At 37.9% G+C, this 68,183-nt stretch overlaps 1 protein-coding gene across 1 annotated transcript; it reads right to left on the minus strand.

Moving 5' to 3' along the window:
* Positions 1–18,578: 18,578 nt before the first annotated feature.
* Positions 18,579–44,804, minus strand: gabra4 (gamma-aminobutyric acid type A receptor subunit alpha4). The gene is made up of 9 exons (XM_058397974.1): positions 44,157–44,804; positions 43,826–43,944; positions 39,452–39,519; positions 38,543–38,763; positions 37,476–37,558; positions 33,998–34,132; positions 31,061–31,213; positions 24,519–24,787; positions 18,579–21,038 (listed from the first exon to the last, which is right to left on the minus strand). Exons 1-9 carry the CDS (start codon positions 44,249–44,251, stop codon positions 20,505–20,507), a joined length of 1,677 nt encoding a protein of 558 aa, XP_058253957.1. The 5' UTR covers positions 44,252–44,804; the 3' UTR covers positions 18,579–20,504.
* Positions 44,805–68,183: the final 23,379 nt, after the last annotated feature.

Here is a 68,183-nt window from a genome sequence, read left to right on the forward strand (position 1 = left end):
AATCCTGAAAGCAAAAAACAGAGAAACAACACATGATCTTTACTTTACATTGGATGATTTGAGACTCTGGTGTGATTGTGTTTGATGATTAAAACTCTGTGAAAATGATAGAATTCTTGGAAAGTCTTTTGGAAAGTGTACTCCAGGGTGGCTGTGTTTGTAGGCTGCAGTGTTCTGGGAAACAGAGTTCTCTGGGGATGTGGGACCTGACAGCATTTAACATTAAACAGTAAATTGTATGATGAATAATATACTCCTGTAAGGAAATGGGGAGAAACTCTCAACTTGTTTAGATTACAATAAAGAGCGAATATTCTAATCAAATAAATGTTACAGTGTTGAAAATACACTGACCAGGCATAACATTATGACCACCTGGGCACCCTGACTGTTCTGTGGCTATGCAGCCCCACACGCAACAAACTATGATGCACTTTGTATTCTGACACCTTTCTATCAGAACCAGCATTAACTTCTTCAGCAATATCAGCAACAGTAGCTCGTCTGTTGGATCGGATCACACAGGCCAGCCTTCTCTCCCCACGTGCATCAACGAGTCTTGGCTGCCATGACCCTGTCGCCGGTTCACCACTGTTCTTTTCTTGGACCACTTTTGATAGATACTGACCACTGCAGACCGGGAACACCCCACAAGAGCTGCAGTTTTGGAGATGATCTGATCCAGTTGTCTAGTCATCACAATTTGGCCCTTGTCAAACTCTTTCAAATCCTTACGCTGGCCATTTTTCCTGCTTCTAACACATCAACTTTGAGGACAAAATGTTCACTTGCTGCCTAATATATCCCACCCACTAACAGGTGCCATGATGAGGAGATAATCAGTGTTATTTACTTCACCTGCCAGTGTTCATAATGATATGCCTGATCGGTGTATATCATGTACATTGTCAGTACAAATAAATGTAATATAATATAATATAAAGTCAGTTTCTATACTAGCTACAAAAATATTTGGCTATAGACTTTTTAAATAGTTTATTTGCTATGGACATTCCTGTTGGTCAGGATTCACAAGTTACACATATATGTTATTCTATACACTCTGTATACAGCCACTATGCAGATTAAATTTAAACCTGTTTGAACTGTTGTGCAAAATATTCCTAAGGCTGTACATATCAGGGAATTGTGCATCTGCTAATGTTTATGTTTCTAAATTTATGTTTCCATCCCACTGGATTTTACAGCATTACTGAATGTCATCACTGCTGTAAATGTCAGCGAATTTCAGCAAATTTTTATTCAAAGTTAGTGTGTTTTATTGCCTGATTAGCGAGTAAGAGTTAAAAACTGTGGAAAATGTGAGGTGTGAGGAAAGTGAAAAATAAAGAGGTTGTGTGAAATAGACTGATATTATTTGGGCTCACATTGATCACCCTCTGTGTCTTATTTCTGCACAAGCTGTTAAATTTTATGTGTTTCTGTACCTGCCCTTTCGTTTTGTCATCGCCGAGAAGCTTGGCAAATAAATAATCCAGCACACAATCCAGAGCCAGAATGCATAATCAAATACATGCGACAAATACTTAACAAAATCAAGACAACTCCATTTGCCAAGACCATAGACAACAAAGTTTTGTAAAAAGCATATTGACGGAGCTAACAATACTGTTCCATACACCTCTAGTGAAGCAATAACAATCCATGAGCAGAATAGCAAACAGGCTTCTTCACAGGCGTCGGCAGGCCAAGCTTTTGTGTGGCACTGAGCCCAGCAAGTGTGCTCATTTAAATAAAGACGTACTGTAAATCACATTTAATTCACTGGTCAGGTTCCAGTGTCTAACAACTAATTGTGCCCCTTTCCTCTGTGATCCTCAGTTTCAATATTTAAGCCATAGTAGCACTGTGGAGGAAGAGTAGGCTGCAAGAATATATATCAGCACATGGCAGGCAAAGCAAACATCAGCAACTCTATGCACTGGTGTTACGCTGTGTTTCAAGTTGATAATTATAGCTGTGCTGTGATCTGTTTAGTTTCTCATGATTTTCTGTATTTAGTGTATGAATAACATTCTCTTGAAAGGACACACATATAATACACAAATGCCTCTGTTATGCACAGACACATAATCTCATACACAAAAGCACACAAACACAAGCTGGAGGTTATTTCTGTGGTCTCTATATTTATGTCTTTTCATTCTTTTTTGACAGTTATGTCCCTTTTGTGTTCAGCAGCACATAATAGCACATAAACAGACATTTCTTCTTTCCATAACCCTTTTATAGAATTTAGCTTATGCTCATGATATGTACTGTATAATCATTTAATCATCATTTCCTCCTTTATGTTTTACGAAGACGAAACACACAACTGGTATGACACATAACATATAAAGGAATAAAAAAATACAAATATAAACTGCTTTGAAATGTACTTAGATATGCACCACATAAATGACATCATTGTAGATTGCAGATTCATGATAAGATATTAATTGCAAAACGTTTTTTTATTAGTCTCATGTAAAAATATGTATTGTTCTCTCAAGGGATTAAAAACAAGGGAGGCCAGGGATCTTCAAAGAACTTAATATTGTTTTTTGTTGTGATTTTTTTATTCTGAGCCCTTGTTTTTTCTTTTAGATTTGTTCATAATAACAAACGATCTGAAATGAAAATACCTTTAGTCCCATCAGTTGAATGAGATAGCTAGACAGACAGATGGACAGACAGATAGATAGATAGATAGATAGATAGATAGATAGATAGATAGATAGATAGATAGATAGATAGATAGATAGATAGATAGATAGATAGATCTAAACAGAAAATCTCTAAACTCATATACCTACTATATCACATTTTTATTCTAGTGGTTTCCTCTAGAAAACTCTAAAAACCTCAACTTCTTTCAGACTGCTGTAAGAACATTAAATACTCTCTGATAAGTGCTACCTCCTGCTGCTTGTTGTTTACTCTCTCTGCTGTTTGTGTTGAATTTTCACTGTGGTTGTAATATGCACAATATTGACTATGTCTACTGAACTGTGAAGTCATTTATGCACTGCATTGAATTCTGCTGTTGTCTTGTATGGCATTGAAGTATGTTGTATACCCTGTAATAGTGTTTCGGAAGATTTCTGTGTGTGTGCGTGTGTGTGTGTGTGTGTGTGATTGTAATTTTACAAATAAGCTCACAAATAAATTTTTACGGAAAGTACTACAGTGAAACTGTAATCAAGTAGAAGGATGCGTACCGAAGTGTAAACCCAAAAATCTTTTTTAGGTGGAAATCCAAAAAGATCTACATTTAAACATATGTAATGTACATGTTGATGTAGTCATCCTGCCCCATCATGATCCTGCCCTAGCTAGTTCACTAAGCACTCAGTAATAAGAATATTCTGCAAACTCAATCAAGCCACTGGGGTTAGCTTGCTGCTTAGATAATGTTTAATATTTCTGTTGAAATAAATGCTAAAGCACCTGAAAACAATAAAAAAAAAACTTAACTAGCTAGACAATTTAACACAGAGATTTGCAAAGAGTGCATCTCAAGTCATGAATGAGTATATCACACAAGTTCAGGCACCAGTAACGGATAGTTACCGACATAGTGAGCATCAATGGTTTTTGCAGTGCATTGTGGGATTCTTTCAGGAAATTTTCTAGGATTTTGCAATTGTGAAATGGCCGACTTCCTGATCAGTGACCTGACAGTTGAACTAGGGAGCTGATTAAAATGCACCCAAAGCCTCATTAATTATTTTTCTTTTTTTTTATCCTAGCGTTTGTCCCGGACAATAGCAGGGTCCGCTGTTTGTTGCGGATCAATGTATACGCATGATTTGGCACATGTTTTACGCTGGATGCCCTTCCTGTCACAATCCTCTCATTTTTATCCGGACTCGGGACCGGCACTGAGAGTTATTTCTTCAGTGGCTTGGTTGGCACCCTGCCTGGGAATCGAACCTGGGCCGCAGCAATGAGAGCATGGGATCCTGTCGCTGGACCACCAGGAGGCCCTCATTAGTTATTTAACTAGCTAAATTAAAAAATCAGCTACACTACATTATATGGCCAAAAATACCCATCATGTTCACCCAATTGTATAGAATGTCTTTGTATAATATTAAAAATTCACTTTGGAACTAAGGGGCCCAAACCTGTTCCAGCATAACAATGTAGCTGTCCACAAAGCAAGATCTATAATCACATGGTTTGCCAAGTTGGTGTGAAAGAACAAGTGGTCTACACAAAACTCTGACCTGAACCCCAGAAAAGTGAAGGTTATTATAACATCCAAGAGGAGACTATATACTGCATAATAATACAGTGTTCAAATAACATTAAGCGTACTTTAGATATGAGGATGATTTTTAATTTTTTTTTTTTACATGGGAGACAACTGAGACATCTCATCCTGTATACACTGGAAACTCCAGCAAAAGACTCATACTGAGAAAAACAATAGATAAATTCATGAAATGGCATTTGAGATTTTTGAAGGTCAAAATGAAACATCTCATCCTGAAATAAACTGAGACATCTCATCCATTCCTAAGTTCTTTCACACCACCCTATTGTTACACTTCCTCTACTTCCTTGGCTCCCTGTAGCTCAGCTTTAAAACATTGATGCTTGCCTACAAAGCCAAAAACAGACCACTTACCTCAAAGGTCTTATTACTCCCTGCACTTACCCACACTCCCTCCACTCTTCTAGCACTGCTCAACTGGTCCCACCATCTCTCAGGAAGGTATGTATCAAGACTCTTGTCTGTTCTGGCAGCTATGTGGTGGAATGAACTTCCCCTAGATATCCGAACAGCTGAGTCACTGGCTGTCTTCAAACGATATCTTAAGACCTACCTCTTCCTGAAAGTATCTATTTTTATATATGCTTTTACTGTGTCCATGCTTCCTGATGAAGTGATTAAGACGTCATATTCTGGTTAGTTGTGCAGCAAGCAAGTGACTGAAGGATACAGTTTTTGACTGTCGTCCCATATTATGTTGTTATTTTTTTCATTTCATTGTCTGTACCGCTTATCCCATCTATCCTCAGGTCACAGGGATCTCAGGCATCATCAGGCATCAAGGCAGGATACACCCTGGACAGAGTGCCAACCCATCGCAGGGCACACACACACACTCATTCACACACTACAGGCAATTTAGAGACTCCAATCAGCCTAGTAGCATGTGTTTGGACTGTGGGAGGAAACCCACCAAGCACAGGGAGAACATGCAAACTCCACACACACAGTGAGCAGGAGCGAGACTTGAACCCGGGATGCTGGAGGTGAAACGTGCAAATGTGCTAACCCCTAAGCCACCGTGCTGCCATTATGTTGTTATATAAAGTTATAAATGTTCCTGTGTGGAAGTTCAAAAAACAGAAGAAATGTAATGATTTGGAGGAGTTTGTCACTTCAGACTGGTTGCTTGAATGGATGGTACACCTTCTGATTTGAATTATATAAGGCTTACACGTCCACCATATCAAGGTTCAAGGTTCAAGGTTCAAGGTTCTTTATTGTCAATACCACCATATGTGCAGACATATAAAAAGAAATACCGTTTCTCTTCTCTCGTCAGTATTAACATTCTAATTTCAGTCAGTGCAATAAAGAACAGATTTTGTGATGGTACCAGCAGTATACTTATAATAAATAGATAACTAATATATATATATATATATATATATATATATATATATATATATATATATATATATATATAATATAAATAATATAATAAATAAACCAGTGAAAAATAAATTGAACATCTGAATGGATATATATCTGAGTAAGTGTAAACAGTGAATTCTATTAAATATACAAATATATTCTAAGGTGCAAATAAGCTGAAGACAGATGTAAACATGAACATAAACATGAAGATAAATGTAAACATTCAAAAAGTTAGATGCAAAACGGCATGTACAATAGCAGCAGTATAATTAATGCAATAAGACTGTAAGGTGTAAAGTGCAAAACAGTTTGCGCATAGTTTGTGCATGTATGCTGAAACTTGTAATGTTTGAACAAGTGTTTGTAAACAGTTCAGTGTGTATAGAATTTTATCGACAGTATAAAGTGTCTAATGTGCAATGAAGTGTGGGTGAGCTGTAGTCCAGGAGTAGGTATGGGAGGAGGGACATGAACAGAGTTCAGCATCCTGACAGCCTGATGAATGAAACTGTTTGAAAGTCTTGTGGAACAAGCCTGGAGGCTCTGGTACCTTCTCCCTGAAGGCAGGAGGCTGAAGTAGAGGTTTGATGGGTGTGAACCATCTTCTGCAATGCTGATGGCTGTGCTAGTGAGGCGGGTATGGAAGATATCCACAAGGGAGGGCAGAGAGACACCAATGATCTTGCCGGCTGCTTTCACTATGCGTTGCAGAATCTTTCGACAGGAGGCAGTGCATCCTCCTTACCATACAGTGATGCAGCTGGTGAGAATGCTCTCAATGGTGCTCCGGTAGAAGGAGCACATGAAAGGAGGTGGGACTCGTGCTTTCCTCAGTCGGCGAAGAAAGTAAAGGTGTGACTGAGCTTTCTTGGCCAGCGATGTGGTGTTCGTTGTACAGGAGAGGTCCTCAGAGATATGTACCCCTAGGAACCTGGTGCTGTTCACCCGCTCCACTGCAGCACCGTTGATGGTTAGTGGGGGGTGCTGTGGTGGTCCTTTCCTGAAGTCGATGACAATTTCTTTGGTCTTCCCCATGTTGAGGAAGAGATTGTGGTCGGTACACCACTGGACCAGACGGCTCACCTCGCTCCTGTAGTTGGCCTCGTTGTTGTTGGTGATGAGGCCCACTACAGTTGTGTCGTCTGCAAACTTTATGATGTGTTTGGTGTTGTAGCTGGGTACACAATCATAGGTCAACAGGGTGAAGAGAAGTGGGCTGAGCACGCATTCTTGTGCGACCCTATGCTCAGTGTGATGGTCTTAGATGTTTTTCCGCCGACTCGTACATTCTGTGGTCTCTCTGACAGGAAGTCCAGAACCCAGTTACAGAGAGGGGAGTTGATTCCCAGGTGTCTTAGTTTGTTTATGAGCTGCTGGGGGATAATTGTGTTAAAAGCTGAGCTAAAGTCCAGGAATAGCATACGCACATACGAGTCTTTGGAGTCCAGGTGTGTAAGGGCTGGATGGGGAGCGGCTGATTCCAATCATGACACCATGTGTGTCCAACAAGCCACCACCACCTAACACACACACAAACATCACCTAAAGTTTGAGTATTTCTTATGTAAGCATTTTGATCTCTGAATAACACACACTATCATGTTAAAGCTTCATGTTGTGGTGTACTGTTCAGTTCCATGCCTATTTCGGATGTTTGCTTCTATTGTGTGTGTGTGTGTGTATATGTGTGTGTGTGTGTGTGTTTTTATGCAGGATGACTTTATATCCCAAGCGACTACAAGCCAGTGATATTCAGACGCATTAAGTGCCGCTTGAGCACAGTGTATTTGCGTATGGCACAGTGTATTTGTCACTGTAATGAGCAGCTGTTGCTGCGGGACATTGCCTCATTTCAACAGTGACAGCGCTGAGTGGGAATGAACAAAGCCAAACAACAGTGCATTTCTCCATTGGCAGGTGCATCATCATCGGTCATGCATGTCAGCTTCCATACCAAAACAAATGCTCTCATTAGCCTGGCTACTGCAAGGATGTCCCATTATTAGGGAGTTTTCTATTCACAACTTCATAGATGAGTAACGACTGGCATTCCAGCTGTGTTCCTCTCTGGCTGTGAATATGGTAATGATATTAACAAGACATACCATTTGTAAAAAGATGAGTTCGTACTCGGGCGGATGAGTTTGTACTCGGATGTAGATGCATGAGTGGAGTGAATATATCATAAGGAAAACAATCATGTTGCTTTTCTTGTACACTGGTCTTCCATTCTGCCTGCGAAATAGAAATCATCTTATTAGACATTTTCAATCAGTATAAACAAATTAATTATTTTGTTTCCACAAAGTCTGTTATAAAATTACTCAGGACTTTGTTGGCTTTCAGTGTAAGTTGTTTTACCTCTGTAGGGATAACCTTACACAGAATTTTAGTGGTCGATGAACACCTTTACATTTTTCAATTCTTATGAGCAGGCACTTAATTGGGCCATCTCAGAGATCCAAAATGGGTTTGATTTCACTATTTACTCTGAAGTAACAAACATTTGTGTAAAATCAACTAAGCATTTTGGAACTTTTCTATGAATGTATTGCCCCTTGTAGGCTAGGTATAAACAGAAATACTTTTAAAATGTTAAAAGTGCTGAGTGATTACTTTCATATGGGCCGTTAACCACCACTGCAGTTAATTCAGCACTGAACATGGGCAGCCCAAAACAGGTGGGAACTGCATTTCCTCTGGTTAAAAGACTGAAACACTTTAAATAAGGGTATATGTTTTAAGTTTGTTAGTTAAACTGTTGCAAAATTAAATACATTTTTGCCACCAAAGCAGTCTAAGAATTTCTTCCATTTTGTGAATGAGCATAAATTAGTTTCAATAAATAGGACATTTATTAAGTCAAATCAAGTCAAGAAGCTTTTATTGTTATTTCAACCATATATAGCTGATGCAGTACACAGTGAAATGAAACAATGTTTCTCCAGGACAATGCTGCTACATAAAACAACACAGAGCTAAGGACTTAAAGTAAGCTGTCTTAGCCACATTGCATTGTGAAAAAAGTGCATAGTGTGCAACCTAGTGCAAGCACTGCAAGACAAAAGACAATACAAAACACTACAGGACAGATACACAAAATAGCACCAACCAGTATACATTTTATATATTATACAATACATTGTGCAATAAAAAGAGGATTGTAAATATATATATACACTTATGTATTAGCAGCAGTTGATAGCAGTATTGAAATGTGGTGTGCAAAAACAGCAACTGAGTGAGTGTACAAAGACAGTATGTAAACAGATTTACTATGGGAGGTGCTATAGACATGGAAGTATATTGAATGAGGGTTTGATTGTGTGTGTTTGAGTGTGGTACAGTTCAGTTCTGGATGCTGAAGACTCTGATGGCTTGAGGGAAGAAACTGCTACACAGTCTGGTTGTGAAGACCCGAATGCCTCCGAATCTTTTTCCAGATGGCAGGAGGGTGAGGAGGATGCATTGTGTGGTGTAAATGACCATGATAGAGGGGAGAGAGACTCTAATGATCTTCTCAGCTGTTCTCACTATCCGCTGCAGGGTCTTGCGATCCGAGACGGTGCAATTCCAGGCAGTGATACAGCAGCTCACGATGCTCTCGATGGTCCCTCTGTAGAACATGGTCAGGATGGGGGGAGGGAGATGGGCTTTCCTCAGCCTTCGTAGGAAGGGAACAACATGCTGTCATCAGCTGAAGGACCCACATGTTGCTTGTCAGAGGAAAGAGAGTGTAGGAGTAAAGAAAACACTTTGTTTTCTGCAGATGCAATTTTGATCTCATGCTAATTAAATCTTCTGCACGTACATCTCTTCTTCAACATGTCCCTTCCCAAGAAATGATAAACAAGGATGCTTTTTTCCCATGAAACGGTCCGACTTGACTTTAATCACATGCTGTTCATGTTGCGGTTCATTAAAAACAGGATGGAAAAATTGAGATACTGATTCAAATGCAAAGTGGGATGAAAGGTTTTGTGTTATGCCGTGATGTGTGGGTGATTTATATGTAGGAGTGTAAGCTAATTTGAGGATTTCTTTAAAAAACAACAACAACAAAAAAAACATAATTTAAATGAAAATATAAGCCTGTGGGAATTATTTCATTTTTTCCCCTCTGAATAACTGAATGGGGAGCAATCTTCTACTCATTGCAGTACTTTTTTGTGTACTACTTTACATGTATGACACAAGGGCAGAATCAGCTGAAATGGCTTAAATCAGGACTGGAGCAGGAACATGGGGAATGAAAAAGAAAAGAAATAATGACTCACTTCTTTTCAGTGAGTTTTTTTGCAAACATGCAGGCTGCAAACATCTACTGCATGTACAGTTTGGAGCAGAACTAATTTTTGGTTGGCAGAATATTCTGTCTCTAGGATCAATTGTTTCTGAGTGTTTTGACAATATTATTAAATATTTCTAGCTGTTTCTATGACCTGTTTACTTGCAGCAGTTTGGGGATTCATCCGACTTGTTTCTTGCATTCTAAGTGACTCCTAATGACTATTGACTCCTAATGACTCCTGAGTCATTTTCAACAGGAATAAACATTCCAGCTGCTAATATACACATCTGTAAGTCACCTATTAAGTTATGAATGAGGATACTATATCTTTAATGAGATGTGCAAACACATATAGGTGTCACTGATCAGGTGTATACATATTTTAGGCAGTATAATGTCATTTACTATACTTAAAATTCACTCAGCATTTACCCCAGCCATCCTCATCTGACCATCAGTGCTTGATCTCACAAATAGACTTGTGGCTGAATGATCAAATCCCCATAGCCACACACCAAAATAGTGTGGAAAGTCTTGGAAGAAGATTGGAGGCTGTTATATCAGCAAAACTGGGACTAAATATGAGTGTTGTGGTAACGTACACAAACTTTGGGTTATATAGTGTGCAATAGTGAGATAAATTAAGATCATTTGAAGACTCAAGTTTCATCAACGCAAACCTTATTTCATGATGTGAACACTTTAAAGATTTTGTATTCAGTTATTCATTTAAAAGCAGATTATTCAGGAATTGTTGCTCACCAACAATGAGTTTAAGTCTTGGGAAATCGTTAAATGAATTGGATCAAGGGATTTAGTGTTTCAGTGGTTATTTATCATTTCCAAACTATAATTGCCTCCAGAACAAGAGGTTCACCGTTGCTATTGTCTAATAAGAATGAAACATCAATCATCACTCATAATGATTAACGACCATCAGTTTAAACACAGATAATTACTCCAATGACTCAAGATCGTAACGGGCATGACAGCTCTGTGACCTCTGTCACATACAGCGGTCAACTTCACAGCTTCGTGCCTCTGAGTTGCTTTGAGCCAGACTAACTGATGATCTCACTGCCCTTTGCACCCCAATATTCAGACAAGCCACTCAACATTCAGCCCCTCTTCTAACACCTCTAACAGCACTGTTTTCTGTAAAAATCCATAACAATCAAGGTGGCATGCAGGTACATGAAGTGGGATTAAATGATTGGAATATTTGAACAAAGAGAGGTGAAATCAAGCAAAGGTCAGGCTTTGATGTCTCTAAGCCGAAATATATTAAAAGCTTTTCCATTGGTATGCAAAGAACGCTCTTGTAATTGGTTAACGCTGATGAGTTAAATGTGATTGATATGATTGCTACGCTGCTAAATTTGTCAGCTCCCTGCTGAATGCAGCAACAAAACGTCAATACATATGTACACTCTGAAATGGAAAGTATCAGTTATCCACGCCACATTATCCATCCAATTGGCTTAATTACAGCCGCTTCATCAGAAACTCATCGCTCTGTTACATAACCATACTCTAAATGCATTACGTACAATATCACAGCTTAAAGCCCTTTGTAGTTTTAATAAATAAATTGTGTTATAAAGCAGGTTTAAAAGAATGTCTGTTGAGCCACAATAACATTTTTGAATTCTAGGACAGAATTTTTATTCGAAAAGAAGTACATTGCAAAGGAGTACAGTGCCCAGTATGGGGCAGTGTAATAAAAATATAACATATTTGTATTAAAATGTCACAAAAACAATAAAATCCTATTATGTGCTCTTATGCATTGAAAGGTTATCTTTGAAATGTTAGTGTATAGACAGTCTCAGGAAAAATCTAGCATTTTTAACGGTTCCTTAGTTGGTCCATATGTCCGAATATGCAAGAAAGGTTCTACATGGAATAGCATAACAGAAAAAAAAATAGGTTTAACTGATGAAAAGTCTGTATCACTGTATTGCATCATGCAAAGCAGATCAATAATTCGAGACAGTTCTGAGACATGAGTCATGTGTATAATGATCATTTAATGGTTAGAACACAGCAACACAACAACAGTTTCATTCTTTATTCATATTCAAGTTAGGGTGTAGTGCATATTTTAGAATTTCTAGCCTTATACATTGCTATATAAACAGTGTTGGGAAGTCTCTTGAGGATGTTTCGACTTGTGATGTGAGGGTGACCTCTGCTGCTCAGAATGATAAGTGCATTGCCAGGGAAGGGTGGAATGAATTGTGTGCATTTGGTGAGCAGTTCTGGTTTCCATAGAAACAGACTGCAGCCTGAAAGTTCTCAAAGTTTGCTAGATTGAGTATGATAAGGTATCTAGTGCGAACTGTGCCTCAAGGAATGTGTTTTAAAATTCAACCAAGCTTCTTTGTAGTCTGAAGAATGACGCCATGCAATGGTACCACAGATGTACAATACAAGCAAGAGACAAGGAACAAATACTTCCCCAGACACTGTGAATGACAAAGGAAATAAAACCATTTTATTGTACTATAAAGAAACACTCCACTACATTCTCCACAAATGTCTCTTAAAAGACTCTACCAAATGGCAAAGATCGTCTTTAAATCATGTCAAAAAAATCCCACTTAAACTGATAAAGCTACATCCACAGACCTCCCTTTTAATCAGCATGCCTCCTGTCCTACTCTGTCTCCTGTCAACAGACTGAATTCATAGTGTTGTGAGGTGCAAAGAGCATCTCAACCAGCTGATCACTGCTACTGATGCTATATCAGACATGCTGCTGTCTCCTGTTGCCTGGGTAACTAGAGTGAAGAATGGGAAAACCAAGAGAGATCTGAAGTCTCATGGCAATATAACCAGCACTCCTTGCTTTCTTCCAGCTCGTCTCATGATCTACATGCTGTTTCTTTTGACCGTGGTTTTAACTGTAACACAAACTAATAAAAAATATCGCACTCACAGAACTGAAAACTGTTAAATGAGTTCATGGATCATGCATCTATAAACCTGCTCATGTATTACAGACTTATCTCAGATTTATGACTACTATAAAAGCTCTGTATTAACAAAATCTATTTCGATTTTTTTAATAGATGGCAATAAAATACTAAACAGAATGATGCTATTAAACTGAGATTGGAACGTCTTACCTTTGTGAAAGTACTCCTTATTCAGAAGGGGATGCCAAACATTTGCAGACAATATATATCCAGAAGAGTCTTGAGTCTTTAAGCAAGGTCCTTGACAGTCTTTGTCCAGGAGTGTTGTATCATGGCTGACCCTGCGCTCTGACCCTGAACTCCTAACAGGAATGTTTGAATAAAAAGGATTTCACTGTGCTGTGATGTATGTGTCACAAATAAAGCCTTCTTTATTTTGGTATAATATTAGAAGTGTATGCATTGGTCTATATAGTTAAATTTGATTTTCATAGCTGGACATTTCTGGGTTTTTTTTGTGTGTTTTTTTTTTTGAGGGGGGATCACTGTATACACATCTGACACACCCTTTAATACAATATATTGAATATACACTCTTGCTTTATATATATATACTATAGATTCACTGAGATGTGTCTGTTTAAAGCAGTATCTATATCTATAAATAGATTGTACCGATTTCAATGTAATGAACAATCTATGGGTCTGGAAATTGGGTCGAGTCGTGTGTTCGATTTGAGCTGCATTTCACTTCTGGAAATAGTCCAGCACATGCACACAAGCCTGAGCTCTGTGCGTAAACGGAGGAGGAGAGCTGCATGGAGCTGGTGTGTGGGTGTTTCAGAGACTTGCACTGATTTGGGCAGGAGTTTGAGGTTGAGTAGGTGTGCAATCCCACAAAGAAAAGTTGAAGACACAAATCCGCTCAGTCACAGGACATGTACTCATACTCATGCAACTATAAACAGAGAGATAGAGGTGGTATGTAACTAGAAAAAACAAAACAAAACATAAATATGCCTTAATAGCCATTACTGTGATTAATAAAGTCTGTGTGATTACAGCAGCTTGAATTATATTATATAAACAACTAAGACTTAAAATACTTCCCATTTCCTCACATAAGTGCTGTTACTCATTATAAGTACCTGAAAACTACAAGAAATCAGGAGTTTCTGAAATACTCAATCCAGCCCCAGTGGCACCAGCACCTACGTCACGGTTGAAGTGACTGAGATCACCTTTTTTTCTCATTGTAATGTTTGATGTGAAACTGCTGACCTGTATCTGCCTGGTTTTGTGCATTGTGCCGCTGATATGATTGGATAAGCGTATCAATATTTCAGTGTAAATAAAGTGGCCAGCATATACAGTATGTATGCATGCCAGACTCTATGTACACACTTATGAGGATTCTTGAAGGATATTATTTTGCCACGATAAATGTAATAAACAAATAAATAAAATTAACAAATCCACTGAACTAATGACAGACTGCTAACTTTGAAATCACACACTGGTAATCCCTTGGTTCAATCACACACGCATATACACACACACCCAAATGCAGCCCTACTGACCTTGTCGTTGCTATTCTCAGGGGTTTTTCTACAATTTCACTTGCTAATTTTGCCCAAGTGGTTTCCACGGAGACTGTTACTATGGTCCTCCTGTCACTGGTGGAGTCTCCTGCGATACGGCTCATCATCTCATCTTATTAATAGAATTTAATTTGCATTTGGAGGTGCCATAGATACACACATATACACACATATATATACACATATTTTCATACAACAATCCCAATCATTTTGATGCTTAAACTTATTACAACAAACTGTCCGCAGATCTCTCTCTCTCTCTCTCTCTCTCTCTCTCTCTCTTTCTCTCTCTCTCTCCGATCATGTTTCAGAATTTCAGATGAGAACCCCAAACACACAATATACCCAAGCAATAATGCCTTCATCATTCACCGTGTGGAGATGCCATGTGAATTCCTGCATGACTGGTTTTTCTAAATCTATCTAGCTGCTAATTATTCCATGTGTGGGTGTGTGGGGGTGATAGAGCTAAGTTTATAGTACATGTATGTGTGTGTTTCTGTGTGTGTTGCTGGTGGGAAGATGGCTTAATGTTTGTAAGCGTGCTCTTGTTTGTGTGGGTGGCTACAATATGTGGCTATCGTATGAATGTGCCCAAATGCCAAATGCATACTTGGCTATGTGCAAAACACAAGCCTTCAAGTGACTGTGCAACAGTTAGGCTCCAAGGAAATCAGAAGGATGTCCTGCAAAATAGACCATCTCTCACATTTGACTAATTACCATAACATTCACACAGAGATGAAACACCCACAGTGCACCACAGTGAACAACTCTTCCCTTAACAACCCTTATATGGCATTAAGCGAACCCTGTGAAATGGTTAGGTCTGTGAGTAATATGCTGCAACAACAATAGGTGGTATAGTCTCAACAATAATAGCTGGTATACACTGTGTCACACTGTTACATCTGCTCGTTTAGCATATTTTTATATCCAACGCAACTAGTGTGCTGGAATACCCTCCAAGTTACACCAGCTGTTAAAGCACTTTAGTCCTGGAGTATTCCCTGTATGCACAATTTAGTCATTTTCCCTGCTCTTACACACTTGATTTAACTATTTAGCTAAGTAACAGCCTTTCTCGAGTTGAAGTGTCTGTGTACTGACCAGGGAAAATATTCTAAATGTGCAGGACAGGAGGTAAAATACTCCAGGACCAGGGTTACAAATCTACTGCTATATGTTACATTTGGGAACTTAAGAAATACAAACCATGTCACATGACCATTCTGATGACACAGGAGCTTTCCCTGTTTGTAGTCTTTGGATGTCTAGACAAATACACTTGTTCCTTATCATATACATTCCATACTTAACCCAGACCTAAAACAGCTCTTTAGTCTCACTTCTGTCATTACTAAGCCTTTTTGGCTGTACCATGTATTTAGATTTTGACTTATTTACATAGATTGTCTTACACAGAATTTTGCTTAGGCTAGTCAAATCTGTTTGAACTGTTATGAATATCTGCTTTTTGGTTTTGTCTTCCCGAGGTTTGCAAAACAAACTTGTATACAGCCTGCCTGTATCTGACAGCAGCAGAACTGTCAGAACGAACTGTCCAGAAGTAGAAGCAGCTGTAGAAAGAAGAGGATGCACAAACACAACCAAATACAAGCAGATACAAGAGCTGGGGCAAATAAAAGTATTCAGCTGTGCTGTAAACACAAGCCTCAAAACAATGGAAGATCAGATGATACACTCTGATTTATGATAACACATACTAACAAAAACACTGTTATTATTGCAAATTTTTGCTAATTTAAATTACTGGGAATTTCCAATTCAAAACAGAAGGAAGTCAGGAAGGTGTCCTCGGTTCTCATTTGACATCACGTCAGCATGGCTGTTCACTCTGTGACCACCAAATAAAATATCACTTCCTAACTTGAAATGAGTTTCTAGTCGTTTTTACTTTAGATCAAACAACATATACACTTTCATTTATATCTATAACACTGACCATATATTTGCAGAAGTAAATATATCATCAGCTGATGATAACTAATGTTAGCTAGGTAGCGTGTTGCTACTAAACCGCATGCTTTCATGGAGAAGTTCATGTTTTTTTTTTTATGCCCATTTTGTATCTCAGACACACAGAGCCTTAAAAAGTCATTTTACACCACGCATAACCTACATCATAAAATGTTGTGGAAAAGCAATCAAAATGCACATGTAGGCATTTCATAATGAACATTTTCCACGTTCAAATGAATTACTTCAGTTATAAAAGTTGCTCAGCAATATTTAAAACATTATTTGAAACTGTTGTCCATTTTTTTCATTAGAGCATCTCAAATAATCTGAATGTTGAAGTGTTGAAAGAGAGAGAGAGAGAGAGAGAGAGAGAGAGAGAGAGAAATAAGAGAGCCAGAAAAAGAGAAAACATTGACCTTCTCCTGTCATACATCCACTCACCTCATTTTTAAGCATAAAACCTTGAACTACTTATCTTAATGGTTTGGCTGAAATTACTTTTCACTGTCAGCAGTAGCTCTTGCTTTTTGCACCTGATTGTAATGAAGGTTAAATAATAATAAAGATCCACAGTGTATGATGAATGGGCTGATAAACCTATAAGTGTCATCGGTTCTGTAATGATGTCTATATTCTACAGAATTATACCCAGGAACTGAGAGATGCACTTTACCACACAGAGGGAAAAAAGGCAGTAAATCAGACAATTTTTGTCTGCATATTTCTTTGATTTACTGAGGGAAGATGAACTTGTATTTGTAATACGCTCCATTTTCTACATTTAAATGTACCATTGTAATGTCTCCAAGGGATATTGTGTGTGAATAATGAAATATAGATGTTGTGTGCATGGATTTTTGAATCAAACCTTGAGGCTTTGTGAAATAGTGCATACTGTTTTTTTTTTTTATGTATTTCTTACAGCTTTGGACATTCATAATCAATTTTTTTGGCAAATGTGGCTTTATTTTGTTTTTGTATATTCTGATTTCCCTCAGTGAACCCAATACGTTACTGAAATGAGAAATATGTAGATGAGACCATACATACATACATACATGACTGATGTGCAGATTTATTGTCATAGTTGCACTTTATTTTACCTTGAATGATGACCTCACCTTTAGAAACAAGGTGATGCAGCTGCTCTTTACAACAGTTCTAAGGTAAATTTACCTTGCATAGGGCAATATTAAATGATCATTTTTGACTACAAAACACAAAGTGTATAGGATCCTTTTCTTTTTCTTTCTTTTTTTTTTTTTTTTTTACAAAGACATTCTATTATTGATATATACAGGAAGCTGTTTGACTATTCCTCTTGGTTGCCCTCACAAAAGCGAGTCTGAATGAAAAGGATAATCAAAGTTCACTGCTCGGTTTTGGATATTCTCTTCCCTTGTCTTTTTCTGCAGTCCAAGGAGAGATTATGATATTTGCACTCTACACTCTGTAGGGTGCACTGAGTACAGGTTCACCAAGGAAGACTCTTACAGTATATGTCCTCTGCTATTCGAGTGGCAGTGGTAGAACTATAAGAGAAGATGTCCCCCATCATCTGTCTGAGAGCATGCAGAAAGCATTTTGGGGTAGAATTTACAGGACAATACCATTTCTGATAAAAGAAAAAGAAAGAAAGAAAGAAAGAAAAAAAAAGTGGCATAAAGAGAGACAAACATTGTAAGGAAGCCAGATGATTTTTTTTTTTTTTTTTTAGGAAAAACAGAACTTATCCAAGGCTGAACAATTTATCATGTTAACACAAAACTGTCACATCATAGAGGAATAATCTATGAGCAATTGGAGCAAAAACACTTTAAAAACAGACCTTGTATTGGGCTGCACTGAGTTTAAATCCTCAAACAAGCCAATCACAGCCTAGTTAACCAATTTAAGCAGGTGAAAAAATTACGGTGCTGTGCAAGTAAATAGCCCTTGCAGTCAGTCAAGTACATAGATCCATTCCTTTTCCACAAACTGTTCTCTTCTTTAAAGTAGGGGCCTAAAATAAGGGCTTAATATTCATACTTCTTTCTTTTTCATCTGACACTGTGTCTCACATTGATATTAGCATGAGTCGTTTGGACAGAAAGACAAAAAAGGAAGTACACCAGAGGCTGGCAGGTTAACGAGGATTTAATGTCTCTCTGTGTGTGTGTGTAACTGAGTGAGTGAGTGAGTGTGTGTTTGAGGAAAAAGAGAGAGAATATTTTTAGGAGGGGTGAGAGCAAGGGCACAAAGTCAATTTCACACTCAAGTGCACTTCCGGAGAAGCCAGAAACGGCAGACATTTGGAACGCTTCATCAGTCCACTGATAGCTTTGTCCATAAACTACACAGAGAATGTCCTCTATTTACACATGCACACAGAAAATGAAAGAAAGAGTAAGAGCGAAGGTAAGCGCGTGGTGAGAAATGTCAAACTGAAAAAAGACAAGGCAAAAGGGTATGAAATGTAATAAGCCTTCTGGTGCCTTGTATAAGTGACTACTTCTGTAGTAGAGGTAAGTGTCTGGAACAGCATGCCATCCCCCCAGGGACCCTCCACTACTAAATTCCCTGCTTTATGCTTAGCCTTTAGGCCAGAAACTGAAATAGAGCATAGACGGGGGAAAAAAATTAGGAACAGAAGAATGAAAACAAAACCCACAAAAAACCCTCTTATATTTTTACCTTCTTCTCTCAGTAACAAAGTAAAAAAATCTTCAAAGGCTTCATAATAAAACGATGCATTGTTAATGGCTTGGGGTTAAGAACGCAAAATGCATTCTCATTTTAGATGAAATTGGCTGAATGAAGGATGTTGGGCTGTTGTGGTAATGACCGGGTGATCAATATGGGTATGATTAAGGGATGTGATGAGGTGTAGGCCTGCTGACTCAGAGTCAGTGCTGGTAATAGGCTGGAAAACCAGTCAAGAGTTGGAGAGTTAATGACAAACTAACTGGAGGCTATAACAAATAATGTTTCCAGAAAAAAAAAAAACAGATAATATTCCAACATTTTTAAAATAGTCAGACATGATAGGGGAAACAATCCACTGCTCTTCACCAAAATGTCAAGCAGAGCTGGCATTCTATGGATAATGAAGATTATCTTTTTATAGATAATACATTCATATTGTGTATACAAAATGGATAATTATATAAACATAATGTTAATGTTGTACATAATATATAATGTAAGTATGGACACTCTCAGCACTCTTACTCATTCTCATACTAGTATTCCTGCTCATTCATGCTGTCATGGGTCATTCATCAACGGTACACACTTCCTGAACCACTACTTAATGGAAGAAAACATTATATAGTAAGGGACTTCTAAAAGCAAACAAAAATACAGTGGTGCAAACTGGTACAAGGAGGACGTTTGGGGTTTGTGGAGATGTGAAAGCATACGGTGCAAAAATTAATAAGCACTTTAATTTAAGTAGAAAGAAAAAAATGATAAACTAGCTAGTGAATTCTCCTGAAAGACACAAAAGACATGCATACAGATTTGCTGCTGATGGTCAGATATCCGCCCACTCAAAACAGGTTCCTTATGAGAAAACTCCTCACTGCTGACAACATCTATCAGACAGCCTGTTAACTGTTAACACATACATAAATGTGTTTCAACATGAAAACAAATTGTGATTCAGAAGCAGATTTGCCAGAAAACATACTAATAGAACAAAAAAAAAGAAATTGTAACGGTTTTCCTTTTTCCTGTTTCCATTTTTACACCTACGTGCTCGACAACAAATGTGCCTGCAATTTAATGACCAGTTTTAAATGGGCTAGTAAATCTAAGACTGTTTTTTTTTTTAATATATCCACATGCTCATTCTGTAAAAGGACTCAGTGACAACCTCTAAAAGATTTTGGATTTATGTTACCCCGATGATCTTCTGAGGTGCTTGTCCAGGCTGTTTTGTTTGTCCACTGATTTAAAGAAGATTCTAGAAATTGTGTTGAATTTGTTTGATCCTTGGAGGGATGTTGCTCCCTTTATGTGCTGTTTGGCTTTAAGAAATGTGACAAAATCTGAAAATTCTGTGATTAGGCTCCTCTTGCTTCCATGGTGTCTTTGGATAAGTATACCACCCAGTACACCATGTTAAATGCCCCAAAGGACACTGGGAAAAGGATGCGTGCATACTTATCAATCTTGCTGGCCCCGCCTGTAGAAGCTGCTGGTGGAGCACTGGATGCAGGCTTGGCATCTGTTTTCTGCATATTCTCCAACTTTGGAGCTAGAAGATGATGAAGAGAGCCAGAGCCGGTGGGTGTGTTGGCTGACGAGCGCTCAGGGACTGTTGGCGTCAAAGGCGGAGCCGGGGGCGTGGTTTTGGAAGCTGAAGCCGGAGTGTGTGCTTTGGACTGGGGGAAGGATTTGGGATGGAGTCGTGTTTGGCCTGAGGTGCTGCCTGTTGCGCATGAGCTGGAAGATAACTGGCTTGTCTGGAGCTCTTTGGATGCGGTCATAGAGCTCCTGCTGCAGGATTCATTTCTTTGGCTGCCCTTAGGGTCGGGCTGAGACTGAGTCGTGGAGTTTACACGTTTGCGTAGGTTGCCATTAGTGTCTGAGTTTTGCTGTGGGAGAAATAAAAAAAGACATGGTGTTTAGCTGATAATAACCAAGAGACCTTTTAACTATTCCTTTTTTCCACTTTTTAATATCTCCCAACAAAATTCTCGTTAACATTAATACTTTATGATCCACAACACAATGTTATCAGTCATTTATGTTTTTTGTTTTTTTTGTTGTTGTTGTTTTAAAGTAATAATATTTATTTCACTGCCTTTAAAATAGGATAAAGTGGTACTTGTCCTGATCCTGATCGGGTCACTCTGGCTCCAAAGCCTATCCTAGGAACACTTAGAGCGAGCTGGGAATATACCCTGATTAGGGATGCCAGTCCATTGTAGGGCACCAGCTACACACACATTCACTACATCAATCCTAAAGGCTTGCTATCCTGTCAGATGGAAGCAAACCAGAGAACCCAGAGTAAACCATGTGTACTTTGAGTGTACATGCAAAAGACAGGATGTCCAGCTCAGGAATCTAACAGAAGACCCTGGATCTGAGACATGAATATTCAGTATATTTGTATAATCTCACACTTAATGTCTAACCTCACAACTGAATGGTATTTTGTTCCTTCATTATTTATATACACTATTTAACATATAGCTGGTTAATTACTTACAATATTTGACATAATACTTGGGTGTGCGTCATAAGAAATGAAAAGGCATTAAACAAGACAAAAAGAGAAAAGACTTTTATTCAAATGCAAATGACTCTACAGTAAACTATGCGTGTCTATTCAGGCGTCAACTCCAGCAGGAGATGTGCATAGGCCTGCTTTTCATGCATATGCATCAGTAAGAGGCTTTTGCATGTGTTATTCTACTGTCAGTGGGAGGAACGTGGAGGCGTGTGGAACTGTACTAACCACACAGCTTACATCACCATACAAAAGGGACAGGGAGAGAAATGCAGGAGTCCAAACTGCACTGTGAATGTGTATGAACAGAATTAATGGTGCCCTTCATGAAAATAAGCAAAAATGAATATGTAAACAAAATAAGTGGTATGAGCTGAATCATACAGGAGAATGTTGTATTTATTTACTTTAAAAATTACTTTAAAAACTTCTTTTCCTGTTTTACTATTAAAAATGTTAAATTCATTAATTTATTTAAAATTTATCAAATGTAATATATCATTTAATTAATCATTTTTTCTGACATAATCCATAGGTAGAAAAACAGCTATGAATTTCCTTATTTCATGTCTAACATTACATAAAATTGGTGACAATCGTAGTACATTTGAACATTCTGAACTGCTTTCATTTCTTTTTTTTGTACACGTGAATTTCCCTCAACTCAGAGATGGCCATTGGAAAAACACACACTTTAGAACATTTTGAACTTTTTAACCATTGGTTTGTTTAACCGTCTTTGAGGTGAAATATCATAATACAACCCATAATGACACCATTCTTCACAAAAGCCCCGGAAATAAAAACAAGAGCCTCAAAATAATCCCATCATCAATTTTCCACCCCTATATTTTACAGACACCAATTCAATTTCAGTTTTATTTTTATAGTCCCACAAAGCAGGGTTGCAGAAATCAGGATCTAACATTTTAAATGATCTTTGTGAGGTGTGGGTGAGGTGAAAAATACCAGAAAGTATATATTTAAATGACCATATCATACTATATTTTGTGTAGGAGTGGCACATTTTAACAGAATGCAAAAATATGCCAATCCTAATAAAATGGCAGAAACTTCTGAAAAAAGTGGGAAGTGGGGCACATGGGGAAGTTTGAATCTAGCTGACCCAGTGGACTAAAAAGGTAAAAAAAAAAAAAAGGAATAAAAACATTCTAATGCCAATGCATTTGCAAAGATAGACAGACAGACAGACAGACAGATGGATGGATAAATAGAGAAAATTCATCAATCATCAATCATTTTGGCCCATACGTTTTTTTTTTTGTTTTGTTTTTTTTAATACTATTACAAAAAATTATTCTAATAGAAATGTTTTTTGTGTTACTAAACAAAAATCAAATCTGGAAAATGTTTTTATTTCATACAATGATGTCTGCTCATTTATTGAAGAGTGCCAATAATTCTGAAAGGCACTATAAGCTTGTATGTGGGTTACTGATATGGCCTTAAAACGGGAGGACACCCTTGGGGTATCACAGTGTGAGCAATGCAGTGTAGATTATTAGCGCACTAACCTGCCTTGGCCTTGGTGTTTGTACAACATAAACGTCTGTAGCTGAAATTTACCGCCTTTATTAGATCCTTTATACCTCTGAGGGTAGAGTCGGTACAGTACAGAAAAAATCCATTTTAACTAGTATTAAAACTGATAATTATTGAAATTTCTAGAAAAGCAGCTGAATTCTGATTGTGTCCATGTTATTTTTTTCAGAAGGAGAATAAAATTTAAATACAAAGAGGAAGAAACTCAGTTATAAAAACCTATATCTCTATCCCTGTCTAGAAAAAATAGTATTTATTTCCTCTCTTCTTCCAGTAGCTTGGCAAAGGTATTTACAGCTGCGCCTTGTCCCCGTTACCAAGGCAACCCCATTAATCCGTTATCCGTATGGTGGTCCACTAAACTACCATCAGCCTGCAATCATTCCTTATTAGGACTTTCTCCTCATAAAGCTCTGATGTGTTTGGATAGCACCAATCACAAATGTGGCTTTAAGGCAGCTTAGTCAAAATCTGCAGACTGCACTCAATCCTGGAATCAGCAATCAGATCAGTCTTCAACTGATGTGGACTTATTTGTGATTTTACAACCATTAATGGACTATGAGGTCAACAGCAGCTTAAAGCTGTAAATATTCTAATCTTAAATCTCATCATATTATTCTATATGAAAAATTGTATAAGCACATCCCAGAAACGCACTATAGACTAAGCACTTACACTATGCACTACAGTCTAGTGTATGAATTTTAAAAGGGTAGCATTGTCTCAAATGGAGCAGTATTTTAATAAGTGGAAGTATAAGCTTGTTGAAAAAGAGTCACACATGTGAAAGACAACAGTAGTATATTTTGTCCACCGTATTGTTGTTGCCTCTCTTGATGTTCACATTTTGCCTGTTTTAAGAGATAATATCTATAACCCCTGGCGCAGGATTCTGTATGACATTCAGCAGGCGTAACACACGGCTGATGCTATTTTGTTTGTCATTAAGATGGCAGGTATGTTGCATGTGATATGTCATTTTACAAACCTCTGATCTGACTAACGCAATGTAACATATTCAATGAGATATATTTTTTAAGAAATATGTAGAGAAAAAGGTCTATACCACACATACTAACAAATATTCTTTCCAAGTCAAATCATCTTGCCTTCTATCCAACAACCTAACAGACCTTTAACCCCTCGATCCATTGCACTGCAGAGTGTTTTATTGAATTTTCGCTCATCTGATGTACATTGCTAATGAGAAATGAATGAAACATTTTAACTATCTAGCCCAATATTGATTGGAGCAATAGGTTACTGTACTCACCTGTAGGATCTCCTCAGTGTCTTTTCCATTCCCTGATGACATGGTGCTCTTAGCAGCAGCAGCGGCTGCATTCTTGGCTGCCTTCTTCTTCGCTCGTTCCGCTTGCACGTTGGTGAAATAGTTCACAGCGGCAAACTCGATGAGAGCCGAAAACACGAAGGCGAAACACACAGCAATAAACCAGTCCATGGCTGTAGCATAGGAGACCTTGGGTAGAGAGTGACGTGCGCTGATGCTCAGAGTGGTCATGGTGAGGACAGTGGTGATACCTGACAAATCATGAAAAAAGGAAATAAACAATGGCACTGGTTAGAATGTTGAACTTTAATTAAATTTAAAAGCAATCTTTGTGTTTAGTTTTCACATGCTATTGGTAAGTCATACACTGTAAAACATGACAAACCCATTAAATTTTGTGAACTTTTATTATCATGACAAGTTTTGAAACAGATAACCCAAATAGATCTATCTATCTAAAGGTTATCTTCAAGTTGAGTTTACTCACATATTTAAGGCAGCAGGTCATTCATTTCTAATTTTAATCACCTTGAAATATCTTCCAGTGAGATTGTGATATGAGTTTATTAGTGTTTTGACAGTGTCACTGAACTCTAGCTATTTTTAGCTACATTTTTTTTTCAAAGTGTAACTATGTCACTGCAAGATAAAAAAATATATATAATCTGACAATTGTAATTAATGTTATTGTTGAGTTATTGTTAATTTTTTCTCAATAAATAAATAAAATAGTGAGGTAAAACCTAAAAATAAAATAAAATAAAATAAAATAAAATAAAATAAAATAAAATAAAATAAAATAAAATAAAAATAACACCTCTCCTGCTCTCTGAAGCATTAATTAAGGATTAATCACCCATTTATTAATAATAAACAGGCTATTTATACATTCTGAATAGATCTGTGGTTCAAAAATTTCTACGGAGACTTAAAATAGAGGGATTCTAGGGCTGGGTTAAAATTGTATAGAAAATTATAGAAAATGAACAGTTTATAAGGGTTAAACTTTTATGACCCAGACTTTCAAAATGATCTGGAGGACTGAAATCCTTCACAAACGCCCCTGTGACATTTATCTCTATATTTACTTCATACCTGTGATGTCTTAAAGCTTGGTGCATAGAGTCACATGATATTTAGGTTCTGGTGGTGAAGCTACATCAATAATAAACCAGTATAATAAAAAAATGGAGTGTACTCGTTAACCAGATTTAAATACATTATTTGCAGTAAACAGATCATTTATTCTAAACAGAGGCATCTACATGCATAAACAGGTGGCCAGAGAGGTTCACAGGGCATCCAGAGGTATGCATCATGTGAGTGGGAGGCTACTTTCATGTGGACAAGCAGTGAGCAAGTAGTCATATATGGAGAATGTTAGACAAACAAAGAACATGTTCATTATAAAATGCAACATGCAGTCCTGTGTGATACATTTACATCTTCCATATATTCATCCCTAGGTTGCTTTTTAATATGCAGTGTTTAGTCTGTTTGAATCAAACCCTCATGTGTTTCCTCATTTGAGCTGTTTCTGAACAGGTATCACACTCAGGTGTGGACGAAAGTCCAAGACCATCTGAGTGAGCTCAAAAAATGAAATAAACATGAGGCATATACATATGTCAATGATATACTTTGATATTTTAAGCTGATATTTTAAGCTGTTAACCTTGAGAAACAAAAGACATAAAAGAGAAATAAATTGTGGAGATAATTACTGAAATTTACTGTCAGCTCTTTGTGATCCATATACATATACATGTATTTGCTTTGCACTTGGCAATCCATTTGCTGTATTTATTATTTACCAAATAATTAAAGCAAATACTTAGAGCACCAGCCTGATAAAGATACAAATATAGATACAGACACAGATAGTGTCATTATGTTACACCCCTAGAATTTGATAATATAATATTGGAATGCAATTATGACAGGATAAAATTACATTAATCAATAACCTTGGAGCTCATGTAGCTGTGCATGCATGTGTGTAAGTGTGTTTACTAATGTAATATGGCTAATGTGGATCTGTGTACTGCGCAATTCAGTATGCTAAATTTATCCAAAGGTACTACAGCATCACGCACTGTCTACTCGACTTCTTTGCTTCGCACTGACACTTACACTGATGCTTAGATTTCTTTATCATTACTAGAAATTCTGAAATATTTGAATTAAGTATTACATTCTATATATATATTACATTTGATTATTTAATATTGTGGTCTAGGTGTTATATTCTCCACATAAGTTCGAGTGAGATGCCTTGCTTCCTGAATCTATTTATTCACACAATCCAACTGAAATATACACTGACAGTCTTACACGTGTCTGAGAAAAGTCCAGCATTAATTTTATAACTGTCTTTTTTTCTGAGGCCCTGCAGTATCAGGAATCTAATCATATCTGTTTTTGCTATCAACAAATGCAGGGCTGTCTGCTGCTTCACATTTTTTTCTGTTTGTGGCACAACTTCCTTTTACTATGCAGCTCGCCACTGCGTTACTTCAGCCGTGCTAGTGTGGAGGATTGTCTATACCTTCAGGCTGGGCTTGTGTTCCAGGCACTCAAAGACTGCGACAGAGTAGAATAAAATAGAGATAAACAAGACGTGACTCACTGTAAACTAATGAGGAGTTATGCCAGGAGTGATCTGTGATGTTTCATGATGCTGTTACTGGTATTGAAAATAATGGTTGTTCGTGCCAAAAAATGTCTCAAGGCCAAAACAAAAAGCTGCAAAGATGCACAGACTCTCAGAGACTGAAATGGCTATGGATACAAAGAGGGGACTTTGAAGTATTGAAGTGACACGGCATATTATTACAGCAGTCATATTCAGGTCTAGTGGCATTTCCATCCACACGGGGGCGCCCCTAACTCATTCTTAATTAAAATATATTTCTTTGAACGAGCAACAATGCGTGCATGCATAAGTTTCTTCCTGAACCCTGCCATAAAGCATCCAGTGTGCCAGAATTTGAGTCACCACCCCACACACTCCCATACACACAAACACAAATGCAGCCAGCATCCCCCTTCTCCTCCTCCTACACGCACAAACATACACGCACACACAAGCTTGACTGCATCAGACAGTGGACAGAGGTACCCTGACAATATTTACACTAAAACACAACACACAAGCGACAAGATATATCATATATAAAGACACAAATGCACAAGAGTGAAAATAACCCTATACGAACACTCGTACAAAATGGATTTTCATCATCCACTTGACTTATCAAATTGGGCATTTCAAATGAACAAGAGCGCAGTGTAATACAGCATGAACTGGATTGTTTTGAAACAGCACTAGGTGATGAACATCATTCTTTTATCCATCTGTCTCTCGCTCTCTTTAATAATTGTGTACAACACTCATATTCCTGTATGTACTCTCACTAAAAATGATAGAATTAGTTCTAGCACAATTCAATCCAATTTCTTACAAACGATGAAGGAAAATTCCAAATAAAGTATGATCAGTGAGCCAGATCTTGAACAAAATTCTTAGGAAGTTGAACAATTGAGAGCATTTTAATTGGAGTTGTAAGAAAAGTAACTCCATCACTAACCTTAACCTTAAACCTTAAGCAGTAATTGAGTAGTTAGTGGGCGTACTGTGGTTAATTTACATAAAATACATTTTTTAAAATGTGCTATTTGGGCTTGACAGCTAGAACGAGGCTCCCAGTAGAGCAAAGTAAAAGGTTCAGCCTTATACATGCACATAATTGTCTGTCCAGTATAATTAAAGGTGGTGAGACACATTGAGAAAACTGTTCAAAATACAATACGAACGCACAATTAAAGAGCATATGTCCTGTTCATAAGGTGTGAATAAAAACCTTTTTTTCCCCAGGCTCTATTTAAATGCTGTTGGCATAAGAGTTGTGAACCTGGCGATGAACATCTTATATGAAACCAACTTTTTCATCATGTTAAGAAACTTTTGGATTGTTTGGAAATAATTAAACCTTATTAAAACCTAGTAAAATACTACAAGTTTGCCTTCAACTAGTGGGACATCTGCATATATAATACCTGCCTTTCAGTCACACACAATTGCTCTTCCTGAAGTAACTTTTCCGGCTTAGCTAATCACCATGCGGGTGTTAAATGGTACAAACACCCACACATGCAAACACAAAAAGCATCAGATATGCTAGTTTGCTCATGTGAAGCATGAGAGGTGAAAAGTAACAAACTCCATGCACTCTCATTACAGTACTTGACTACAGGGTTCAGTTTAATGATTCATTTGAGTATGATTTTAATCATAGTATTGTTTCACATAGCTTTTGGTGGTACAGCGGCAAGATACTGCTCGATCCCCAGGCAGGGAGCTAACCCAGCCACTGAAGTGTGAACTCTCAGTGCCGGTCCCAAGCCTGAATAAAATGGGAGGGTTGTGTGAAAAAAGGCATCCGGCATAAAACCTTTGCCAAATGATATGCTGTGGCGACCCTCAACAGGGAGCAGCCAAAAGACCAACAACAACTGTTTCTTGTTACTTACTATTACAGAATTATTACTTGCCAACACTTATTTTTTGATCACTGTAACAGAATAATATTATTCACTATATTATCCACAAGAGTGTAAGCTAATTAACAGACAGTATGTCCAAATATAACATAACACAACACTCCAGGTGCCAAATGCTGAGTCAACAGCAGCAATGCCTGAGTACACTAGAGACTGATGAGCATTTATCAGGTATCTTGGCTTTTTAATATCTCAAAGGAAACAGCTTGATGCTGATCTATGAACCAAAACCCATTGAGATATCAGCATTTCATTGAGGAAACATGTACAGGTAAACCTTTAGCTAGCTACTGTATGAACTAAAGAGGCTAGCCAAATCTTTTTATGTTTTACAGTGTGAATGCTTAAACTAGATTCAACTAAATAATTGCCAGGAAAATGTACCCAAGACATCTTTAATACAAAGTACAAAGGAACATGAGCTAACTCACTAGATAATGAACCTAATAACATGTTTCTACTGCTAAAACCTCAAGAGTGTTTGGATAAGTTAGCCAGCTTTTTGGTTGAGGTTTGGTTCACTTTAAGATAGCTGACTTGCCTGAGAACAGTATATATATATATAAAGAATTTTCAGCTGTGTCACATATAAAATTTGTAATTCAAATTAAATAAAATAAAGTAATAACTAAAGTCGATTTTCACCATTCATTTTACTCTAGTAAATTTTTGCTACAGTTGCAGTAATGGTACTCAGGTCTGTGTGTGTTGTATCCTTTCCACCACTGGAAATATGCAAACCCTGTCATAGGAATAAGGTTTTTTTTATTTTTTTTTTAACTGTGTACTTTAAGGGCCTAAGCATGCCTTGCTTAAGCTCTCTGACGCTAAACTAATCTGGTTGCCCATATAGTCCATTAATCTCATGTATCTAGGATTAAACAAGATCACGAGAAGTATCGCAGTAGGACCACATCCTTAAAACAACTGCAGCTGAGTTGAGGATGAGGGCACTGATTTATGCCCAGCAGTAAACACACACACACACACACACACACACACACAGCACTTATGGCTTTAATTAGTGAGGTGTGACTAAAAAGCATACATACTTTATGTATCAGCACAGTGAGTCATTATGTATGGCAGCCTTCATCATTAGCCATCAGACAAATACCCCGTCTCTCGAGAGAATTCCATACACCGTCATTATAGACATGATGATGATATAGAAGGATCACTAAAACATTCCTACGCTGCATCAATTCGAATAAAGGCAGCACTGAGAAAACAAATTAAGCACTGATGATACCATATTGTGCCCACTTGAAATATTGTATGCGTTATTAAACACTGTTAAAGACTATTAATCATATCATGTATTCTCAGTCCTCTCTCTTTGTGCTGCTTTTACTCTGTCTAAGTACTGTCCTTCATCTCGCACTAGTGTCACTAACCACACGTTCATGCCCACTCTGCTGGCAACGCTCCAAACACACCACACTGTCAGGAAGCTTCTGAAGGTGGGTCAATGGTACACTTTCCCTGCAAAGAATGAGAGCGTGCTATTCTCAGCATCACCATAGCCCCAGGTAAAGTGTAGCAAGACACAGGAGGGGTGCGTGTGCATGCGAGTGTGTGTGTGTGTGTGTGTGAGAGAGAGAGAGAGAGAGAGAGAGAGAGAGACTGAGATAGAGAGAAAGAGGAAGAGAGAGAGAGAGAGTGTCTAAGAAAGACAGAACATGACTGAAAGACTGTGAGAGTTGAGATTGTTCAAGCCTACAGACAATTAACCCTTATTTAGCTAAAGACTCAGAGCCAAACAGTTGGAAAATGGGGAGACGTCATTAGACGAGACGTGAAAAGAGAAGAGAGACAAAGACAGAAAGCGAGCAAAAGAGAAAGGCAGGCAGCATTTTCTCTTCACTTCTTTGCTCTTCTATATTTGCATGAGAATGCTGTTTCAACCTATGAGAGAGAAAGAGCCGGAACTTTCCAGGGGATTTGTGATTAATACTCACCGAAGACAGTTCTGGCAGGCACAGATTCCTTATTTATCCAGAAGGACACTTGGGAAAGGATTACTGTCATGATGCATGGGATGTACGTTTGAATCATGAAGTAGCCCATTTTCCGTTTCAAGTGGAAATAGACAGTCATCACCACATATTCACCTGAAACGCAGCAGGAAACAGGAAGCAGCTTAAACTTCATAAATCTTGATGGTCAGAAGTTGTTTTCTAATTTTTGTCTACATTTCTTTTTGTGTACACAGGGAAAAACCAATATTAACCAGTCATATCAGGTTATATCATGTTCCAGTTATGATTACTTGAAAAAGCTCAGTCTGTTTTACAAGGACTTTGCCACATTACAGAAAAAAAAAACAAAACCACTTATGATTTGTTCACTGTTCTCTTTAAAAGTGTGTTTGTGACCCAGAAAAGTGAGAACAGTACGTTCTTTAAATAGGCGCACTGCTATATAACGAGTATTATACAACAGTTAATTCCGGTCTGCTAATTTGATTGGTTGAGCGGTGTTCCAAGAAATGCTTATATTTCTATAACTACACTGGGATATTCACTGTGTGTATCAGTCCACCGGTCTGTGTCCACTGCACTACACTGCGTTAGTGACATCACCAGCAGATGTTTTTCAGGAATGTAACATTTGAAGGGATGCCAATTTCACTGAAAGCACCTTTATCAGGAGTGTATAAATGAATGTGAGCTAGATTTCTATTCTATTTCCACTAATTCAGCAAAAATAAACAGAACATTTGGCCATTTTGTGTTTGAAACATACACAATATTCATTTCTTGTTTAAAAGCAATATCACACTTGCAGTCATCAAATCCCACCACTGCCAAGCTGCCACCATTGAGCCCTTGAGCAAGACCCTTAACCCTTATCTGCTCAGTTGTATATATGAGATAAATGTAAGTCTCTCTGGATATGTAAATGTGTGGTTATACTGAATACAGCTGTGATTACCTACAACACTCAATCGGGGGTGCTACGGTTGAATCACAGCCATGCCGATATTCAGTATAACCACACTCTTGGTCAAAAAAGAAATAGTAAGTGTTTGTTTTTGTAAGATAAAGAGAAATTCTATTAAACTGAGTTCTTGACAGTAAGAAAAAACACCAAGGTTTCAACACAATACGGTTGGTAGTGGATCTTAAAAATACATATGCAGTGTAAATACAATTAAGCACAATCAGGGCCATAATAAAGAAATAACTATAATCTGGAACACTAATGTCTCTGTGGAGTTTTCCACATTCTCTCGATGTCTGTGTGGGTTTCCTCCAGGTTCTCTGGTGTCCTCCTACTTCCCAAAAACATGTCAGTAGATGGATAGGCTATCCTAATCCCCCTAGATGTAAATGTAAATGGACTTGCATCCCATCCAGGCTGTATTCCAGTTATAGATACATTACCCTAAACAGGACAAAGTGTTTACTGAAGATGGATGAATGAATATATTTATTGTTTCTCATTTTCACGAAAGGGGACAATACTTTCTAGAAATGACTGCTTCCTAAAATGATCCTGATGAAATGGATGTTGTTTGGACCATCTGTTTGATGTGAAGCGTGTGGTTAGACTGAGGGCTGCAAAAAATCCCATCATAATGCATTTAAATTCATCTTTTATTTTTAGCGGTTATTTATTTATAACTCTGAGTGGTATCCGTTTCTGTTTCCCCCCAAACATGGATTCATTTGGCAGGCACTTTTATCAAAAGCAAGGTGAAGCAGAACACAATCCAACTGAGGCTTAATGCAAAAATAAAGCTGAGCCGGTGAACGCTAAGGGTCTTGCTGAAGGGCCCAGCAGCAGCTTCCTGACCTTCCAGAGATTTAAACTTAGAACTGTTTAAACTGTGAACAAACTGGATACAAGATTCATGGATATACAAGTCTACAATGATGATGAGAAACTATGTGAGCATTGGAGATGATGGACATGCCTACTATTTTGAATTTTAACTATTCTGATCTCCTATATTGCATAATGCACTATTTTTTACATAGTGTCACTGCACATTCTTACATACACACAGCCACTGTATATATGACTTAAATCATGACCAGTGTACATGCATTATACACACACAACCACATCTGCTTATCATACATATCTAACTTACAGTTTTAAATTGTTGTTTTGTACAGTTAATCTGTACAGAGAGCTCAGTTTCAGTTTGTAAATAATATGAGAAATATGGATATATGTATTCACTCTTTCATATTTGTGGTATTTTGTAAGGTTATTGTATACTTTTAGTCTTGTGCTGCCTTTGAGCAACTTTTAGTCCTAGTTCTCCCTGTTCTGCTTGTGTTGTGGCTGTTGGGACACCAAAGTTCCCCTTGGGGATTAATAAAGTACTCTCTACTCTACTCTACTCTGCTCTACTCTACTCTAATCGATTCTATTCTCTATGCTACTCTACATTCTCTTCTCTTCTACTCTACTCTATTATCTGTTCTACTCTCCTCTTCTCTACTTTACTTTTTATTCTATTCTACACTACACTAGTCTACTTTTGTCTTGAGTTTTACATGGAATTTCACTATCAAAAAATAAATCTTGTCCTTACCCACAGTAAAACATCCCAACAGTAAACTCCTACAATCCTAAATTATTTCAATATTATATAATACACCATGTCAGCTACAAAAGATTTGCTACGGCAGAGAAATAAGAAATATATATCTAAAGACATTCCCTGAGTTTATATCCCCGCTGAAACATGCTGTACAATATTTGTGATTATATCTGACATATATTTTCTTTCCTTTCCTTCGGTGTCCCAAGTGATTTGATATAAACCTTAAAATTTATTACTACATTTTAATGCATACAATGTAGAAAACAACTCAAGCTACACTTTATCTGCAACAGAAGGTAATTTGTCATTTTATTCAAAGAATCTGTGTGTGTACCTGTAATAGATTTGACTGTTTCACTGGAGACAGTATGTCCAATCAGATCATACTGAACAAGGCTGGACGATTCACTAGGAACTTCCACAGAGTGTTTGGTCCATGTGTAGATCATCTCAGTCTTGGGGTAAGCATCTAGGGAGATAAACATGATTATTTTTTTAAGAGGGATGGTTTGAGCTGGATATAGTATGTCACGACTGTGTGTGTATGTGTGTGTGTGTGTGTGTGTGTGATTAGGAAAGTCAAGAGGGGAAAAATAATAACAGAAAAAAAAAACTGCTGATCTGTTGTAATGTCACATAGTTATTTTGAAATAAAAGTTATTTTGAGAGCAGTGGTTGAGCCTGGACATAGTGTTTGTGTCAGTAGCAATCGTAAAATTGGACAGAGAAGAGTGAGGAAAGAAGAAGCGATGTTTCAATGTCTGAGAAGTTGTGGATGAGATAAAGCTAGGTAGAGACTTAGCATGGAATGGTGTATGTGTTTATATTAGTAGTGTGAACGTGTTCATGTGTGTATGGGTTAATTTTAGATATGACAAGATACGAAACATGATGGCTGACTGTCATCTTCAGCGCGTCCCTGGTGTGTCTCAGCCAGTGATCGAACACATGCGAGGACTTCACGCTCAGCCACATTCACTACACACTGCAGTCACACTACACACTGCAATTACTGTTACACAAACAAGCATGAAATGAGCAATCATAGAAAACCAGGCAGAGCTCAGTGGAAGTGAAATACACCGGAGTATCACTCTATACATCAAGAGCCAAATGAGGAGCTGAGTATATGTTGAGGATTTTGGTCTGTCTTTCAGCTCCCATAGTCCCAATTCTCCTGTCCTCCTTTGAGACCATCCATCTTTTTCTGTCACCCCCCCACTTCTTTCTAAGTCCCCACAGTAGCTGAGACAAAGATGTAGTGTGACCGAGAGCTGAAGCATTGCTGAAGTGTAATGAACGAAACACCCGAACAACAATAAGAGGGGTGCGTGCGAGGTTAAATCACATACGAAAGTGCGAGTACAGGAAGGAAGGAACTAAATTAAGCACATTACAAAAATGAGCATCATGATTAAAATAACGGAAGTATGCATCAGAGGAAAACCGGTGTACAAAAGAGTGAGATTGAGAAGGTAGGACCTGGAATAGGTCTACATTGTCCCGGAGCAAAAAAAAAAACAAAAAAAAACGTTAGTGACCTTGTCAGCTCTGCAGGATTCCATCAGCTCCCTGTCTGCCTGCTTTCCCTCAGGCCTATACAAGAGAGTCAGGTTAACTATTCTCCCAAACCGAGATTAATGAAACCTCCTCTTAAAAAACCAGAACTTGTGTCCTCCTCCACAATGTCACAATCTAACGACTTTGGGTAGCAGAGGGAGGGGCTCTGAAAAGCCTCTCGCCAGTCAAGCTTTTCTTTTCCCCATCTCCTGGACTGATTTTATCTACAAATCTGTCGGCTCGGGAAGATAAAAGCCCCCTGCTGTACACCAACCACAGATTCCCTCGATCAGAGATTAGTTTTCCCCTCTGCTTTTTAGCTTTCCTTTTTTGCTGACTGACCACCATAGAGGCAGGTGCTGATAGAGGGATTCTTTGTTCAGATCTAATTTTGCATCTGTACACTCTCACAGAAAAAAAAGCAATTAGAGGAGCTAATTCATATTTCTGCATGTGACAAATGGAGGTTGAATTGCACAAGAACATCTATAAAATTCAGTGCTGCTTTATTTTGAGAAACAAGGCAGTTTGCTTCCACATCACATTAGTCCCTATAAATATGATTCATTGCAAATACAGTCCATTTACTTGCCACCATTCTGAGCTATTTATTAGGGATAGTTGCACTGGTGGATGTATTTCAGGCAAAATTGTTCATGCTTGGACAAGTCTGAGTCTTTATCAAGTCTTTTTTTCCACTAGTACATTCCCTTCTGCCTCCTTAATTGTCAGCTTCCCTTCTTTAATGGTTTGTAGCCTCATAGATATGAAACCACAAAAAAATGGCTCGTACCTCAAAAACAGAATTCGGTCTAGGGGTATCTGATATAATTGTGTTCCGCTTCATGAAGATTTCGGACCTTCACTGAGAAGAGGGCAACACTTTGAGGATCCTGAGGCATCCAGAGATGTACCAGCTCCAGCTGGATTCTACTTTATGAAGATTTTGCACATTCGAAGAGAAGATGCCAACCCCATGTGGACTTTGAGGACAACAACCTCCTAATCAATAAATAGAATAACATTCTACATATGCCGTATCTCCATCATATAGCATCTGAAGGCTTCGGCATGGAGGATTTGGTATTGAATCTATAATGAACTCAGATGTTCTGTATATGACTGCAGAAAGGACATTATTCAAAATCACACTCTGGGATTAGAGATTAATACAAATAAGTTTAAATATAATTCTAATATTAATCTTGAACTTATGATCTGTAAAGCTGCCCTGAGACAATGTCTATTGTTAAAAGTGCTATACAAATAAAGTTGAATAGAAATTGAATTGAATATTAATAACAATCAAAACATTAGACTAATGAATAGATGGATATGCATTGGGAGTGTGGTTGAGCTTCGGCTGTGGATAAAGAGCAGGCTGGTCGAACGGCAAAAAGTTACTTATGTGCGTCTCTTTGAGCTTTTGGGTGTTTCCCCTATAAACAATGAGAGTGTGAGAGAGAGTGCGAGTGTGAGAGAGAGTGATGAGCAGCTCAGAGCCAAAAAAAAAACCAAAACAAAAAAACAAAGAAAAGTAAGAAGAATAAAGATCCTTTTGAGCTGTCACAAACCTGCCTTCTGTCTCCTCAATCATGAACCAACCCAGAAATAGTGTAACAACTGTATACTTCAGTATCTTCTTTTTTTAAATAATGATGTTAATGCCCATAAAGCCTTTTCTGATTCAGAAATAATTCTTTAAGCTTTCGTTAAGAACTGGCTCTGCCTATTTGTGAACTCCTGATTGAAGCACCCTCATAGTGCTGGTTTAGAAGATACCAAGATTTAAAAGTATATTAAAAATACACATAAAGTAGTATTTTTAACACTTGCATAATTTCTTCTGTTTTAGTGTCTAGAGATAATGTCTTGTTTATTATTCTAAAATATTAGGACAAAAACTGTCTATGATTAGGGGTGTCAAAACTTTATTCAAGTAGACTACATATATATCGTAAGTGTCAAATCATAACATTCTCATGGACAACAAACTGGTTCATTGGGCTTTTTTGGCTAGCACTATTCACAGTTTAGTGTTTTCTCAGCTATAACTAAGCCATTAACCCGCATACAATTATTGCCTTAATGCAAGAACAACTCTTTAAAGTTTAGTCTTTATAATGAGAAGTAATTTAGCAATACTCATCAGTGCTTTTACAAACTGTAATGGGAAAAGTTGTCAGTGACATTAACTTCACTGCATCCCTACTGCACCAAACTGGTCACATTAAGAGAATGAGAAAACTTACAGCTGCCAAACTTAAGTGGACAGGAATGGCCATCCATAGGAAAATCCACTAGCTTCATTGGACACTCTGCACTTATTGTCAGTCTGTAGAGCAACACATAAATACAAATGCATGTGACACATGTGTGACATACTGACATGCCTCCATAAGAAAAACATAGCCATGACTTATTACAGATTGGGAATGAGATCATTAAGTTGAGAAGTGAGAATGAGATAAAAGAGTTGAGGCTATGAATTAGTGATACAAGAGAAAAATATTTGCAAACTGGAGTGTGCATATTTTTTTAGTAAATCTTGGACATGTTGTAGAAATGCTTACATGCACACTTTATTACTTGTTACTGGACATATATTTTTTTCTAGAGTAGAAGGTTTATTTTGCATAAAATGGATTATTAAACCCAGTATATACAAGCAATCCAAATGTAGTCAGATTTAATGATCTCATTTCCATGCTTTACTTCTTTAAGTCTTACTAATCCACGCTTTAGGATCTCGCTTCACATAAAGTCATAGGCATTGTTATTAAGTATGGATGTCATCAGATAAGCTCCATATGTAATAATATAATGCTAATGGAAAACTATCTGAACTGCTTATCCTATACAGGGTCATGGGGAACCTGGAGACTACCGTAAGGGACTTAAGGTACAAGGTTGGGGAACACCCTGGATGGAGTCCCAACCCATCACAAATCACAATTGCACACATACACACACATTCACACACTATAGACAATTGAAAGATGCCAATCAGCCTACAATGCATTTTTTTGAACTGCAGAGGAAGCTGGAGTACATGGAGAAAATGCAAACTAAGCACAAGCAGGGCAGAGGCAGGAATCGAACCCCCAACCCTGAAGGTGCAAGGCAAACGCTAACCATTACGCCACCTAATGAAAAAACTATTTAAAATATATCTGCAGAAATGTCATTTGCCGACTCGTAAGAAAAGAATCTGAAGGAATCTTCAATTCAGTACTTTCTAAACGACTGAACAGAGTTAGAATCTGCACAAATCTGTCTTTATATATATTATATAATAAAGCATATTACATATATGTACCTCATGGTGTAAAGGATTGTGCCATTTTTCATTATGCGGAAGAGTTTGTTGGGGGCAGTTATGTTGTGAGCCACAGATCTTTTCCCGTTCCTGAAGAAGGTATCAGGAGTCCACACTTTGGTTACCATCAGGTTATTTAGTCGCAAAATCTCAATTGGTCCCTCATACCTAAGCCTCCGGTCCTCCCACGTCTGTCGGAAAAACACATCTATTGTGTACTCCTGAAAAGAAATGCAGAATCAAAGCAAATCAGAGCTTCCAAAACGTGAAACATGACTTGACATTTACATACTAAAATGGCTGAAGTTACATCAGTTAGGTAAATTATTGGTTATTATTCGATTAGATTAGATTCAACTTTATTGTCATTGTTCAAAGCCTGATGTTTAAAGCCAATGAAATGCAGTATATTGTCAGTGTGTGAAAAGACGATTAATCATGTTCCCTGTCTGAATGCCTTTTTTCTAAACCACTTGATATAAACAGAAGAGTGCAATGGTCCATTTACAGCAACTACACACTTCAGAGCACTGATTACAGCATCCAACAAATTTCACTGCTGAATATTTACTATAGTACATGTTGTTCTGATAAACTGATGTGTTTGATAATAAGCTTGTTGAGAGTGTACATTACATATCATCATTATATCTATATATACATCAACACAAGGCATATATCTTACATCTATATATGACTGATGCTGTCAACACTAATCTAAATGAATGCATCCAAATCAAGTAAACATTTTAAGATGGACATGGGTATTTGAATTGACTTTTCAGCTACATGGTCAAACATGACATATGCTGCATTTATATCCCAATATTTGGACCTTTTACACCTAAAAATGACCACACACTCAATTTTCTAAGGATCTGTTCTAATTCATTGTGAATGCAAACATACCATTTCCACATCAGATACTGGACCAAAACTAGTGACATAGATATCAGTCTTCACCTCAGTCACCGGACCTATTAAAGGATGAACACAGTTATTCATTCTCTACAAGAAATTCTACAACCACATACACTCACTGTCCACTTTACGAGCAAATCTTGTACACCTGATCATTTAATTTATGCAGTTATCTAATCAGCCAATCATGTGGCAGGAACACTACGCATAAAATCACGCAGATAAAAGTCAAGAGCTTCAGTTAATGTTCACATCAAACACGAGAATGGGGAAAGTGTGACTTTAATCATGGCATAGTTATTGGTGCCAGATGGTTTGGTTTAAGTATTTCAGAAACTGCTGATCTCCTGAGATTTCCACACATAAGGGTTTCTAGGGTTTATGCAGGATGTCTGTCGAAAACAAAGAACATTGACTGAGAGGCAGTTCTGTGGGTGTAAATACCTCACCCAAACTGCACAAACTGCATTCAACTGTCCAGTTAGGGTGAATCTGTGCCCATCTCCCTCAAAGTTTTGTGCATTTGAGATGCTTTATTGTTCGTCATGGTTGTAATGAGGGATTATTTGAGTTACTATAGACTTCTTGTCAGCTCAGACTTCTCTACTTTTACTTCTTCTCTGATCTCTCTCTTCAACAAAGTGTTTCCACTAACAGAATTGTCATTTGTTTTTCACACCGTTCTGTATAAACTCTAGAGACTGTTTTGTATAAACTATCCTAGGACAGCAGCAGTTTCTGAAATACTCAAACCAGTCCATCTGGCACAAACAACAATGTCATGGCAAGTTCACAGAAAGCACACCTTTTCCCCATTCTATATATTTGATGTGAGCATTAACTGAAGCTCTTGTTCTGTATCTGTATGATTTGATTTATTGTACTGCTGCCACATGATTAGCTGATTAAAAATGCTTAAACATTGTTGTATAGGTTGCATTTTTGAAAAACTTTATAACCAAGACGTATGGTTTGCTGAAATGGTTACATTATCGATGCATTTATTTAGCTGCTGATTTTATTTAATATACAAACTAAAACCTCTTATTTAAAAACTGAACTGGCATTAATACTTAATGTGATATCTTTGTCTGTAATTTAAATCAGAGCAAAATACCCCAGAACTCTTTATAGCACATTGAGTTTGCCTTCCCACATGATTGCTCTGAAAATGATGATTATGGCTCGGAATCTAACAACAAAACTTGGAATCCAGAAAAAAAAAAAAGCTGCTGAAGTTAGTTCTCACATCTCACATCTGTTATCTATCTGAACATGCTTTTGCCATAGCATGCTCATTTGGGTTGCACGCTTTATGGACTGAACTGAATTCAAACATTAAACAAATGGCTGCAGAAGGCAGATACTGCATCATTACCCTGCCAGCTGAATGTTCTGAGAGAAAACAGATAAAAAGAAAAAGAAGAAGGAAAAAAGCTTGGCTGCCAAGTTTCAAGTACCACCATGGCCAACATTCGCACCTAAACACAATTTAACTCAAGCCTTTCCAAATACCTCCAACAGAGTCCAAATCTGTCCTGAACATATGACTCCTGATGAGGAGAATCATGCTGCACTTCTGAAAAAAAAAACTGTTTATCTAGTGATCATTGCAAAAATGTGTAACATGATGCTGCACACATAAAACTAAACAGTCTCAATGTTTGCAATCCTTGCAAAAGTTAAAATCAGGTCCTATCATCAGGTCCTACCAGGTGTACTGGTACTGTATCATATTGCGATTACAGCTACAGAAAACTATCAACAGTGATTTGCATTGCTTTTATAATCAAAATATTCATGATTTACTGAACCCCAACTGAACAGTCGATAAGAATATCTAAGGCATCGGTTGCTCACAGCATACTATAAAACATTTATTGCTTTGCAGTTGTGTTTCCATGCACATATCCATATCTGAACTGAATTTCAAAATAGCAGACAGAAAAAAATGTAAACTGTAAATCACAAACAAAACATATTCTGGGATATTTACTGACTTCTATTTACTATTTACTGAGATCTATCTATCTATCTATCTATCTATCTATCTATCTATCTATCTATCTATCTATCTATCTATCTATCTATCTCTATCTGTTCATTGTGGTTGTATATTTAAACAAATCCAATACTCTCTAAAACCCGAGGGCCTCACACAAGTGCGTCTGTCAGGTTGAGGTCGGAATGCACTTGCACACTTGCATACAATTCCTTTATTACACTATCACCAGTTTCCAACAGCAACAGCAGATCATTGCAGTGGATATAAAAACACAATTCTTCAATAAACTGGTATAAATGTAAATAAAGTTTAAGTCAAGTGAGCCTGGCCAAAAATAAAAAATCACTTAAGTGGACCAATAACACATCACTAACTACTCTATTCGCATATTAGCATTAAGGTACAAATAAAAAAGCTTACAAGTTTGAATTGCATAAGTATTCAACCCCATTGCTGTGAAATCCCTAATTAATTCTTTTGGAAAGACATGCTTACAGCTTGCTAATGAGGAGTTACACATCATTAGCACATTCTGTGAGTAGCTGAGTTAATTGCTCTATTTTGCCCCCTAGTGGAGTAAAAAAGACTAGAACTTTCACAAACCTTTCAAATGATCATGAATCTAAATTCAGTTCATAAGAACATGTAGCAGGCCTGGGCATGCAGTTTGTCTGACACCTCTGGTCTACGCTCAAAGTGGATCATTGTAAGGGTTTAAAAAATGTCGTAAGGCAAAATGATACCAAATCATGCGGTAAAATCTTTAAATCTACTGATGTACACTCTTCTGAAGATATGTTATGTTTCTTCCATGATGACCTTTGTGTGTTTCATGAATACAAAGAAACAACCTCTGAACTTCCTTACTACACAAGTTCACAATAACCTGATTCTGGAGTTAAGCTCTGCCCTGCATGGTGTTTAGTCAATAAAGTATTTTGGGAGGAGGAAAAATGCTGGAAAACACTGTAAGCTAGACAGGGGGTACTCCAATGCATTAGGGGGGAGGTGTTTTTGTGGAAGAACTAGCAAGGTAATGACTAACCTGTCACGCCTGAGCCTGTTTTCTCATGTATATTTAAGTACATATGTGTGAGTATGAACAGAGAAAATCCAAAGCTGAGTGAAAGGGACAAGTCTGCTGGAAAGCTACAATGTTATTTGCTTGAAAAAAGTTGAACATTACTGACTGACCATCATGCCAAAGGCACAAGCAGACTTGAGCTGATCCCAGGACTGGGATCCCTGTAGGACCCAACAAAAAAGCATGCTTTTGCTCAAGCATGCTCTGTGGGAGCTGGCAGGACTGGTCAGAAATGTTTGTGGGTGCAGATGGGATTGGTCAAAAGTATCTGCGGGAGTTGGCAGGATTGGGTAAAAGTATCTGTGGGAGCTGGCATGATTGGTCAAAAGTATCTGCAGGTGTTTGCGGGATTGGTCAAAAGTATCTGTGGGAGTTTGCAGGATTGGTCAAAAGTATCTGCATGGGGCTGCCAGGATTGGACAAAAGTGTTTGTGGGTACTGGAGGGATTGATCAAAGCTGTAGGAGCTGGAGGGATTAATCAAGACTGTCTTCAGGAGCTGGAGGGATTGATCAAGCCTGTAGGAGCTGGAGGGATTGATCAAGACTTTCTTTAGGAGATGGAAAGATTGGTCATGACTGGCTGTGGGATCTGGAGGGATTGGTCAAAACTATCTGTGGGAGCTGGAGGGGTAGATCAAGACTGTCTGTCAGAGCTGGAGGCACTGGTCAAAAGTGTCTGTGGGTGTGGATGAGATTTCGTGAGTGAGCAGCATGGGATATAAAAAAAACAGCTCTGCGCACACCTCTAGGGACAAGCTAGAATAAATGTTCACATGTGCTCTTACCCTGGTTAGCCTGCGCAAATTGTGCATACTGTCCAGATCGTTTCAAGGGTCATTAAACATTTCTCAGCCTAATTACATTAGAAATATTTAAGGCACTAAGCTGCACAGTGACCATAGCAGGTCTGAGTTTTCAGCTCTGAGTTATACACACCTTCACATACAATAAATCTAGATCCAAATGAATGCTGAAGGCCTTTATTTCACACCGTAAACTATTTCATCACACTTTATAAGAGTTCTTTTGACACCGTATTTGATCTTTCAATATACACTGCATCACGGGTGATAATTCAGCAGTCGGTTTTACTGATATAACACAGCCAGCATCCTTCACATAAAAAGGAGGGTCTGTAGATACTGTAGGTAGGAAAGCATCTGAATTTCAGATGAATCATTTTTGTTAAACAACTTTCCTCATTGAAGATCCACTCTATTAGACTAGTTGACTGTTTTAGATATTTTTTATTTATTTATTTTTGATACGTACCGCCGAATCCAGGGCGCAGTCTGTTGTCATAACCCTCCAGAAGTCGGTCTAAGATCTGGGTGAAATTTTCGGGGCATAACATCTCATCCTTCTTTACCTGACCTGAGATTTTCTTAATGCTGCAAACGACACGCAACAAGACAAAACGCGTTAGGATGCGCCATCGACCCGCACGAACAGAAAACGGCAGTATCATTTTCTGTCATTTCAGACAGCTAGAACAGTTGCATTGCACTTGAACTTGGCTTCGTATGTGACCCGATGCGGGTAACTCGATGTTACATTATGGTGCCAAAACTAGACCCGAGTGCGCAACGTGTATGGAACTCACCAAGCCGTAACGCACAGAAAGTAGAAGAGTGTGGAAATGTAAGTGGGGCACATTGCAATCACCGTCTCCTTCTTGGCCGAGACCATCTTTTGCATGCCATACTTCAAGCTCCTTCACATTTCCAAACGTCTTGTCCCAGGGAAAGGTAGCAGGCGAGAAAAAGAGCGCATCCGCGCCAAATGCACTAATACCATCACCCCAAAATCTCTCGATCGCCAGTGATAGAAAAAGCAAGAACAAAAATCCGTCTAAAGTCCCATATCTTCACGCAAGATATAAATCCAAAGGTAAAACTCTGGCAGTGTGTAAAAGCATCCACAAACCGAACGGAGATGTTGCAGTGCAAGATTCTCAGCGCTAAAAACTGGGCTGTGAGTCTGCAGTGCTTCAAGCGCACAGTGAGAAGGAAGCAGAAAGGAGCGAACTCAGCGCACAGTGTGCCAGATTGAACCGGCTGTTTCTAATCCAGTCAAGGTTTTAAAAGACTCCCAGTTCATGCTAAACCAATCCAAAGTGTAACTCTGGGTTGATATACATGATATTTCCCAGGCGAAGGAAGATTTTATAACCCCAACTATGACTAAATCCGTCTCAACTGGGAGTTAAACCGCCCAATCTGGCAACGCTGTTATTAGTTTGGGTGATGGCGAGGTATAACAAGACAAGCCATGCCTCGTTGCTGCGTGAAAACTTTGCCTTCGTGTTAATTGATGTTCATCCATCCAATCAGAGGTGTAAATTTCAACGTGAACCTGCAGGTATTAATCAGTGTGTGTTGGAGTAAGTGTTATAGACACTTTCCTCAAAGGATTGCAATTCATTATTCTTAAGGAAAAAAAGGTTGCCACTAAATACACCAAGGCACAAGTCTGGGCATGGAAACAACAACACCGTGAAATTAAATGGGTCACATTTTGTCGCAATAATCTAATATGAAACACACACACACACACACACACACACACTTTCACAGGTACAGTCACATTGTACAGTAAGTGGGACAAACTGCATGCTGCTTCACAGATTTCAGTTCACCTGAGACAGGACAAAGTCTTCAGATGTGTGTGTGTGTGTGTGTGTGTAGGGGGGTGGGTCACTGACAGTATGTTTCCATTGTGTCACCCTTCACTGTTGACTTTGCTATTTCCAAGGCATACGTGAGCGCCACGTTTAATCCTAGCAATGATAGAGGAAAGTTAATTAACACCTGCAGGCTGAACATGAAGTCACATTGGGAAGATTGCAGAAGTGCTATCTATGGTTTTCAATCAGCCAGGGTTTTTGCACATATATAATGTGGGGTAAAATATCCTCGATGAGCACAGTTTGTTGCTCTGACTTGCTATATAGAACAGGAAAATGGGCTGTTTCAGATAAACACTTTCATCTAGACTGGAACTACTGAGATTGACCACTGTGATGCCAATAACCTAATATACAGAGTGGAAGAGTTTTCACAGTTAAAATTACGACATAAAAATGAACCTAATTGAGACAGAGTGTGTGCCTGTGCCATGGCCTCATTACTCCAAGACAGTGTGTCTGAATCATCTTCCTGGAATACCACTGCTCTGCACAATTTGGTGTTTTCCCTCTTCTAACTCACCCAGTTCAACCTGATTCAGGCTTGTTAATTAGCTAATCAGTTAGGAGCTGGGGAAAACACAAAAATACACATGGAGGTGGTACTCCCTGATCCCTGATCAGGTGTGAGAGACAGTGCCCTAAGAACTATGAATACTAACCTTCTTCTTATAAGCTTACTTATATAACCATAGTAATAAGTAGAAATGTCAAAAAATAAATAATGATATATTTATCAGGCATCTATAGAACATTCAGTGTCAGCTCTATAATAAATATAGATGAATATTCCCATTTTATATTGTATCTTTTTTTTCCCCTCCTCTAAGAAGACCTTTGAGGCGTGTCCTAATTTAGAGTTAAAATAAGCCTGCATGACCTTTCCTACTCAATTCAGACTACCTCACAGTGACTCTGTAGACAACATCACCATGATGAGAGGTTAATGTGCGGGTCAATTTCTGGTCAGCTTTTGTTCAGGGTGAGAACAGAGTCTGTGTGTGAGGTGCTAAACATTTGTAAAAACAAAACAAAACAAAACAAAACAAAAAGAACATATGCACAGTATACATGTGGGAAAGTGTGTATTCTCTACTTTTTCCTGGACCTCCACAAAGCAGGTTCATAAGTTATATTGTGAAGCTTAATATAATGAAAAAATAAAGCACATAACCGAAATATCTCCCATTTCCTCACACTAGACACAAATGCAAATAAAACAACATTCACATCAGCTGCCAAGTTAATTATATTTTTATGCATCAGGATTGCTATTTTGATCTGTGTTGTACTAGTAGTTTGGGTTTGGCTTACATGGTTTCATTTGTAGGAATTTAGAAATAGATTAGGCAGTGTATAAAAAAAGCAACACAATAAACGGTTTGTATTTTATAAGACTCAACATTGGTAGATATCTTTTTTTAAAATCACATTGCAACAGCTGAACAGATGTTAGTTTCCATAGGGATGAACCATGAGAGGAATTAGGGGGATGGGGCAGAGGGGCTGGAGGGGGATAAATGTCCATTAGGTGTGACATCCTGACATAATTTTGCACCGTTCAAAAAGCTAACTCCTAATTCTAATTTAATTTTAGCCATATACAGGAGCGTCAAGAAGATGGAAGACATTATGTGGATAACAGCAGTAGATAGCAGATATGCACTGTAAATTAGTACATCACCACTCTGATGCAATTTGGCATTGTGAGAACATCGCTGAGAAGAGTGAGAGGGTGTGAAAGCATTGAGCGTGCTGAGGGTGAGAGAAAATGAGAGCTGGAGGAGAACGAGGAGGAGGAGGAGGAGAGAGGCCTCTTTATTGCAGTGCTCATGTGGATAGGGCTCTTATGGAGGCCTGGCAAATGAAACTAATGACTCAGAACTGTGACTCAAGCTGTCTGGTAATCAAATCCCAAACAAAGAAAAGCAGTTGACATGAAAAGATGCACATGCACACACATAGACACACTCTCAAAACACCCATCGAAACACACTAGTGCTTCCATGTCATCACCTAGACTATGGTAGCGTCACAGATGACTGCGTCGTTATGGTTTGAAGAAACCTCTTACAAGGTGCTTTCCTAAGCAATGCAATGTAATTTTGTAGATGTTACTAATCTGAATTCGTGGTTTGTGGCCATCTTCTCAGATTCCCATCAGTACCCTGTGGGCATTCCATATTCCCTGGGTAAAATCTGTAACATAGATTGTGTACATAATGGGTTTAGGGGTTATACACCAGCACTACCTGCTAAGGCCATTGTTCTTCTGAGGGTTAGCCGCCCTGCCTCAGTGTTAAGAGAAGGGCATGAAGGCCAAATGGTTGAAAATTCTAGCAGAATGATGTTGCTACTCAGCAAAAGCTGGATTTCAGAGTCGGGCTGCATCTGCTGCTGCTGGTGGGGGGTGCTGTCACCAAGACTTTGAGACAGGAAGTGATGCGTCAGCCTACTGAGATTTTCAGTGAGGGTAAGGGGAAAAAAACTGCCTCATGGAGGGTAGAAACAGGTCAAAAATGAAGAAAGGACAAACAGGAAGACAGTGTGGAAAAAGGTGACGAAAACATGTTAAGAATTAATACAGTTAAGTTGATATTTTCAAGATTCAGTTCATGACCATTGTGTTGTATTTAACAAATAAAACACAGTACAAATCAGGGCAAGAATTGAAAAAAATCAATAGATTTCTTATAAATATTTTGGAGATGTGAAATCTGGCAACTCTAAGACATGGAAACCTGGTCAAAAGAATAGGGGGGGACTTGAATTTGACTTTGAATGGGCAGGAATCCCTTATGGATATGCCGCCCCCTACGCAAGGTCTACAGATAGCTTTTTAAAGTCATATGTGGGCTTTGTCTCAAACCTGTTTGGAACAGTGGAATCACTCCTCCACAGGAAGAGCTGCCATTTGTGTAGGCTTTCAAAAATGGTGGTTGGAAACCTATCACATTTTGAAATGGAGTGAGAGCTGTGGAAGAGTGGTGCAGGAAGTCTTGGGCATATTCTTCCCAGTAGAGGAAACAAGCCCACTCAACTTGACAGCTGCTGCAGTGACTCCTGTAGAAACCTCCTGTAGAAGCCCCGGGTTGGCGTGTTTCACTTGCCTGTTGGATTTCGGATGGTATCCTGAAGATATGTTCAGTTTTTCCCCATTTTTCAAAGAATTCTAGTGTTCTTACTGCATGTATACTGGTTATCATAAAGATAATTATTTTATTAGCAAACATCTCAGAGATACCTAAATATAATTAAGGTAATCATCCACGAGGTGCAAGAGAATCTCGTTAATGTATCTGAACACCTGTAAATGAGCACATAATTGACAGAGATAATAGGTACATTAGTTAGCCCATAAGCCATTATTAGATATTCATAGTACCCATGGTGCAGCTAAATGTGGTCTATTCATTTCCTTCTTAGGTTAAACACTCCAGATATATTACATATTGTACCATAGATGTTAAATTGCTGTGCGTGTCTTAGTGTAAATCTTTGGGGAAATGATTGTGTGCATGGTGCCCTGTGATGGACTGAAATGTCATCTTGGGGGATTTTCCACCTGTGTGTTGCCAGCATTGGTTCCAGATCCTGACCAGCATGAAGAGGTTGTGTATGATGACCTAATGAATTAGGAGTGCATTTATCCTTAACAAGGCATAAAACCTACAGTATGTCAAATCATAATTACAAGTGCTTTATATACATATACAATAACAAGGGCATTGTGTCTCTCACTGCCTTTACACTGAAGTGAAAATGAGCATTGCTAGCAGCAGCTTTAGCAGATCTCTCTGTGCAAACCCATGGGATTAGGGATTGTATGGTGTAAAGAGTTTTAAAAACCAGCACCATGTCATAATTTATAATGATAAGACTCATCAGGATTCCTCTTCTCCATATGAGCCACTGCAGTAGAGCATAAGATAATGAGAAGGAGTGCATGTGGGGTGAGGCAAAAGAGGAGGGTTGTAATAAACATTACCTCATTAAAAAACAGCTTCTCTATACAATGTGCCACAACGAAACAGCAAGAATTCATATTTTACAACTTCCGTAGGTGAACATGAGTTATGTGCAACCTGCAGATCAAAACATTCATTTAGTCAGTTAATCTGAGAAGGCAAAAGATGAGGCAGATCTTCACAATCTCTGTTTAGTTAATTGTGATATAGACACTTGAACTAGCATTGAACACAGTAGGAACAGCCTCTGTGTTTCCGTGGAGATTAGGAGTGTGCCACTGGAGCACCTGTCAAACTGAAAAGCATTACCTACTCCCTGTTGCTCTGTCAGTTTTATACTAGCACAGCAAGAGGGACTTTCACTCATACACTATTCACACAACTGATAGAATGTGTGGTTTCTGATATGAGAATGAGAGAGAGAGAGAGAGAGAGAGAGAGAGAGAGAGAATATGAGTCAACTCCAACGAATACATGAACATGAGAGAGTGATGAAACAGGGGGTAGGAAAATATAGAGACTAAAAGGGGGGTGCAGAATTAGTGTGTAGACAACAAGAACGGCTTTCAACTTCCTCCAAATCCACCAACTCTTCCTCCTTCCTTCTCTACCTTGCTATCACTGCCTTGAGGCTAGAGCAACAGCCTTGATAAGATTATGTGTAAACTGGCTGTGTTACCAAACGCCTCACTACCACCCCATGTTAAAGCAATAAATACCTGCCACCCACACAGCCCCTAACAGCCCAAAACATATGCATGCTTACACACTGTATTCTGGCCTGATACATCTAACCATAACCAGGCAAAGCTTTAACAAAGCAACAGCGAGAAACCCAGTGCTGTTCATGTGTGTTTAGCTTTAACATTGCCATTATGATAAGTATCTAGTTCTATATAAATATAATACATCAGGCATTTGCTTTGCCGTTAATGTAGTAGGGTCAAACATATTTGTGCAGTGGTAGATGTATAATGCTTGATATACATCACAAAATATGCAAACGCTAAAGGTGTTTAAATGTACAGCATGATGTTTCAGCATGGACTACTTACTCTATCATGAATTGTTTTGACTAAAACTATTACCATCAGCAGTGCTTGTCTAACCACTTTACTCTCATACTTGACATATAATGCATTCAGTGCATTATAGAAACAATAACATTGAATCATGAAAAGGAAATCCAAGAAAATATGAAATCTTTGCTTTAACATTCCACCACTTGGCCTCGGGTTCAATAAATGAGGATTAATATGCTTTATATGATTCCTGGTTGTTGTTGCTGTGGACAAATTAAGTTGGAAATGTATCCGTCATCTCTAAAATATTAAAAAAATATTACCACACAGGCCATCCTGTCTGATAAAACATTAAACATGAGCAGGTTTACCTCATGACCTCATTGCCTTAGATTAGAAGACGGATTAAACTTTGTAGTCTAGGAAAATCCTTCCAAAAGTTTAGCATATATTTTTTTGACATATAATTCTAAAATCTGCCTGAGCCCACTACACCTATTTTGCAAGTGAGAATAAAGCTAGCAATGTTCCAAAGTAGGTTGGAACCACAGTTTGATGGGTTACAAGCTTACTGGCCAGATTCAGATGCCTTAGTGGTTAGCACATTTACCTAACATCTCCAGGGTTGGGAGTTTATCTCCTGCCTCGGCACAATGTGCATCAAGATTGTATATTCACCCTGTATTTCAGGGGATTCCTCCAGGTACTACGATTTCCACCCCAGTCCAAAAACATGAGTTGGTGACTGATTAGCATGTGTGTGTGTGTGTGTGTGTGTGTGTGTGTGTGTGTGTGATTGCGCCCTGCAATAGGTTTGCACACAAACCAGGGTGTCCTAGATTCCTCTGGGATAGGCTCCAGGTCAACTTTGACCCTATGTAAGATAAGTGGTGCGGAAAATGATGGATGGAAGTATAATGAAATAACCCATTTTGGGTGTCCAGAAAATATCAAGGTTTAATAAAATAGGTCACAGTAGTACGATGATGCATCAGGTAGCACACCTCCAGGGTCCAGAGTTTGATGCTGAGCTTGGGTTATGTTATATTCCCCCAGTGTTCATGGGGATTTCCTTATTGGCTTTCTCCCACTTCCCAAAAACATCCTTCCCAAAAATTATCCCTAGCTACAAATGAGCGTGCATTGTGCTCTCTGATGGGCTGGTGTCCTATCAAGGATGCATTCCAGCATTCTCACACCTAGTGACCCTGATAAAGCCATGAATGCTGATCAGTTAGTAAATGGATGAAACAGCTCATATTTTCTTGAGTAGATATTTATGATTAAAAGCTAGAAGACTGTATTGAATAGCCATTAAAGTTTCAAATCACATATTGGAGTCTACAGTCAGCACTGAACTTGCAACTTTAACTGAGCCACTGATACCAATAGAATCCTCTGCCCTTGGTAGTGAACAGTCCCTGATGCTTGAGTGAGGGCAGTTCTGAATCTATAAAGCCTTGATGCTGGTCTGCTCTACTAACTGCTCCTTATCCAGAAGACAGGAGTATAAATAGGAGATCCAAAAATAAGCCTCAGCTCTCCCAGTTAGCTCTCGGGAGATGGCCGGGTGGATGGCCAAGTTCCCAGCAAACCAGCCACTGAAACATCTCCACATGGAAGACCTAGCTTTGGAAAAGGACACCGGACATAATCTAATGACAACAATCACAAGAACACAATAGTAGAGTTTTGTGGAATATATACATATAAATCATAAGTGGCATATACAGTACCACACTGGGCAACAACCTGGGAGAATCAGGCTCCTTTTGAGACCAACTTTACCTTCATAACGATTAAAAAACCTAATAATCCTGTCACAGTCCAGTGATGATTTAAATTTATAAATACCAATGATGTTCAGTGTTTTCCCAATAAGTGTCTTGTGTGAAAACTCAATCTTGTCACCATGTGTAGAAGACCACTGACAGTCGAACTGCTGTGTGCCATGGTTGCTTCTGCCTTTGAAGTCATTGTTCATAAGAAATTCTGTAAGATCTCATCTTCCAAGAGCTGGGTTCATTGGTGGTTATTCTGATATGTGAGCATAATCTGAAAGTGTGCCATGTTTTGTTCTGGGCAAATATAGTAATGTGGGAGGTTTGATGACTGAACGACGATCCAGGACAAATGATGTGAAACTTGCCATTCTGTCTCACACTTTCAGCATTGGTTTGGACTGTATAATTCTTGTAGTCTGTCCTGTCCCAAAAATAAGGCAGTTGTTCCTATCCTCAGACCTGGAGTTACCCTACCTTATGTTTTCTGTTGTATCCATTGCACACACATGAGCCAGCTAATCAGCTAATTAACAGCTGCTACTGAATGGAGTTTAGTGCAGGTAAACTGTAAACTGTGAATGTCAGGGGCACACCATGACCAGGGGTCGGAACCAATTTGTGAAGATATACACAATGTTGTTGTCTCATATAGCAGTTCCAAATTATTCCAGAGTGCACAGTTTCAAAGCTTTTTAGAATTATGTAAAATGTCCTATGGTTTTGATTGAGTTTGTTATGATTGCATGCATACTTTTTCAGTTGTATGGTTCATTAATCTACAGCAGGGGTTCCCAATCTTGTTTGTCAGCTGAACCCTTTCTACCTAAATTATTTCCCTCATGTACCCCAGAGATGTTAAAAAGGCTAAACGGTAAATGAAATTAATCCTGTTTTAATACACACAACCTTATGTTGACTAGGTTTATAGCCAGGTGTTGATCCCAAACATCTTTTTAAGAAACCTGGATTCATACGTTCATTAGAAAGCTGCTGCAATATGTACTACACACCAGGAAAAGTCACTGTCCATGCATGTTATATATTAGATATTCCTCTCTGTACTTACAAGACATTTCCTGATTTGGAGCTTTTGTTGACTAATTTGCACTTGAATGCTCAATCTCATGTAGGTCATTTACAATCATTTATTTTGAACTCTCAAAATGCAACAGTATTAATAGTTGTCATTAATTAATTTTATATATATATATATATATATATATATATATATATATATATATATATATATATATATATATATATATATATATATACTGTATACACTTCCATTACAATCAAACAAATCCTCGACCATGAACATCTGGTTATGTAACCCTCATCTAGGAGATGTGTTCAGAGATGAGTTACTGACTTGATACTATTATTTTTTTATTGTCTCTTGCTGTTTTGTATTGTCATATTGTCATTTTCTGTATTGTTATTCCACATTCTCTATCCTATTCTAGATGCTAGGTGATGCTGCAAAACACTTGGCTTAATACCGCTACACATGAAAAAATCTGGCAACCTCAGAGGCATGAACTGCATGCAGACAGTGAATGCACAGATGGCGAATACTGGGGCTCTCACATATTTCACATACATATTTTGACATAATGACATACTTTATCATTTTGTAAGTGGAATTTTGAGTTTACTTGAATGAGTGATGTCTTTTGAAACACTTGTTTTCACTGGTAGCTGTAGGCACATCCTATAATAAAAATATAAATCTGAGACAGACTGCAATTTACTCTTTCTTTGAACCAAATCAAATCTAAAGCTTATTGGCTACATTGTGGAAATTGCTGCAAGGCAACCTGTTAAACCAGGTATGATAGCTGTGTGTGCTCCAGCTACATGTCTTGTACTGTAAATGTGTATTGTTGCTCTTTCTGAAAGCTGAAAAAGTAACAGTGAATATGAAACAGTGGGATGATGAGATGATGACTGAGATGATGCAATGGCTTTTGTTTTTTTAAAGCTTAAAGCTGCTAAAGGCAGTTAAAGCTAAGATTTCACATAGTATGTATAGTTTTATAAATAACTAAAGCTAAGTTCAAGACCAAGTCAAGACCAAGTCAAGACCAAGACCATAGCCAGTGGTCCAAATCTGAGTCAAGACTGCTTTAAGAGCTTCCTCTGGGTATTCTGGTTTCCTCCTCAGTCTAAAGACATGCACTGTAGGCTGACTGCTGTCTTTAAATTGTCCGTAGTGTGCGAACAAGTGTGCAATTGTGCCCTGTGATGGGTTGGAACCACGTCTGGCATGTCCCCCATCTTGTGCTCTGAGTCAGACTTCAGGTTCCCTGCAACCCTGTGTAGGATAAGTAGAACAGAAAATGTATAGCTGGATAGTCTGCTATAAATTTTCTCTACTTTGATATTGTCATTTTGCACAAATTAGAACACAGGGCAAACATAGGACATGTTAAGTCCATTTTTCTAGCAAGTGTTCCTGTGTAATCTTGTTTTATACATAAAGCACTCATAGGGTGGGGTTACTTAGGAGCATGCATGAGGTAAATGAATTGACATTGAGTTTTCTAGCTATACAAAAAAAAGGAACATGTTAAAGATTGGTGAATCAAAGTGCATTTCCATCAATTTAAACAGATAGCAGGTAAATAAAATGCATTGCTGACAGGAAGTCTGAAGTAACTCACTCTTTACAGCTGTACTGAGCAGAAAAGCATGTCTCAAAACTCATCTCAGCATGCACAAAACATTGACCCTTGGGGTGGATGAGCTACAACAGCAGAAGACCACATCAGGTTCCTCTGTGCGCAGATTCTTGTTCTTGGCTGACAGGATTGGAACCTGATGTGGTCTTACGCTGTTGTAGCTCATCCACCTCAAGACCTGGTTTGTTGTACATTTTGAGATGGTTTACAGCTCACCGTGGTTGTAAAGAGTGAGTTACTGTAGACTTCCTGTCAGCTCAGACCTGTCTGCTCATTCTCCTCCAAGCTCTGTCATTAACAAAGTGTTTCAGCCTGCAGAACCTCTGCACGCAGGATGTTTTTTGTTTTTCACACCATTCTATGAACTCTAGAGACTGTTTTAGAGAAAATTAGCAATTTCTGAATACTCAAACCAGCCCAGTTCACACTTTTTCCCCATTTTGATGTGAATATTAACTGACACATGATTGGCTGATTGGATAACTGCATAAATAAGCAGGCGTACTGGTGTTTCTATTAAAGTGGACAGTGATTGTATATAACTTTGCATGCAGTGATAGATATTACAAAGTATTTGTTCATGGAAATGATGTTATGGTCTTGGGTGATGTCTGCAGGCTTATACGAGACTGAGACAAGACCTAGTAAAGCTTTACCTGAATTTATGACATAAGACAGAGAACAGTGATTTGTGGTCTCATGCACTACAACATTATGAATGATTATGGACGTTAATCTGACTTTTTGTGCATTAAAAAATGCTCAAAGTGCAAAGTCACATCTGATATCTATTCACAGAGATAAGATTTGATTCAGCCGCATACTGTATCTTTCGCTGAATCTAAATAAAGTCTCTGTGTGTGTGTGTGTGTGTGTAATATTTTTGGTCGCTAAGGTTAGTTTGAGTTTAGGTTTAGTTGAAGGCCTTGCAATATTTAGTTAAAGCAATGCACAGTTCATGTCCCATGTGGATATCATAATAAGATTTTCTTTCTATGTATGTGTGCATTTGTGCCTCTGTGTTGTCTGGATAAGCAGAAACAGAAGCAGCACAGCCGACTGAGAATAGAACTGGTGTGAAAACCTCTCTTGCTGTCTTTTTCTGACTCTTTGGTTCTGTCATACTCTGGCATTCTGTTACACAATGACAAGGACCATGTGATCCACCTGAGAAAAAAAAAATGTTATTATACTGTAGGTATACAGCAGCTCTCCATTTCACATCAAATTAATCTAATACTACTGAATATTTTAAATTTTCAACTTGCACTGCTTAAAATCTTTTTAGGATTAAGTTTAAATCATACAATACTTTACGAGGTAAGATGTAGTGTGGCTGGATTCGTACTTGCTCTGTTTTACAACCCATTCATATACATTTATATCAACTACATCCATGCATTATAGTGTGAAGGTGTTAAGCTCATGAATCCCTCACTCCTGAAACCCTGAATCTTTCTCTTTGTCTTTCTTTCACCGGCTGTCCAGCCAGCAGGACCAGATGAGCACGGATAATTACCAACTGGCTGTGTGGGGCAAAGGACACCTTCAGTTTGTGTGTGTGTGTGTGTGTGTATGTGTGTGTATAAACAATGGATTTGGCCTGGGTGACAAATGCCTTTTTGGTCCCAGAAGCAGCTTAAACCCATCTTTGTTTTTATTGATCATTTGACCATGGCTTGCTTCTTAGCATATGCCTTACAATGCTGCAAATTCTACATTTTATATGACTTTTAATACTTAATATTTAGTCAGGTCACAACATACTCCTCATATATCTTTCTGCCTGAGTACACCAGCAAATGCACATGATCCTGTTCTTGTAGGAGGTTTTGAAAAATGCGTTTTGATATAGGTTGACAAACATCATGTAACCACAAAGTATTTGACATTGTTGGATAGATGTAGGTGCTGCCAGAGGATCATGAATCATTCCCCTGTGGCAAAGAAATTTCTGGGAACTGTCACATTCCGTGGTCTGTCTAAATCTTTGGCCCTTCCATTCCTGTTTCTAAAATGACATTCTGCTTGATCTGGATGTTAGTTGTGTGAATAGCAAACCTGAACCAATGGATTCCTAACAAACCTCCTAATCTCTAAGGCCAAAAAAGCCTTTCTTTAGAAATATACTGACACCATCAAATGCTCGATGGTGATTCATATACTGTATCTTGACAGTGAATCATATCTTACACCACCAAAAAGACCAAGGAGAAATCAGGAAGAATGTACGGCTCCTTGATAAATCTAGACGTGGGGAAAAAAAGCTCCTCCACTCCTACAATATATCCCTCTTTCCTTTGGTAACACTTTGAAATATTTACATGAAGCTCTGTAAAATATCATTCTTTTTAAATAACTGATTACAACATGAACTGTGCATGTCTCTTTCTGGATGCAGTGTTTAGTTTAGTTTATAGATGGCCTTCAAAGTCAATTCAATTCACTTCAATTCAATTGATTTGTATAGCGCTTTTAACAATGGACTTTGTCTCAAAACAGCTTTAAGTATAACAGAAACATAGAAAAAAGTATAAAGTTTAAAGTTAAGTTACCATTTATCCATAACATTTATCCCTAAGTCAAAGCTCTTCGAGTCCCATTAGTTGACTCGCTAAACCTGTCAAAACACAAATATACACAAATAGCAATATCAGTGACACCTACTGAATGTGGCACGTTAACTTCAAAGCTGCATAGTATTTTGTGGATCTCAGTCAAAGGACACAATTCTTTGACTAGATCCTTGTCTACACTGAGAAATTTAATAGGCCAAGGTTAAAAAGAATATTTTCCTCCTTCATCTATGTCTAAGTGTTGGGAAGATTGAGTCATAGTACGTATTAATCTCGTTTTAATAACTTGTTAATTTCCCTTTGAAATCCATTCTTCATTATTTATTATTATAATTTACCAATTTGAAAGATCACCTTAGATCAGACATGGTACAGGTATAAAACAATATTCATGATTTTTCAGTTTTTTGCATAATTATGTGACTTATATTATGTATTATATGTTGTTGTTTTTTTCCATTTCTATACCTAGAACCAATTATCTTACTTCTTAATTTCATTCCAATTCTGATGTATTACAGAAAAAGAAACAGTTTTTCATTAAATTAGAACTGTTTTAATATAGCACTTAGAAATAATTTTGCAAGAAATTGTTCTGAAAAAGTCTTTATTTTTAATTATTCACATTAAAAACCATCTAAAGACTAGACATGTATATTTAGACAAAACCTCATGTGTATGAATTAACACAAAGGTAAAGTTCATACTGTATGACATCACAATATGGTTTTACCTAGCAACAATACTTACTTAACTTTGTACTTTTAAGACATTATAACATTATAAATGTGACCAATTCAACAGTTTAAGAGTACACAACTATAGCATTGCAATTCACTGCAATTCATTTTTTATGTGTAAACGTGTATTTAATGTTTATATTACAGTATATATAAATGATATACATATATATGATATACACTTGTCATTTGAATAATGACAAACCTAGCCAGGACTCTGAGGGTTATGTAGGAAGCATGCTCATGTGAACTGATGGAGCATTCTGGATTTCAGCTGTGGTGACAGATTGTTCAGATGGGCCAGGGAATGATTTGGCAAATGCTCTTAACTCTATAGTTCACTGGGGCCCGGCTCACCACATTCCTGCTAGGAGATTTTCAGTTTGAACAAAATTGCTAACAAACAGTGAAAGGTAATACGTAGCTCCCTTTTTGCTACCTAGTGGCAACCAGCTTCCAGTCTTTAGGAACAATACTGTAATTGCTAATTTAGTGTTTACTATGTTTGAAGGTTGTTACCTGAGTTTAAATACAATGTATTTTTCCACAGCAAATACTCTAATGTCCTTCACAAAGAAAGCAAACAACCTTACAGAATTCCTCAAAAAAAAAAGAAAACAAAAACAACAACAAAAAAACAAAACAATATTTTCACACCTTCCCTATTTTCTGTCTCTCACATGTGCTTACTCTCTTTAACAAAAGCTTACTAGCCTGCTTGGAACTGATCCACTGAGTCAATTTTGGTGATTATTTGTTATTATCAGACATTAGTTATGGCTCTGATTAGATTATATTTGGGTCACATACATATTTCCCTAACTTGCTTTCTGAACTGATTTGTTTTAAGCTTTGTGCACCAGCAAAACAGGGATAACTCCGTTTTTGATTTTCATTCCCACCATATGGCACAATAAATCAGTAGGATGATTTAGTAGCTCAAGTGGTTAAGGCTCTGGGTTGCTGATTGGAAGATCAGGGTTCAAGCCTCAGCACTGCCAACACTAAACTCCAACCCCCCCCCTTGCTCCAGGGGCACTGCATCATGGCTGACCCTGTGCTCTGACCTCAACCCTCAAACGATGGGATATGTAACAAAAGAATTTCACTGTGCAGTAGTGTATACGTGACAAATAAATGCTACTTAACCAAACACTAAGTACTGATGTTCAAAAGTTCAAAACAATGCTACATACAAATCTATGAATATTTATTTTGAATACTTATGCTAATACTTATGCTAAAACTGTCCTATAGCTAGGCTATCTACATCTATATCTATATCTACAGTATAACTCTCTCTCTCTCTCTCTCTATATATATATATATATAGCTGTTATATTTTTTGAAACCATTAAATACCTGAATTATTACATAACCCACCAATTTACCATCTTCTTTCTAGACCATGTGTGGTACAGAACAGAAAAGCGCCAGATGGCGTCTTTACCTGAGGACATTAATATAGAGAGTGCGTTACGGAACAATAATATGGGCAATAATATAGAACAAGAAGCTGCTCAGCAAGTCAGTGCCGAAAGAATTCAGAGGTAGTACCATGACAAAACAAATTTATACAACTCCTGGCAACTTTTACTGCAACTCTACTAACAATAGACTGAAACAGATACAGAAGGATAATGATGGGTGAAATCAATGCCACATACAGCACTCAGAATATTCACAGCAGCACGACTGAGCTGACAAATGGTTTTGGGAACGATTTGTTAATAAGGGTATTAGAGTAGAAAAAACATTGATTCTATATGGAAAATGATTGTCTTTGTTTTGTACAGTCTGTTCATTCATTCATTCATTGATTCATTCATTCATTCATTCATTCATTTTCAGTAACTGATCATGATGGGTCCAGCGCTTATTTTGGGAACACTGGGAATTAAGTAGGAATACAACATGAATGAGATGCCATTATTGCAGAGCACCATGAACACACATGTTCACACATTCACTCACAGTAAGTGCTAATTTAGAATAACTGTTCCAACACACTGACTTGTTTTTTGGGTGGTGAGAGGAAACCAGAAAACCCAGAGGAAACCCATACAGACATGGAAATAGCATGTAAAACTCCATACACACAGCATCCTAAGATCACAGCTGAACTAGAAAGCCTAGAGCTGTGAGGGGATAACGCTACCCACTGCACCAACATGCTGCTTTGTCATTTACAGTCGCTTAGTGTGACAGAGGAAGCGTTGTTAGGGCTGTGATTTTCCCAGTTTTCCAGTATTTATGTTTCATTTTAATTCCTCTTTGCCAATAGGATACGATTAATACAGTGTGACTAATTGTAGTTCATTAATGTAAATATTGTTGCATTAAGAGACAGTGTATTTAAAATAATAACTGATTTAACACTACTGTAAACTAACAGTATGGCTTACTGGCATCTTATTTGTGATTAATTTTCTATAAATTCAACAGGATTTTCACCCAATTTATTAATTCATTATCTTAACTAGAATTTTTACTGATCAATATGAAAATCAGTAAAATCGCTGTCAATCTAAAAAATTTTTTTAGATTTTCATCAATATGAAAATCTAAAAATGAAAAGAAAAAAAGTAACTCATCTGTGGATAAAAGTGATTATAAAAGAATATTATGGGATTAAATAAAATATTTTATTTTTATTTATTCATTTTTTTTTTTTACATATATTATTTTGAGTAATCCACAGTTTCAGTATCATTTCTTAAGGATACAGTTCTCTCTTAAGATGCTGGATCAACACATTAAATATTAAATACATGCAATTACATGTAATTTTTGTGTTCACATTTTGTAAGAGGTCTCAAGACCAAGACAGAAAGATCAGGAATTGATATGTCCAGTAATAATGTCTTATGCTCTTCAGGTATCCTTGTATGTAAATGATTGTATAACTGTATGACTCTTACATATGCATAGCTTTCATAAACCTTCCTTATCTGCTATTATGTTTGGTCAAGAACATGTTCTCTGAATGGAAAAAAATGAAATGACTATATGAGCTGAAATTGTACTAAATAAATAAAATGAAATCCTGTATACATTGGTCTTAGCTGCCCTTTAAGCCTATTTTAGGAGCAGCCAGGAAAGGCAGATTTTGCAGACTTCTTTCTCTCTTGTTTTGAGTGTGTCAGTGTCAGTATGATGTGGTGGGAGGAGACTTGAGCCACCTGATGCAGTAAGTGATCCTTTTCACCCATGGCTTTTCATGAACAACCTTTAAGAAGATGGATGCTTCTATCCAAACTGGAACACAGGCCAGTGTGTCAGCGGAAGTCCATGTCAGCACAACACAGCACAGCACAGCACAGCACAAAGCAATGAAAGCATTCACATGCACAATAAGTTCTGTAAGGAATTCTCAAAAATGTGTAGGGTAATTGTCCGGCATCAACAAGCATAACCCATATAGCATATTTTTCTTTTTTGTTCTCTTTTTTTCTTTTCAAGCCTACACACGGTCTCAATTTTTGCAAGTATGGACCTCTTTCAGTCCCTCTTTGATCTCCATGTTCCCAAGCCAACCTTGCATCCATTTCATGATGTGCTCCATGATTCCCTCACACGCTAGATGCATACATGATGGAGAGAGACTCTGACCTGTGGATATTAAAATTGCTCATGTGTGTGAGTGTGTGTGGGTTGGCTCGCTCTTTAAGATGTGCCAGGTCATACATGCATGGGTAGGAGGAGATATATCTGTCTCTCTCTCTCTCTCTCTCTCTCTCTCTGTATTTGGACACACTGCGCGGGAGGAGTGGGAGCCAGTGCACATCTGAAAAAAAAAAACCTTTCTAATTTCTCCTTTACAACCACATTATCAAACATTTACACATTATTTTTACTATAATCACTTTAACAAAAAATAGTATTTAGCAGAATTTGAAGTAATTGCATGTTTGTAATATAAATCATTTCTTACTAAAATATTTTTGAGAGAATTGGAATAGTTATGTAATATAGTACATGCATGCTGCCAATGCTTACATATAAGCTGCCAATGCCACCTGGTGGATCAAGTTGTAGAGGAAAAAACTCTGGTTCTGATTGGATGGCATGGTGTATGGACACATCTGGTACTGTAGATGGGGTATTTGGAAGCAGTGATGAAGAGTAGTGCCAGGTAGTGGAACACTCGGCTGGAGATTTGGACAGCAGTGCTAAAACAGAATGTAGCTGTCTTAGCAGGATGGCAATAGTGCATTTGGTTTCAGGGTGGAATGTTTTGGAAGTCTGTTGAACAGAATTGGCTCTGGTGGTCTTAAGCAAGATTTGAATTTGGGGCAGAAAACCTGGATTTAACCAGAAGATCACCCCATCTGACTACCAATGCTTAAAAGGTAGATATTATCACCAAAGCAACTAGTTTTCCCACCCCTAATTATTGAAACTGGAGATATCACTAATTAAAAGGCAATTTTTAGAGACATCCATTTGCAGTTTGACTTCTTGAATGGCCTCATAAAGAGGGGACATAAGTGCACTACAGCGCAAGGGAGAGAGCCCATGCAAGGCTCATGGAGAATTGTGGCTGGTTCATGTTCTTTTCATGTCCCTTTCAGAAAGATCAACTTCATGACACAATTTTTAATGTATTAATCTATAATTTGTTCAGAGAGATAGGTGACTTGCCTGTGGTACTACATATTTCTGTTCATTTGGGATACTAGATCACACTGAAGAAGCTCTAAGGATGTTCTGACCATTAGCAAAAGAAGTAATGGAGATTATAGCTGTCTAGTCTAAATTCAGTGGTAGAGACAAGGTGTATATAGTAAATCTACATGCCCAGGCTTGCTATCTTTCTCTACAATAAACAATAAGTTGACTGGCACCTTGCCAAACTTCCCATATTCCCAGGGACACCAGCTCTAGGTCCAGCTGCAACATTTTTCGGGGGGGCATAATCTTGACTGTGACAATGTTCCCTGCACCATTGAATACTCCTGATAGATGAGTTGCTCTTATTGAGAATAAAAAGGCCATATTAGGAGCTTATCTGCAATGCTAAAAGAGCTATCCAAGCTAATGATGAACTGATGGATGTGTCTCATTATCACGTCGAACAGACTTGCAATATCTCAAAACTAGAAAGAACAACTTGAGGGTCTTATGGACTACCCTCAGTCAAAGCTTTTCTCACATTATGGGCCGCATACCCCCTGTCACCAGATAGTAATTACAACAGGCGCTTAAGAATGCCAATTTCCTTAGGAAGGCCAGTCGATCCTGTGCCCCTTTTTCTAAAACGAGGACCCATCTCTGCCTGTGGTATTTGGGATACAGCCACAGGCTAATAACCCACTTCTGAAAGTCTCTAAGTTCCAGCAATCCCAAAGGAACTACCACTGTGGCTGCCATCAGTAATCCTAGCATTGCAGCAGCATCCAACAGATGAGTACCCTATTATCTTTAACACTTTGGTTTGACAGTGTGGGTAGAATTCTTAATGCATGAGAATGTGGCTTTTACAGTTTTAGGGGGTGCTTTTCTGAGTTGCATTGGATTAATTACTTCTAAAAACATTAGCATATGGAAAAGGGAAGGAGATCTGTCATCTCAACACTAGAATCACATGGAAAATGTTGATCTACTTCTGACCCAGAAAGTACATTGTATAGAACACATTCTGAGCCTGGCAATCTTGCTGGGTTTATATATCAATGAGGCAATTGGTATAACTGGACTTTATATCCCTGTGTCCCTGTATATGTGAACAATATGATTTCATGGAGTAGTTCAAAAAGATTTTTGGTTTAAAATTGCCCTACAACCAGCCCGTGTCCTTTATGGCCATACTCTGAGGACCCTTCAATGGTGGAAGGTGTTTGCAGGATGCTGTAGCAAGAGAACCTACTTAACCATGGTAATAATACTTAAACCACTACCCTGGCAGTAGATGATGTGGAGTGTGGGATAAACACAGGAAGAGGGCATGATTTGGTAGAGAAAATATAAGGGGAGAAAAGAGAGAAACCTTACTTGCGCCCCAGTATATTAGCAAATTAGGAAAAGAAGGCTGAAAAAGCAAACAGCATGTGGTACAAGCAAGGGAGACACACTTGATCACATTAACAGTGCTTAGCCACAGGCCAGCCAGTTGGTTATATAGCAGGGAGTGAAAACCCTCTGAATAGTAATGCTGAGGAGGAAACGTGACCCGGCAGAAAGATGAGCATTTAATGGATGGAACCAAACTCCAACTCTAATATGCCTGTCAATGGATTCCAGCTAACTTAGTAACTACCTTGTTAACTCTTAAATATTGAATATTGTGATAAAAATATTAGACAAAATGTTTCTTTAACTTATTTTAAATTTGAGTGTGAGGAATCATAATGTATGACTCCTGCCTTGGAAGGTAAAAAACAATTTTACGTAGGCATAAATCATGGTGAAAATGCTATATGTATAAGAAAAATATAATGCAATTATAATGCAAAAAATGCAATTATATGCTAGTTAAAATGTGGAAGATGATACTTTTACAATAGAGTTGTCTGGAATTTAGGGCTTAATAATAGAATACTTTGTACTTTGATTATATAAACAAATATAAGTAACTATATTCAGAAGCATAAACAAAATATATAAAAAGAACAAAACAATGATTGAAAGGGAAAAAGTATTTGGACACCACAAACTAACAGTATTAGTGGTTATTAGTGGCCGCATTTGGTGCTTATAGCTCTGGGACATCGACATTAAGAAGTAATTAGCTTTTTCTCAGCTGTGTTTACATTTTTGTCCCATTCCTCATTCAAATCTTTAATTCTCAAGGTTACAAGGGCTCCTCTGATGGACATGCAATTTCAAAAATCTGTAAATAAAGTCAGGAGATTTTAGGTCATGCATGCAGCTTCACCCTTTTTAGAAACCAGTCTTGAGCTATTTTTACTGTATGTTTGTGGATTGTTGTCTTGGTGCAAAATGTCCACCGTCTCCACAGATTTAGTTTCTTGGCTGAAATTCCTCTGAGATGTCCCAATAAATCACTCCATTAATGCTTCATTCGATGACATGTAATTGTACCATCTGCAGAGAAACAGGCGCACATCATGATGTTTCCACCACCACACTTCACTGTGGGTATGGTGTTATTAGGACCCCACATGCAGCCCTTCTTTCTCCAAATGTGATTATCTGAATTGCTGCCAAAGAGTTCTATTTTTGTATAATGTTTTTTTTTCCAGAGAATTTCTGATTTTGCTTGGATCCACATTTTAGACAATAAACTTTGTGCTTACATGCTCTTTTTAGTAAGGGAGTTTTGCATGATGTAAATGATTATGGTGCAGTTCATTGCTTATTGTTGACTGTGTAACTGTTTTGAGCAACAGCTCCTTCTCTCTTATCTTCCTCATTAATCATGTTATTAAACCTTGTTTGATGCACTTGTCCAGGGATGACTAGCTATGGTTCCAGGATTTTAAGGCATTTCCTATGCTTGTGCAACTTTTTAAACTCAAATGTTGTTTAATAACATTGTCCCTGAGAACTTTACAAAGCTCCTACACTTTCAAGATGATTGTTGTGTTTTGTGGAATCTTCTCAACTTATGGAAAACCTTTGTGCAATTTGATTAAGAACAGGTTTTGGCAGAAATTATATATAGACTTTATAGATTTATTATTAGGTAACGGTTACATATGTACATACAGTATAACATTATAATTCCATCCAACCATTCTCTGCTTATTCTTCATAGAGGTGTGGGGGATCTAGAGCCTATTCCTGGGGACGCGGGGCAAAGGCGGTGGACATACTGAATGAACTACAGACAATTTATTGATGCCAATTTGTCTATAATGCATGTCTTTGGACTATAGGAGAAAACCGAAGTTCCCAGAGGAAACACCTGTAGCATGGGAAGAGCATGCAATTTCTTCACATGCAGGGTGGAGTCGGGAATCAAACCCTCAGCCCTGCAGGTTTGAGAAAAACATGCTAAACACAAAACTTTATTTGGTTATGCATTTAAATATATAATTTAATTTAAGTTAAAATATTTAACGTGCAAATATATGGACTGGGAGTACATTAAATAACAAAGTTTTTCCCAATACTTATTTCGATGTATTTTCAACCTCATTACAAGTGGACAGATTGCCATGAACTATTAATTTAGTTTCAATTTAATTTCGAGTTTATTTCTAACACTAATGAAGATTATGGTAATCATGAAAATGTTACATATTTCAAGAGAGCTCTACAGTTATTTTGATTACTGACTGGTGTTTTATAGCACATAACCATGCATAATGGAGTGAGGAGCAAACTAGAGTCACAGGAGTCTCAGCACTATTAGTCCATGCCAAGAGCAAAGCAACCATCCTGAAACGTAGCATCTTTAGTGACACTGTGACTTTATGCAATGTCACTTTGACAACCCTTTGAATGCTCCTGCCCATATAGTGTTGATGTCAGAGGTGAGCTGTCTTAACTGAGGATTAATTCAGGATTTACACAGCTTAAAACACACACACACACACACACACATATTTACCGTCCACTTTAGTTGCAGAACACCTGTACATCTGCTCATTTATGTTTATCAGCAGCTTGCTGCATCACACTGCATAAAATCATGCAGATACAAGTCAGGAGCTTCAGTTAATGTTCACATCAAACATCAAAAGGGGAGAAAGTGTGATCTCTGTGACTTTAGCCATGGCATTGGTGTTGGTGCCAGATGGGCTGGTTTAAGTATTTCAGAAACTGCTGATCTTATAGGATTTTCACACACAACAGGTTTTAGAGTTTACACAAAAGGGTGTGAACAACAAAGAAACAAACAAAAAAAACATTGAGTGATCATCAGTTCACACACAACAAACCTCAGGGTTACAACAGCATCAACATCATGGGCACAGACATATACAAACTGGACAGTTGAAAAATAGAAAATAATTAGATATTGTAACCCATCCACCTCAAGGTTTTATATGTACATAATATTTTTCTATTCATCATGGTTGTAAAGAATACTTATTTTAGTTACAGTAGGCTGACCCTGTGCTCTGACCCCAACCCCCAAGGATGGGATATGCGAAGAAAGAATTTCACTTTGCAGTAATGTATATGTGACAAATAAAGACAACTTAACTTTATTTTGTGGCATCAGTGTTCCTTGGGGTCAATTTGATCCCAGGTTGTTTTAGGTGTATAAAACACATAGGAAAAATTACATTCATCTGCTTTGGTTGTTTTGGATAATATTGATGTCACAATTTTATAATCTTCAAGAACATCCCAATGCTTTAGGGCCCTAACCTAACAAACATACCTGTGGTTTCTCAGAGACCCAGACATGTTACCATCCTTGATAACAGAAATTGTACTATTTTCCAAATGTTATAAATAACAAAAATCTTTACTTAGAAATAAAATAACCATTAAAAAAGATCTTTCTGTCCAATCTGAGGTCAATCAGTGAGATTTTATGGTGATTTGTAAATTTTTCTATAGTCGAGCAATAAATTCTGGGTGTTTAGGAGAATGGGGTGGTGGGATCGGTTGGGGTTATGTTTTATTTAACTTTAGGAAGTTGCTGGTAATTGATTAGATGCAGAGTTACAGGTGATTCTATTAAAGTGGACAATAAGTGTCTTTTTTTTTTTGCAAGAATGGTTTATCCCTCCAGATCATTTCTTAAGACTTGTAAGAGGTACATTCAAGCTGTTCTGGTGGCTTATGGTGGCCCAAAACCTTATTAAAACATGGTACGCTGTTTTCCCCATTTTAATTTGTCACCTTTCTGTATGTGTTTAATCAAGATCTTTTAAGACTTAGATTGCCTAAATAGCAAGGGATCTGTGCAGTATTGACCTGTATAGACAAAGTAGGCTAGCTGTGCCACTGAGGAACCTGGGTAACTAGACAGACTGTGTCAGAGGGGCTTTTACTGTTCATACCCTCCATTACCTGAAATAAAGATAGGGCAAGGGCAGAGAACATATGGATAAAGGAGACAGTATGTGTGAGTGTGTGGTAGAGAGAGAGAGAGAGAGAGAGAGAGAGAGTAAAGGTACAACAGATAGACAGAAAAAAAAATTGTTTATCAAACTGGCTACAGAAGCATTACATCCGAAAACTGAGAAAATAAAGATTCCAAGAAATATAATGGAATTTAGTACAAAGTGACATATCTCAGCCACA

This window comes from Hemibagrus wyckioides, linkage group LG08, assembly GCF_019097595.1.
Source record: "Hemibagrus wyckioides isolate EC202008001 linkage group LG08, SWU_Hwy_1.0, whole genome shotgun sequence".
Lineage (NCBI taxonomy): Eukaryota > Metazoa > Chordata > Actinopteri > Siluriformes > Bagridae > Hemibagrus > Hemibagrus wyckioides.

What these genes read in the sequence shown, in the direction of transcription:
- gabra4 (XM_058397974.1), bottom strand. Translation starts at nt 44,251, where the DNA reads ATGCAAAAGATGGTCTCGGCCAAGAAGGAGACGGTGATTGCAATGTGC. An exon ending in ACTGCGCCCTGGATTCGGCG is followed by an intron (nt 39,520 to 43,825) that starts GTACGTATCAAA and finishes ATCCTTTAATAG; the next exon opens with GTCCGGTGACTGAGGTGAAG. An exon ending in ACAATCCTTTACACCATGAG is followed by an intron (nt 37,559 to 38,542) that starts GTACATATATGT and finishes GTTGCTCTACAG; the next exon opens with ACTGACAATAAGTGCAGAGT.